The 72,089-nt window shown below is 42.6% G+C and overlaps 3 protein-coding genes, 1 long non-coding RNA gene and 1 pseudogene across 4 annotated transcripts; 3 read left to right on the forward strand and 2 right to left on the reverse strand.

Annotated features, from left to right (window-relative positions):
• Window positions 1–11,449: 11,449 nt before the first annotated feature.
• On the forward strand, window positions 11,450–15,317 carry LOC106608726 (prostaglandin D2 receptor 2). The gene is made up of 2 exons (XM_014206826.2): window positions 11,450–11,912; window positions 13,474–15,317. The coding sequence occupies exon 2, from the start codon at window positions 13,521–13,523 to the stop codon at window positions 14,577–14,579; it is 1,059 nt and encodes a 352-aa protein (XP_014062301.1). The 5' UTR covers window positions 11,450–11,912; window positions 13,474–13,520; the 3' UTR covers window positions 14,580–15,317.
• On the reverse strand, window positions 15,283–18,358 carry LOC106608727 (G-protein coupled receptor 4). The gene is made up of 3 exons (XM_014206828.2): window positions 17,645–18,358; window positions 16,481–17,431; window positions 15,283–16,144 (listed from the first exon to the last, which is right to left on the reverse strand). Exons 2-3 carry the CDS (start codon window positions 17,065–17,067, stop codon window positions 15,748–15,750), a joined length of 984 nt encoding a protein of 327 aa, XP_014062303.1. The 5' UTR covers window positions 17,068–17,431; window positions 17,645–18,358; the 3' UTR covers window positions 15,283–15,747.
• A 10,755-nt stretch (window positions 18,359–29,113) lies between these two features.
• On the forward strand, window positions 29,114–30,233 carry LOC106608702 (UDP-glucuronosyltransferase 2B20-like; annotated as a pseudogene).
• Window positions 30,234–30,676: 443 nt separating this feature from the next.
• LOC123743755 (uncharacterized) lies at window positions 30,677–34,232 on the forward strand. Its single transcript, XR_006770584.1, has 2 exons — window positions 30,677–31,409; window positions 32,454–34,232. It is a non-coding gene; the product is annotated as an uncharacterized lncRNA (long non-coding RNA).
• A 10,917-nt stretch (window positions 34,233–45,149) lies between these two features.
• On the reverse strand, window positions 45,150–54,427 carry LOC106608728 (cornifelin homolog B). Its single transcript, XM_014206829.2, has 4 exons — window positions 54,231–54,427; window positions 47,213–47,329; window positions 46,900–47,054; window positions 45,150–45,944 (listed from the first exon to the last, which is right to left on the reverse strand). Exons 2-4 carry the CDS (start codon window positions 47,316–47,318, stop codon window positions 45,822–45,824), a joined length of 384 nt encoding a protein of 127 aa, XP_014062304.1. The 5' UTR covers window positions 47,319–47,329; window positions 54,231–54,427; the 3' UTR covers window positions 45,150–45,821.
• Between the last annotated feature and the right edge of the window lie 17,662 nt (window positions 54,428–72,089).

Raw genomic sequence — 72,089 nt, forward strand, 5'->3', positions numbered from 1 at the left:
AGAGAAGTAAGCTTTGTGCATTTGGAACATTTCTGGGATGTCTTATTTCAGCTCATGAAACAACCACGTCGCATTTTATATTTTGTTCAGTGTCTTTATAGGGGAAAGTGTTCCATTAAGGATGCAGAATCTGTCTAAGCAGCCTGTTCTGTGGATGAAGGAACCCAGGAGGGATGTGATGCTGTAGCCAGGAGACTGGGGAAGACTGCCAGCAATGGGAAGGATGAACTTTATAAATGGCCAGGTGACTATGAAACCAGAACAGGCTCCGTTTAGACAGGCAGCCCAATTTTATATTTTTTCCACTAATTGGTCTTTTGGCCAATCAGATCAGCTCTGAAAAAGATCTGTCAATACCAAGTAGTGGAAAAAATAAACGCAGCGATAGTCACTCCCCAAGGTTGATCATGTCCCAGATTTGAGTAAAGTAAGTTGTGTAGGCTGCCTCTAAAGTTTTTTACAGAAGATAGGTGGCAGATCCTAATTAGTCCAACAAGGGGCAGCAGTGTACACACCTATTCATTAGTCGGATTCTGTTGCAAGACGTTTGGCAAAAGAAACTGTTTACTCCAAATGTTCTTAAACTGAAATTGTAGTTCAATTGAGTCTTCAAAAAAAATAAAACGGCTGGAAGAAGTTGGAAGAACCCTGTGGACTTCACTCCACTTTGGAGCGTGGAATAATCGATAATGTATAGATGTGCAGCTGAGCTTGTCCCAAACACATTGCAGACTATTCGGATTGGAATGGCAACGTGTGGAAACTACAACTTCCATTTAAGAACCTAACAGCTTTTACGTCACGTTGAAGAGCGTTTGGAGTAAACGGTTTCTGTTGCAAAACGTTTTGAAATGGAATCCGACTAATGAATGTGACAGTTCTAAGATACCACGGAAAACAGCCACACAGGGAAGCCAAAAGTTCAACCAAAGGTTCTTTATTATAAATTCAGCTTTTACAATACAGTCACTACAGCCCGATTAGAAAGGTATAAAAAGGCTAGGATTTAGGGCTATAGGCTAACTATTTGCACTGTCTGGGGCAAATAAACACTCACGGAGTGGTGGCCAATGTTCATTCGGCCCTTTCGGAGCAGTGTTCGTTTGGCTCTTCCTCCCGAGCAGGGGTCGTTAGTCAAGGGCTGGTCCGGTTGTCAATGGCAGGTCACCGGCTATCCCTCGCTCCGCTCTGGCCCGGCTGTGTGGTAGTGTTGGATGCAGCCTCTTGCAGCTGCGTCGGGCCTGTCACAGGGGGCACATAATATGCAATTAGAGCATGTATTGTCAACAATTGTGAGTCACACTTACACAGTGGCGACCTGTCATTCAGGGCAGGTGGTGCTCTAGATTGTTATTTTCTGCCTGTTTTGCATGTTATTTTGGCATTAATACGTGTCACATAACAGTTTGCAACTAATAAAAAATAATAATTGAGTTAATAAATCCGCATACAAACATGGTCTCTTTTTTGCTTCTTTTTTTGAGTAAGTGCCAAAATGCAGGTGTGTCAGCCTAGCTCAGTGCTTCCTGTGGTGGGCAGCCAGCGGAAAATACAGGGCGTAGGGGTTGATAATGTTCTCTAGATGCGCCGTCATGGGCGCAGCCCCTTGGGTGCTGCAATAGATTTACATTAGAAGTTCCCATCCAAGAAGGCTCAAGGTCATTGGCCACAGATAAAATGACGTCAAAACACGTTATATCTACCATAGCTTTGATTGGGCTGTACAAAAAACGAATAGTATGAAAATGTATGCATCACTACTGTAAATTGCCCTGGATAAGAGCGTCTAATAAATGACAAATAAAAAAAATACAAATGACTGATCATGTCAACATCATACTTTAAACATCATACTCTTTCCTAGCAAGCAAGACAGGCTTTCATCATCATGAATTAAGATGACAATCTACTGGCAAATCCTTTTCAATTCTTCATATGAAGAGAAATTATAGATAAAACGTATCCGTGCTCATCGGCCATTGGACATAAATATTACACAAGTTGGAAATCGCAAATTCAACAATGAGTGGTTTGGAAATTCCAAATCTGGGTTTAAGGGTCTCTTTTCCAAACTTTAAAAGGATAAACATTCACATGCAACACCATGGGCCAGAAAAGGTTAAATACATTGGCTATGCTGTCAATCCAGCATTACTTCTGCCCATTCAATACAACTGGAAACTGGGAAATCTCAGACTTCAGTGAGTTCTAGACAACTGGGATCTTGGGGGAAAAACTAGCTATTTTTGACTTCGGACCTATAAAATATGTGTGTGTGAACAATGTCTAAGGTACATACATTCAGCAGGGCTGCCAATTTTTTTAGGAAACTTGGAGTGAGATTTGCTATGTGAATTTCATTGCCCCCTTGCACAATCCCTAGAAGGGGAACCTGGAAAATGTTACTGTTTTAACGCTCATTTCCTGCAATTCTATGTATTTTGCCATGATTTATGCCCAGTAGCGATTTTATCTTGTAAATCTTGGTGGGGCTAACTAGCCCACATTTTTGGGGGGATGTATGCCAGCAAAGTCACTACATAACACGAAACAATACATTAATTGCACTATAACGGTGACAAACTGTCCACACAAACTGTTAGGGCCTACATAAAGCTGTCCCAACAGCAGAGTCCCAACAGCAGTCCCAACACCTTACCACTTCTACACCTGGCTATCAGCTGAGATTTGTCTGGCATCGAAACAGTTCATTCAGCTTAATTTACTGCTTAAAAAAAAAAACATAGCTGATATGGCTAACTTGCTTAAACAAATGTGGTTTCTACTGACAATCGAGATGTACAAAATATGGAATAAGGGGACGACGAGCGGAGGAGAGGCAATCCGTAATTTCGATTAAGACATAAATGAGTGAGCTAGGACGGACGTAGTCAAATATAACTTTTTATTCAGAACTTTTGAAATGTACAGCAACAGAATTCAGAACATGGCCCGTTCTTACATTATTCTCCCCGTACACCAAGTCAGAGCCATAGGATGAGAAAAGGGAGCATATAAGCAGACAATGAATGCTCTTACAATATTCAATGATTACATTTCTCTAAAACAGGCTATAGGCTACATGTGCACCACCAAGTCAGAACAGTAGGCTAAATTATGAGGGGGAAATTGACCAAATTATTAGGGTGAGGCACATGGGCTACTAACAGCTTACTACACAACATACACTTAGTATTACTTTCTTAGCTACAGTATACATATCTCCCTGGAATATTACACAATTTATGCAGCAGCACAAAATACACTTTTGGTCTCACCTTGTTGTGCTGTGCTCACTTGAACAGGAAGGTGGCATGGTGGACCTTTGTTGGCAAATTTTGTCATTAAACTTTGCCATCAAAGTCTGGCATTCCCTGGATTTAGGGTGGTTTCAAGACAACTTGGAACTTGGGAAAAAGAACTACGTTGAATCATGACGTCAGTAATCTTCAGGTTGGAGCTCTAGAAAGAGGCCCGAGTTCCCGACTTGCAAAAACGTATTTTCCCAGTCAGAGCTCGTTTTTTTTCGGAGTTCCCAGTTTTCTTGAACTCACTGAAGTCTGAGATTTCCCAGTTCCGATTTTCCAGGTGTTTTCAGCAAGGTTGAGCTCGGCATAAGTCATACTGGATTGACAGCATGGCCAATGTTGAAAGTTTATCCTTTTAAGCTTGTAAAATAGAACCTTAAACCCAGACTTGGACCACACACCCACTTCACTGAATAGCAGGCTAGTGATTGCTTTGCAATGCTTGCAGTTAGCCACTGATTCCTTCCAAACCTCTCATTGTTGAATTTGAAACTTGTTGTGTAATGTGTCCAATGAGCACCAATGAACACCGATATGTTTTATCTATAATTTCTCTTCATATGACAAGTATTGAAAAGGATTTGCTAGTAGATTGTCGACTTGATTCATGATGATGACTGCTAGCTTGCTAGCTAAGATTTTGAAAGTATGATGTTGACATGATCAGTCCAATCAAAACTACTGTAGATACATATCGTGATTTGACATAATTTTATCTATGGCCAATGACCTTGAGCCTCCTTGGATGAGCACTTCTAATGTACCTCTATGGCAGCACCCAAAGGGTTTGAATTTTCAAGCTCTATCTATAGATTTTGCGGTAATGTAGTGTCCCCATGAGTGACAGAACACTGAGCCAATCACGGTGCAACTAGAGAACATTACCAACCCACCACCACAGAAAGCACTGAGCTAGGTTGAAACACCTGCGTTTTGGAGCTGCCTTACTCAAGAAAACAAAAAAGAGAACAAGTTTGTATGCAGCTTTATTAACTCAATGATGATATTTTTTACATTGTTTGCAAACTGATATGTGATATGTATTAATGCCAAAATAACATGCAAAACAAGCAACAACAACAAAAATATACACATTACCAGTTAAAAGTTTGGACACACCTACTCATTCCAGGGTTTTTCTTTATTTTTACTATTTTCTACATTGTAGATTAATAGTGAAGACATCAAAAGTATGAAATAACATGGAATCATGTAGTAACCAAAAAAGTGTTAAACAAATCAAAATATATTTTATATTTGAGATTCTTCAAAGTAGCCACCCTTTGCCTTGATGACAACTGCTGAGATAAGGAGACACCCGATACTGACTGTTACTTCTGATTTTGACTCTCCCCCCCTTTGTTCAGGGACACATTATTCAATTTCTGTTAGTCACATGTCTGTGGAACTTGTTCAGTTAATGTCTCAGTTGTTGAATCTTGTTATGTTCATACAAATACTTACACATGTTAAGTTTGCTGAAAATAAACGCAGTTGACAGTGAGAGGATGTTTCTTTTTTTGTTGAGTTTGTGACTCGTGCCGTGGAGTGTTGCCACCACATCAAGGCTCTGCACAGGAATGTGTTACATTAATGGTTGATGGCAGAGGGTAACCAAATCATAGACCGCAATCTCCTTGTCCATAGACTGCTTTCAAGGTAAGGACACAAACATTTTGTAATTTGGGTGAACTATCTCTTTAAAACGCTCCTCCGCTCTCTCCACTGGCTTCCAGTTGAAGCTCGCATCCGCTACAAGACCATTGTGATTGCCTACGGAGCTGTGAAGGGAACGGCACCTCCATACCTTCAGGCTCTGATCAGGCCCTACACCCAAACAAGGGCACTGCGTTCATCCACTGGCCTGCTGGCCCCCCTACCTCTGAGGAAGCACAGTTCCCGCTCAGCCCAGTCAAAACTGTTCGCTGCTCTGGCACCCCAATGGTGGAACAAGCTCCCTCACGACGCCAGGACAGCGGAGTCAATCACCACCTTCCGGAGACACCTGAAACCCCACCTCTTTAAGGAATACCTAGGATAGGATAAAGTAATCCTTCTAACCCCCCCCCCCCCTCCCTTAAAAGATTTAGATGCACTATTGTAAAGTGGTTGTTCCACTGGATATCATAAGGTGAATGCACCAATTTGTAAGTCGTTCTGGATAAGAGCGTCTGCTAAATGACTTAAATGTAAATGTAAATGTAAAATAGGGCTGGAAGAAAATCCTCCTTGCTCTCCAGGACGGTTGGCCACCACTGATATATGTTTCCCAAGTGCTGGGTGTTTGAAAATGTTCTTGTTTACCAATTCATTTCTCAAAATCACCCAAACTTCAAGAACAATCAAATGAATATATTAATGTGGTTTATGCCCACTAGTTGAAGATCCTTGCCATCATTTTACTCTACATAGACACAATATGTGTTTGAGTTGTGAGTCCACCATCTCTGCCTAGCATGTGCACAATACTAAAATGTCAAAAATTATATTTAATTCCTGGAGTATTTAATATCCAATGCTTATTTGTATGGCTGCAAAAATACATAGCCTCCTATCATTAATTGGAAGAGTTATATTTGAGTGTTTCAGAGAAAGGCTAGTGAGGGAGGCCCTGCTCTCTCGCTTCCCCAGTTGTTTAGTTAATTTTCATTCCAATCTCCTTTGCATTAGTGTAGCCTCTTCTGTAGCCTGTCAACTATGTGTCTGTCTATCCCTGTTCTCTCCTCTCTGCACAGGCCATACAAACGCTTCACGCCACGTGGCTGCTGCCACTTGAACCTGGTGGTCCCAGCGCGCATGACCCACGTGGTGTTCCAGGTCTCCGGCAGCCTCTGGAACTGCCGGTCTGCGGCCAACAAGGCAGAGTTCATTTCAGCCTATGTTACCCTCCAGTCCCTCGACTTCTTGGCGCTGACGGAAACATGGATTACCACAGAAACCACTGCTACTCCTACTGCTCTCTCCTCGTCTGACCACGTGTTCTCGCATACCCCGAGAGCATCTGGTCAGCGGGGTGGTGGCACTGGAATCCTCATCTCTCCCAAGTCGACATTCTCTCTTTCTCCCCTGACCCATCTGTCTATCTCCTCCTTTGAATTCCATGCTGTCACAGTCACTAGCCCATTCAAGCTTAACATCCTTATCATTTATCGCCCTCCAGGTTCCCTTGGAGAGTTCATCAATGAGCTTGACGCTTGATAAGTTCCTTTCCCGAGGATGGCTCACACCTCACAGTTCTGGGTGACTTTAACCTCCCTACGTCTACCTTTGACTCATTTCTCTCTGCCTCCTTCTTTCCACTCCTCTCCTCTTTTGACCTCACCCTCTCACCATCCCCCTACTCACAAGGCAGGCAATACGCTTGACCTCATCTTTACTAGATGCTGTTCTTCTACTAATCTCACTGCAACTCCCCTCCAAGTCTCCGACCACTACCTTGTATCCCTTTCCCTCTCGCTCTCCTCCAACACTACTCACTCTGCCCCTACTCAGATGGTATTGCGCCGTCGCAACCTTCGCTCTCTCCTCTTACATCCTATCATCTCTTCCCTCTGCTCAATCCTTCTCCAACCAATCTCCTGATTCTGCCTCTTCAACCCTCCTCTCCTCCCTTTCTGCATCCTTTGACTCTCTATGTCCCCTATCCTCCCGGCCGGCTTGGTCCTCCCCTCCTGCTCCGTGGCTTGATGACTCATTGCGAGCTTACAGAACAGGGCTCCCGGCAGCCGAGCGGAAATGGAGGAAAACTAGCCTCCCTGCGGACCTGGCATCTTTTCACTCCCTCCTCTCTACATTTTCTTCCTCTGTTTCTGCTGCTAAAGCCGCTTTCTACCACTCTAAATTCCAAGCATCTGCCTCTAACACGAGGAAGCTCTTTGCCACCTTCTCCTCCCTCCTGAATCCTCCTCCCCCTCCCCTCCTCCCTCTCTGCGGATTACTTCATCAACCATTTTGAAAAGAAGGTTGACGACATCTGATCCTCGTTTGTTAAGTCAAATGACACCGCTGGTCCTGCTCACATTGCCCTACCCTATGCTTTGACCTCTTTCTCCCCTCTCTCTCCAGATGAAATCTTGCGACTTGTGATGGCCGGCCGCCCAACAACATGCCCGCTTGACCCTATCCCCTCCTCTCTTCTCCAGACCATTTCCGGAGACCTTCTCCCTTACCTCACCTCGCTCATCAACTCATCCTTGACCGCTGGCTATGTCCCTTCCGTCTTCAAGAGAGCGAGAGTTGCACCCCTTCTCAAAAAACCTACAATCGATCCCTCCGATGTCAACAACTACAGACCAGTATCCCTTCTTTCTTTTCTCTCCAAAACTCTTGAGCGTGCCCTCCTTGGCCAGCTCTCTTGCTATCTCTCTCAGAATGACCTTCTTGATCCAAATCAGTCAGGTTTCAAGACTGGTCATTCAACTGAGACTGCTCTTTCCTGTGTCACAGATGCTCTCCGCACTGCTAAAGCTAACTCTCTCTCCTCTGCTCTCATCCTTCTAGACCTATCTGCTGCCTTTGATACTGTGAACCATCAGATCCTCCTCTCCACCCTCTCCGAGTTGGGCATCTCCAGCGCGGCTCACTCTTGGATTGCGTCCTACCTGACAGGTAGCTACTACCAGGTGGCGTGTCGAGAATCTGTCTCCGCACCACGTGCTCACACCACTGGTGTCCCCCAGGGCTCCGTTCTTGGCCCTCTCCTATTCTCGCTATACACCAAGTCACTTGGCTCTGTCATATCCTCACATGGTCTCTCCTATCATTGCTACGCAGATGACACACAATTAATCTTCTCCTTTCCCCTTTCTGATAACCAGGTGGCGAATCGCATCTCTGCATGTCTGGCAGACATATCAGTGTGGATGACGGATCACCACCTCAAGCTGAACCACGGCAAGACGGAGCTGCTCTTCCTCCCGGGGAAGGACTGCCCGTTCCATGATCTCGCCATCATGGTTGACAACTCCATTGTGTCCTCCTCCCAGAGTGCTAAGAGCCTTGGCGTGACCCTGGACAACACCCTGTCGTTCTCCGCTAACATCAAGGCGGTGAACCGATCCTGTAGGTTCATGCTCTACAACATTCGCAGAGTACGACCCTGCCTTACACAGGAAGTGGCGCAGGTCCTAATCCAGGCACTTGTCATCTCCCGTCTGGATTACTGCAACTCCCTGTTGGCGGGGCTCCCTGCCTGTGCCATTAAACCCCTACAACTCATCCAGAACGCCGCAGCCCGTCTGGTGTTCAACCTTCCCAAGTTCTCTCACGTCACCCCACTCCTTCGCACACTCCACTGGCTTCCAGTTGAAGCTCGCATCTGCTACAAGACCATGGTGCTTACCTATGGAGCTATGAGGGGAACGGCACCTCCGTACCTTCAGGCTCTGATCAGTCCCTACACCCAAACAAGGGCACTGCGTTCATCCACCTCTGGCCTGCTGGCCCCCCTACCTCTGCGGAAACACAGTTTCCGCTCAGCCCAGTCAAAACTGTTCGCTGCTCTGGCACCCCAATGGTGGAACAAGCTCACGCACGACGCCAGGACAGCGGAGTCAATCACCACCTTCCGGAGACACCTGAAACCCCACCTCTTTAAGGAATACCTGGGATAGGATAAAGTAATCCTTCTAACCCACCCCACCCAAAAAAAAGAAGAAAAAAAAGAGATATAGATGTACTGTTGTAAAGTGGTTGTTCCACTTAAGGAATAAGGTGAATTCACCAATTTGTAAGTCGCTCTGGATAAGAGCGTCTGCTAAATGACGTAAATGTAAATGCATATCAGATTTAAAATATGTGATTACACTGGCAAAATTGGGAAGAAGTGGAATAATAAAATACGTTTGGGAATAACAGTACTGTTCTTGCTGACAAGCACAGTAATTACCCTATATTTTAAACCATTATTAAGAATGAGAATTGTTCTACTGATCAGACTAAATAAAGTAAATAGACAATAAAATGCTCCTGTAGACATGATGACATAAATCTGCCCCTACACCCTAACAAAATGATTTTTCTTTTTGTTTTCCCACTCTAGAATCAAACGTACACTTTTGGGATTCACAATCTGTTTAACAAAATTATTTTCATAGTTACAAATTAGGTCACTCTGCAGTACCAAACTTCCATGCTAAAACATACTGTAGGTCTGTCTGTTGCATTTTTGTTGTCACAGCCTAAACCTTTTAGTCCCCTCATTAGATCTAACGAGGGAACTAAACCTTTCCCCCTCAGGAGACTGAAAAGATTTGGCATGGGCCCCCAGATCCTCAAAGGTTTCTACAACTGCACCATCGAGAGCATCCTGACCGGTTGCATCACCGCCTGGTATGGCAACTGCTCGGCATCTGACGATAAGGCGCTACAGAGGGTAGTGCGAATGGCCCAGTACATCACTGGGGCCAAGCTTCCTGCCATCCAGAGACTACGGTCACCCAAGTTATAGACTGTTTTCTCTGCTACTGCATGGCAAGCGGTACTGGAGCGTCAAGTCTAGGACCAAAAGGCTCCTCAACAGCTTCTACCCCCAAGCCATTAGACTGCTGAACAATTCATACAAATCACCACAGGACAATTTACATTGACCCCCCCTCTTCTTCACTGCTGCTTCTCGCTGTTTGTTTGTTACCTATGCATAGTCACTTCGCCCCCACCTACATGGGGGCGAAGTGGGTTCGATTCCCACGGGGGGCCAGCACAGGAAAAAAAATGTATGAAATTGTATGAAATGTATGCATTCACTACTGTAAGTCGCTCTGGATAAGAGCGTCTGCAAAATGACTAAAATGTAAATGTAAAAATGTACATGTACAGATTACCTCAACTAGCTTGTACCCCTGCATACTGACTCGGTACTAGTGCCCCCTGTATATGGCCTCGTTATTGTGTTACTTTTTATTATTGTATAACAAAACAGAGTATACACATATTTGTGCTACAAATGGGTGGCACGTGATCTGATTGGCAGGATTATTTGAAGAAGAACACGGGTGCAACCCTCAGATCACAGTGTGCACTGTGGGGCTACATACCAAATGGAACCCGATTCTCTATATCAGGGCTCTCCAACCCTGTTCCAGGAGAGCTTACCCTCCTGTAGGTTTTCAAATCCAACCCCACTTGTAACTAACCCAATTCCGTTTATCAACCAGCTAATTATTAGAGTCAGGTGCACTAGATTAGGGTTGGAGTGAAAACCAACAGGACGGTTTCTCTCCAGGAACAGGGTTGGATAGTCCTGCTCTATATAGTGCACTACCATTGACCAGGGTCCATAGGAGTCTAGTCAAAAGTAGTGCACAATGTAGGGAATAGGGTGCCATTTGTGACGCACATTAGAGAATGCCTCTAACCTCTGTTTTACCACTTCTGTTTAGCTTAGCATGAAACCAGGGTTCTACAACCACTAGCAACACCCATATGCAGTGGGATTCTTACTAGGCTCCTATTAGCGTGGTCTCAGATCTGTTTGTGCTCTTGCGTGCTCCATTGCTGTCATTGTCAAGCCAAACTTGACAATGACTGCCAGTCAGTTGGCATGATTGTATAAAGACACTTGGACTCAGGCTCCTATCAATAAAAAAATAAAGATCTTACAGCCAATGAGCAAGACTGTCCTTTGAGATGTCCTTTGAAATGACATGTTTTATGCCGCCGTGCCTCAGCAACAAAAACAACTAAAAATAAAAGTGTGTACTGTATGACAGAGTGATAGACTGTTTCGTCAACATGAAAGAGACGGCATTGGTGTTTCTCTACAAGTCGGGTGTGTCAACATGTTTTTGTACTTGCATGAACGCGTAGACACGCGGCGCGTATCCCCAAGCCACAAGACAGCAAAATAGCTAACAGAATGGCTACATGGACAATCTCAGCTGACCTTTGTATTTTATGCACACGCGACACTGACACTCCAACACACACACAACACGCACACACATTTATACTGACTCTACACACATGCACATATAATCAGCATATAAACTGCTGCTACTCTGTTTATCATATATCCTGATGCCTAGTCACCTTACCACTATAGATATCTACCTCTATCACTCCAGTGTCCCCTGCACATTACCTTTATTACCTTTACTTTCTCGTGTTCTTCTTATTTTTGTTCTATCTTATGTTATTTTTAGTGCTACACTGGATTGTTGGGTTTGGAGCTTAAAGTTTCCACACCAATCATAGCGACCAACAAAGCCAGCAGAAAAACACTGTTATTGCAGTAGGGTGTCTTGCTGTGGTCTTCAGCAATCTCTTCATCAACATTTCCCAGAAAGTGTCTGTTTGTGTGTGTGTGAGAGAGAGAGAGCAAAAGAGAGAAGAAACGGAGTCTGAATGCATCAAAAGATTCATAGAGCGTATCAAAACGACAAGGTTACAGTGAGGAGTGTGGAAATTAAGATTTTTGTCTTCAATCTGTCAAAAGCTTATCATCCCCTGGTTCAACTGACTAGTAGGTGTGAATGTAGGTGCGTCAGTGCGTTTGAATGCACACCCATCATAACTACACTCATCACAACCAGCGCAACAAGTCTCCCAACGTGGACTCGGCACAAGAAACACTGTTGCATCTCGCAGTGGAGACAAAACTCTCAGGTAACATGTGCTTTTATTTGTAATCCATTCATTTTAAATGTTTAATTCAAATGTACTGAACAAAAATATTAAACGCAACATGTAAAGTGTTTTATGAGCTGAAATCAAAGATCCCAGAAATGTTAGATACGCACAAAAATATTTCCCTCAAATGTGCACAAATTTGTTTTACATCCCTGATGGTGAGCATTTCTCTGTTGCCAAGTTAATTCATCCACCTGACAGGTGTGGTATATCAAGAAGCTTATGCTGGGGACAATAAAAGGCCACTCTAAAATGTGCAGTTTTGTCACACAACACAATGCCACAGATGTCTCAAGCTTTGAGGGAACGTGCAATTGGCATGCACATCGTCCTTAGCAGCGTCTAGACCTGACTGCAGTTCGACGTCGTAACCGAATTCAGTGGGCAAATGCTCGCCTTCGATGGCCACTGGCATGATGGAGTGTAATCTTCATGGATGAATCCAGGTTTCAAATGTCCCGGGAAAATGGCAGAAAGTATTTATGGCATCGTGTGGGCGAGCGGTTTGTTGATGTCAACGTTGTGAACAGAGTGCCCCATGGTGGCAGTGGGGTTATGGTATGGCCAGGCATAAGCTACAGACAATAAACATAATTTCATTTTATCCATGGCAATTTGAATGCACAGAGATACTGTGAGATGGCCATTCATCCACCACTACCACCTCATGTTTTAGCGTGATAATGCACGACCCCGTGTCGCAAGTTCTTCCATGGCCTGCATACTCACCCATTGAGCATGTTTGGGATGCTCTGGATCAACGTGTAGGACAACGTGTTCCAGTTCCCGCCAATATCCGTCAACTTCGCACAGCCATTGAAGAGGTGTGGGACAACATACCACGGGCCACAATCAACAGCCTGATCAGCTCTATGCGAAGCAGATGTGCCACGCTGCATGAGGCAAATGGAGGTCACACTAGATACTGACTGGTTTCCTAACCTCGCCCTTAGCTTTTTTTTTTAAGGTATCTGTGACCAACGGATGCATATCTGTATGCCCAGTCATGTGAAATCTATAGATTAGGGCCTAATTTATTTATTTCAATTGACTGATTTCCTTATATGAACTGTAACTCAGTAAAATCTTATAGAATGTTGCATTTATATTTATGTTCAGTATAGCTGAATTCCAGAATAAAGACTCATTTTTGGATCTGGATCTTAAGTGTATTTAACTTGAAATGTAGGCTTACACAAAAGCTCTCAATTTGATATTAAAGACACATGAAAGGTAGAATGTGATTATGTGCGATGGCTTTTACCTTTACAGGCAAAGTCAGCCTACAAAGTGTTTACAATGAGAACAGAGGATGTGGAGAGGGTGAGATGGAGAGATAAACCACATCTCTCTCTCTTATTAGTTTGAGATGGCAGGGAGATGTTTTCAAGCCAACCTTTTGTACAGAAACCACAATGACTAATAATGTGTTCAACAGTTGCACAACATTATCACCTGCCAAGTTCGTGATCGTCATGACTACTAACAACATTACAATCCTGAATGACTCTTTGTGTTTTCTTTGCAATGGGCACAGGAATTCAGAGCCAAAGTGGACAAAGCGTCAGAACCAGAATCTGAAAGATGACCACTTCCAGCAGCCCTGTCTACTGCCCTCTCATCCAGGCCATGGTGAACGTAAGCGTGCCATCCAACTCCTCGGCCAGGGTGGGGGCTTTGAGCCTGGTTACGGTGTGTCTCCACGGCCTGGTCTCCTCCTTCGGTATCCTGGAGAACCTCCTCATCCTGGGGGTGGTGGGCTTCCGCGTCCGCCGCACAGTCATCAGTGTTTGGATCCTCAACCTGGCTGCCTCGGACCTCCTTTCCACAGCCTCCCTCCCCTTCTTCACCATCTTCCTGGCCCGTGGAGAAACTTGGACCCTAGGTACCACCTTCTGCAAGCTCCACTCCTCCGTCTTCTTCCTCAACATGTTCGTCAGCGCCTTCCTGCTGGCAGCCATCTCCCTGGACCGCTGTCTGGTGGTGCTGAAGCCCGTCTGGGCCCAGAACCGGAGGAATGTACGCCTGGTCGGAAGAGTGTGTGGTGTCATCTGGGCCCTGGCAATACTCTGTACCCTACCGTACTATCTGTTCCGGGATACTATTCGCCGGCATGACGGGCGGGTCATGTGTTACTATAACTATGCCCAGTACCTCCTTGTTAGGGAGTTTGACCTAAGAGAGCTGTGTGAGGCTCGCCAGGATGCCCTGGCCTTCTCTAAGCTCCTGCTGGCCTTCATACTCCCCCTGGTGGTCATTGTGGGGAGCTACGTGTTGGTGAACATTGGTATCATGCGGCGTGGCCGCGGAAGGCGCTCTTACCGCTTTGTGCGGCTAGTGGTAGCGGTGGTAGTGAGTTTTGTGGTCTGCTGGGCTCCGTACCATATCTTCAGCGTACTGGAGGCTGTAGCCCAGTACCAACCCTCCCTCCGGGGCCTCGTGGCCCACGGCCTGCCCCTCGCCGCCAGTCTAGCCTTCCTCAACAGTGTGCTAAACCCCATCCTCTATGTGTTCAGCTGCCCGGATTTGTGTGGTAAGATCAGACAGTCTCTGGGAGCGGTGCTTGAGAGCGTGCTGGCGGAAGACCTAGGGGAGTTCGCACAGCGACGCAGCACCCAGCACTCCTCTATCAGTGCTTCATAGCTGCTGCTGAGGGGGATGAGGTCCCACAACAACGCCCCCAGCCTGAGAGGAGAAGACTCCAGGGCGGAGGAGGAGCTGGAGCCGGAGTAGAAGAAGCCACACCCTGCTGACTGAGAAGTCTGTCAAATTTGGTTCCGGTCCAGGTTCTGCAACTGTGGGATACATAATGATCGATTGATATATCATGGAATTTTGAATCAGTATCATGTACAACATACACCCAGAAGTACTGAGGGACATATTTTGTGTGTTTTTGCAATGCTTCTCATAGCGTGTTTAATCTACTGATATGTAGAGCAATGTGAACTGTAAAGTATAGGCTCAGCTGTACGCTAGTATGCTTTTATATTTGCTTGCTGATTTTTTTTACGGTACTCATTCCGAATAGGCTAAATACATTTGGTATATTTCCGATGGTCTTGTAGTACAGCCTTGACAGACAATCATGAACATTAAAATTATCCACAAAACTGTATGACGGTCACTCGGTTTCAGCTCTACCAGTGAACTGAGAATGCACTGGCATCCCGTTATTCAAACCTCTGCTCTGAAGCTGGACCACCTTTTACTGTACTGACTAAGAGAGAACAGCTGCGAGGAATGGTTTGATTCTGTACATGTGTTTTGGTATATATTTCAGCAGCTGAGGATGGTATACTCTTTTTTTTGTCGAAAGATATATCTGTAATGAATAAATCATGTATTTCAGTTGACGTTATTTACTGCGATAAGCAAATTAAAGTATACAAATCATGACAAGCAAACAGTCAAGACATTATGACATTATTATTATTATAGTGCATTCATATGACAGTAGTAACTGAGGCAGCTATGGCAGTGCATCAACAGGTAGAGAGGACGGGCACAGCAGAAAAGTGAAGTAGATGGACCGCTATTTCCAATTTCAGCTAGCAACATACATGCTCTCCCCACTAGGTGGCACAATTGCTTGTTTTTTCCATCAATAATGCTCAGCAGTCAAACCAGTGGAGTCAGTTCCTTGAGCAAGTCCAAGAAAACACTGTAATATACTGTCTGTATGTCCAGTCTCGCTACACAATGTGTCCTGCTGCTGAATTCAAACTCATCAAAGAACAGGAAACAGGAAACAAAATACGGATTATCCAGGTTTTCTTCATTCAAAAACAGTTTGTCCAATCCAGTGTTTTTACACATTGTCACTCGGATCAGGGTTTCCTCTGAGACTGAGTCTGACCTGTTTGGGGGCTGTGTGCCCCCGTCCCAGACAGGGCGTTAGGGACCTGCGGAGCTCCAGACGGGCGTTGTGACACAGGAAGATGTAGAACAGAGGGTCCAGCAGAGTGTTGAGGCTGGTCAGACCGTAGCACAGCCGGTAGCACAGGAAAATGGACCGTTCCAACTCGCAGGGGTCGTCTATGAGGAGGAGGGAGACAAAACGGTACCCCCCAACCAGATGGTAGGGTCCGAAGACGACAATGAAGATGACGGTGATGACGACAAGGATGCCAGTGATTTTGTGACGGTCCTGGTTGGAGACGGAGGGCGACTGTTGGAGGGTCACCCCAATGCGGGCGGAGGTGTAACTGAAGAAAGTGAGAAAAGTACAAAGGTCAAGGGTCATGTCCGTATCAGATAAATATGTTAGATGTGACCATTTGACAAGACTCTTCTGATAGCCATACATACTTTTCCATGCAAGAAAATGTTATTATGGTGGTGTTTCTAGTTTCTATAGTTACTACATGTATATAAAACCAACTTAATGTTGGGTGTCTAATATCAACAAATATAGACAAATTGTTATTGAAAAACATTAAAGGGACATACATTTTGCGGAGTACAGGCAACATTCCTCCTTTTCCTCATGAAATCATACATTCAGACAGCCAATCATTCCTCATACTCAGTTTCCCACTCACCCCAGTATACCACAGGGCAGCAGGAACCCCATGATAACTGTAGCAATCTTAAAGTGGGCATATCTGAGGCTGACGGGGTACTGCTCCAGACACAGCAGCCTCTCTGCGTCGAACACCGACGGAAGCAACCCGCCTAAACAGAACAGGAAGGTCAGCATCCAGACCACCACTCCAGACACTGCCGCCACCCGCACCGTCCGCACGCCACGACTACTCAACGGGTGTACTATTGCCAGGCAACGGTCCAACGCTATCAAACAGAGAAACACCACGCTAGCGTAGACGTTGACGTAGAAGACGTAGCCCACAAACTCGCAGGCGGGGCGGCCGTAGGGCCAGCGGTGAGCCCCCTGGAGGTAGAGGATCCATAGGGGGAGGGTGAGCAGCTGGAGGAGGTCAGAAAGCAGCAGGTTGAGGATGTAGACCAGCTGGCAGCCACACCCACCGGAGCGGCCCAGTTGGTACAGTCCCCAGAGGGACAGCAGGTTGCAAGGGAGACCCAGTGAAAAGGCCAGGCTGTAGATGTAGGTGAGACCAAGTGTGTCAGTGTTCAGGGGGAGGTTGCAGCTGTCACTGTTGTTGGACATGGTCTCTGACAGTCTCTGGGTGAGGGCCGGAACCCTCAAAGTCCTTTTACAAGAAACCAGGTGCTACAGTACACAGGTGCTTATATCACCCTCTGATACAGATCTATATTCCCAGAGAGAGACGGCGGTGTGAGAGCCTCTGCATTTTATATCCATTAAATTAATTCACAAATGCAATAGTAGAAAAGGTGAAAATAGATGTGTTTGACCGAGGAAGTTGTCTCTAATCGAAGTCATCCATAAATTCATATGCTTGTGATCTGTCCATATTGTTTCTATTAGCTCCCAGAGTCATGTGTCCAGCACCAATATCTTGCTCTGCTTAGGATCTATTGATTGGGTGTCTCTAGTCCTTGTGGAAAACCTGAGGAGAATGATGATGAAGATGATAAAAGGATAATTTTACAACATTATTACAACATTTCTACAACATTCAATCAGAACATTACGCATGCATGTACAATACAACCATGTCAACTGGTGCAATGGTGCATGATATTCAAAGTAAAACGCACTCAACTAAAGCATGAAAAAGAGAATAAGCACAAGAAAACATTTTGAGAGTCTTTTCACTCACCTCTCCCATATCGTTCCACAGAACCCCTTCTTCCCTCAATCTGCTTGGTGATCTGTGCAGCACAAAGTGTCTGCGTCCTCTGAGGGAACACAGCGTCTTAACCCCAGGGCCTTGTCTGTTCTCTGGTCGTTTTCCTAGACAGGAAGCCCACTTCTCCAGGCTTTAACAGCAACATCCTGAGAACACAGGAGAACGCCTTTCTCCTCCTGAACAAAAACACTCACTCCTCTCCTCCCTCTTCCATCGTTCTCTGACCATTAGAGGAGGAGAAAGTGAGTGAGAAGGAGAGTGGTGTTATGAGTGTAGGAAAGGAAAGGAAATTTAGAAAATAGGTCTATGAGGGACAAGGGTGGTCATTTGGGTGATGTGTCATTGAGTAGTTCTCAGGCCCCCTTTGTCCTTACATAATAAAGGTGTAACTGAAATCAGTAATTCGATGAACTGTTATGGATTCTCTTCTTCTAACAATCTGTGAGTTTGTTGTTGGTTGGAGAAACAACTGAGATTTTTGGTTTAGATTCTATAACATATTTCCCTTTTGTCTTCTCGAAAACAATGCATTCCTCAGAGGTGTACTTCCGTGTCAGAAAGCAGGTCAGAGATAACATGCCATAGAGGCTCTGTGATGAGAGGATCAGCCTCTGCATCGGAAGAGGTGGAAGTGATTGACAGGCTGAGATAAGAGCTTAACAAAGAGACCAATATAAACTCAACACTCAACATTCAACACCAGTCTATGGACCAAAGAGGCAGTGTAATCTCAACATTCAACACAAGTTAATGGACTCCTTTCAGATGACAGTCATCTTTACTAAAACATTCTCTTATGGCCTTTAGGTGGAAAAGAAAATTTAGTTTAAAAAAAAAATATTATATATATATGTATATATGTATATATATATGTATATATACACTGCTCAAAAAAATAAAGGGAACACTTAAACAACACAATGTAACTCCAAATCACACTTCTGTGAAATCAAACTGTCCACTTAGAAGGCAACAATGATTGACAATAAATTTCACATGCTGTTGTGCAAATGGAATAGACAACAGGTGGAAATTATAGGCAATTAGCAAGACACCCCCAATAAAGGAGTGGTTCTGCAGGTGGGGACCACAGAACACTTCTCAGTTCCTATGCTTCCTGGCTGATGTTTTGGTCACTTTTGAATGCTGGCGGTGCTTTCACTCTAGTGGTAGCATGAGACGGAGTCTACAACCCACACAAGTGGCTCAGGTAGTGCAGCTCATCCAGGATGGCACATCAATGCGAGCTGTGGCAAGAAGGTTTGCTGTGTCTGTCAGCGTAGTGTCCAGAGCATGGAGGCGCTACCAGGAGACAGGCCAGAACATCAGGAGACGTGGAGGAGGCCGTAGGAGGGCAACAACCCAGCAGCAGGACCGCTACCTCCGCCTTTGTGCAAGGAAGAGCAGGAGAAGCACTACCAGAGCCCTGCAAAATGACCTCCAGCAGGCCACAAATGTGCATGTGCTCAAACGGTCAGAAACAGACTCCATGAGTGTGGTATGAGGGCCCGACGTCCACAGGTGGGGGTTGTGCTTACAGCCCAACACCGTGCAGGACGTTTGGCATTTGCCAGAGAACACCAAGATTGGCAAATTCGCCACTGGCGCCCTGTGCTCTTCACAGATGAAAGCAGGTTCACACTGAGCACGTGACAGACGTGACAGAGTCTGGAGACGCCGTGGAGAACGTTCTGCTGCTTGCAACATCCTCCAGCATGACCGGTTTGGCGGTGGGTCAGTCATAGTGTGGGGTGGCATTTCTTTGGGGGGCCGCACAGCCCTCCATGTGCTCGCCAGAGGTAGCCTGACTGCCATTAGGTACCGAGATGAGATCCTCAGACCCCTTGTGAGACCATATGCTGGTGTGGTTGGCCCTGGGTTCCTCCTAATGCAAGACAATGCTAGACCTCATGTGGCTGGAGTGTGTCAGCAGTTCCTGCAAGAGGAAGGCATTGATGCTATGGACTGGCCCGCCCGTTCCCCAGACCTGAATCCAATTGAGCACATCTGGGACATCATGTCTCGCTCCATCCACCAACGCCACGTTGCACCACAGACTGTCCAGGAGTTGGCGGATGCTTTAGTCCAGATCTGGGAGGAGATCCCTCAGGAGACCATCCGCCACCTCATCAGGAGCATGCCCAGGTGTTGTAGGGAGGTCATACAGGCACGTGGAGGCCACACACACTACTGAGCCTCATTTTGACTTGTTTTAAGGACATTACATCAAAGTTGGATCAGCCTGTAGTGTGATTTTCCACTTTAATTTTGAGTGTGACTCCAAATCCAGACCTCCATGGGTTGATCAATTGGATTTCCATTGATTATTTTTGTGTGATTTTGTTGTCAGCACATTAAACTATGTAAAGAAAAAAGTATTTAATAAAATTATTTATTTCATTCAGATCTAGGATGTGTTGTTTAAGTGTTCCCTTTATTTTTTTGAGCAGTATATATATATATATATATATATATATATATATATATATATATATATATATATATATATAGTACCAGTCAAAGGTTTGGACACACCTACTCATTCCAGGCTTTTTCTTTACTTCCACTAATTTCTACATTGTAGAATAATAGTGAAGACATCAAAACCATAAAACAACACATATGGAATCATGTAGTAACCAAACAAATCAAAATATATTTCAGATTCTTCAAAGTAGCCACCCTTTGCTCTGATGGGTAGAGCGTACGGCCCAATACATCACTGGGGCCAAGCTTCCTGCCATCCAATACCTATATACTAGGCTGTGTCAGAGGAAGGCCCATAAAATTGTCAAAGACTCCAGTCACCCAAGTTATAGACTATTCTCTCTGCAACCACATGGCAAGCAGTACCGGAGCACCAAGTCTAGGACCAAAAGGCTCCTTAACAGCTTCTACCCCCAAGCTATTAGACTGCTGAACAATTCATAAAAATCGCCACCAGACAATTTACATGGACACCCCCCCCACCCTAAATTAACTTTGTAGCTCAGGAACAGGAAAAAAGCCACCGACTGCACAATTGAACTTGTTTGTGGAGAATGGGAGTGTGAGACAATGGTGGCTAGGCTGTATTTTTAACACATGATATCAATGTAATCTTTCTCATCTTGCATTTTCCTTCAAATACTGTATGTCACCAGACTGAAATCCAATAGGTGCTGACAGTTCCAAGATACCATCTTCCCTAAGGGCAGTTTGAATAGAAAGAGCTTTTCATCAGTTTTTATTGAATCATGTACAGTGGATATCATTAATATTCAACCCCCTTGGATTTCTTAAAATGTTAATGTGTTACAAAGTGGGATTACAATTGGCTTAATTTCATTTTTTTTGTCAACGATCTATACTAAATACTCTATAATGTAACTTTTTAAAGATGAATGAAAAATAAAACACTAATACAATATATTTGGAAAGTATTCAGACTCCTTGATTTTTTACCACATATTGTTACGTTACCGCCTTATTCTAAAATGGATTGAAAACAAATTATCTTCAATCTACACACAATACCCCATAATGACAAAGCGAAAACAGGTTTTTAGAAACATAAATACCTTATTTACATAAGTATTCAGACCCTTTGCTATGAGACTCAAAATTGAGCTCAGGTGCATTCTGTTTCCGTTGATCATCCTTGAGATGTTTCTACAACTTGATTGGAGTCCACCTGTGGTAAATTCAATTGATTGGACATGATTTGGAAAGGCACACACCTGACTATATAAGGTCCCACAGTTGACAGTGCATGTCAGAGCAAAAATCAAGCCATGAGGTCGAAGGAATTGGGGAAGGGTTCCAAAACATTTCTGTAGCATTGAAGATCCCAAGAACACAGTGGCCTCCATCATTCTTGAATGGAAGAAGTTAGGAACCACCAAGACTCTTCTTAGAGCTGGCCACCCGGCCAAACTGACCAATCTGGGGAGAAGGGCCTTGGTCAGGGAGGTGACCAAGAACCCGATGGGCACTCTGACAGAGCTCCAGAGTTCCTCAGTGGAGATGGGAGAACCTTCCAGAAGAACACCTATCTCTGCAGCACTCCACCAATCAGGCCTTTATGATAGAGTTGCCAGACCGAAGCCACTCCTCAGTAAAAGGCACGACAGCCCGCTTGGAGTTTTCCAAAAGGCACCTAAAGGACTCTCAGACCATGAGAAATAAGATTCCCTGGTCTGATGAAACCAAGACTGAACTCTTTGGCTTGAATGCCAAGCATTACGTCTGGAGGAAACCTGGCATCAGTGGCAAGGACTGGGAGACTAGTCAGTAACGAGGGAAGGATGAACAGAGTAAAGTACAGAGAGATCCTTTATGAAAACCTGTGCAGCGGGTCTGAGGGGGTCTGAATACTTTCCGAATGCACTGTGTATCTTGATTAGATATTGACCCCCCTTTGGCAGCTATTACAGCTGTGAGTCTTCTTGGGTAATTCTCTAAACGCTTTACACACCTGGATTGTGCAATATTTGCCCATTATTCTTTTCAAAATTATTCAAACTCTGTCAAGGTGTTGGAGATCATGGCTAGACAGCAATGTTCAAGTCTTGCCATAGCTTTTCAAGCAGATTTAAGTCAAAACTGTAACTTGGCTACTCAGAAACATGCACTGTCTTCTTGGTAAGCAACTCCAGTGTAGATTTGGCTTTGTGTTGTACATTGTCTTGCTGAAAGGTCAATTTCTCTCCCAGTGTCCGGTGTAAAGCAGACTGAAGCAGGTTTTCCTCTAGGATTTGCATGTGCTTAGCACCATCCACCAAAAAGTGTATTCCTTTGCCATATTTCTTTGCAGTATTACTTTAGTGCCTTGTTGTAAACAAGACGCATGTTTTGGAATATTTTGTATATTTGTATTCTTCTTGTCACTCTGTCATTTAGGTAATTATTGTGGAGTCACTACCAATGTTCAATCTAAACTGCGTGCCGGCGGGCAGTAGCCCACGGAGAGAAGAACTAAGTTGAACTTCACTCAACTTTCTAGAGTTTTCCCTGTTAGTTAACACTATCAACGTTTCCCTTTACTGTGGCAATTGTGATCGAATCAAAGCAATATTAGCCACTTTCAATGCAACATGTCGAAACAAAACAAACTATGAAAGAGATTTTGTTGTAGACAGGATGAATCAGAGTAGGATTCTATTGCACATGACTCAGCCCATACTCTACACAGACCGGTGTGGCATAATCAATCAAAGCTGCAGTAGGCCTATATGCAAATAGACCATTGCCGTATATGGATCTGTGCCATTTACTTTGAACTGGACAGTGTTTACAGCAGTGGTCATGTGTAGATGAAATTTGCTCAGTGCGGAAAACAAAGAGGGAACATTGGTTACTACCCACTGGGGACAAACTAGTTGTTTCAACGTAATTTGTCAACGTATTGTGATGTGGAATCTACGTGGTAAATACATTGGATTTGAAAAAAGTCATACTGTTGTTTTGAGAGTGAAATTTCAACCACAGGATTATGTCATCATGGTAACCAATTTTCAACATTGAAAAACCTTGTATAAAATATGTTGAATTTGTACCTTAGAAACAACGTCAGATCTTCAATGTTATATCCACTATCAGAAAAAAAGAACTATAGGCTGGGCAGCACCTCCTACTGGAGAGTTGATCTATCTACAGCAACCATTTGGTCTCCCATACAGGTTTTTAACTAAGCCCAGGTTTGATATTTGTATCTACTATTGCCAATGTGCAATTGTGAGAGTGATTGTTGAGAGATCTCCACTTAAAAACGAGATAGATTCACTGTTGCTATTGAAGTCATTCCAAAGGGTAGGTTTAACAGAGCAAATTAAATGCGACCATACTTTATCACTCATATCAATGATACTATTTAGGCCAATATAACATTTGCAGTCAACAGCTATTGTTTATATTAAAACATTTTGGGGGGGGGGACAATACAATAGGCCTAGGGTTACAAGCTCTGGTTGATTTCAAATGTAATTATTTTGAATTGTGTTTGGTTGTCAACGCAATAAAACGTTATTGAAAGTGCATTTAAAGTTTGATTTGATTTAGTCCTAATCTTTAACTTAGATTTTTGGTTGAGGTGGAGACGTTCATTATTAGACAGACTTAGTCAGAGGCACAGATGGGACTATCCAAGCAGAAGATAAATCTCCTTCAAATGTTGATATTTGGTTGCATTGACAATGAAACATAATTCAATATCACTTTTGTTGACAGGTTAACAAATAATATGTTGGATTCACATCTCAACCAAAAATAAAAGTTAAAGAATGGGATTAAGCCAGTGACTCAGATGGGACTATCCAAGCAGTCGACACTGTACATCTCCTTTAAATGTTGATATTTGGTTGCGTTGCCAACCAAACAAAATTCAGTATTACTTTTGAAAGACAGTAAATAACCTAAAGTTAAGGCTGTCTTACAAACAAATGTAACATTCAACCTCAAAATGAGTAACACAACCAAGGACACATTTTGAGGTTACTGTAACTATACATTTCTTCTTAAGTAATTATATCAAGTTTGCATGTTCAAGATCGCATGCATAGGTTGTTGCACGTCTGAGATCTTCACAATTGCTATAATAATCTGTCAGAATCTTGAACAGCATTGATCACTTTCACCATATACTTTTAATATAATTTCAACTGAAATCCAGGTCATATGGTTCTGCTGTTAGATGAAGCACAGTGATAATACATTATTTTGTTGTATAAATAAACAAAATATCTAACATTGTATTCCCATTTGAACTTTGCTGTGCTGTTAAATAGTTGCAAGCTCAATGATAGACATTTGAGTGACAACTAAACCTAAAATCTGACTTTGTTTTTCCATTGGAATTTGGATGCGCTTTTAGATGGTTGAAAGCATAGTGATAACACATTGGAAACCTTTTGCTATCTTTTTGAGTGGGTGAAAATAGGTTGAAATCTCATTGATCAATGTCTCAACCAAATATTACCCAATTATCCATGTTGAAATGACGTGGTCTGTGCCCAGTTGTTACAATTTTGTTGATCACAGCCATTGAACTCTGTAGCTGTTTTAAAATCACCTTTGGATTCATGGTGACATCCCTAAGCAGTTTCCTTCCTGTCCCGTAGCTCAGTTTAGAAGGACAACCGTATCTTTGCTGTGTCTGGGTGGTTTAATTCATCCTCCACAGCATCATTATTTTCTTGACCATACTTAAAGAGATATTCAATGTCTGATTTGTTATTGTTACCCATCTACCAATCACTGCCCTTTTAGGTCCAAAAGGCTTCTTAACAGCTTCTACCCCCAAGCCATAAGAGTCCTGAAAAGCTAATCAAAGGGCTACCCAGACCCCTCTTTTACGCTGCTGCTACTCTCTTTTTATTATTTATGAATGGTCACTTTAACTCTACCTACATGTACATATTACCTCAATTACCTCGACTAACCGGTGCCCTCTCACATTGACTCTGTACCGGTACCCAATGTATATAGCCTCGCTATTGTTATTTTACTGCTGCTGTTTAATTATTTGTTACCTTTATTTTACATTTTTTACTTAAACCCTCTTAAGGATTCGCCCCTTTTGTTAAATTTTCGACTAAAATGACATACCCTTGATACCATAACCTTGATACCATTTGAAAGGAAACACTTTGAAGTTTCTGTAAATGTGAAACGAATGTAGGAGAATATAACACATTAGATCTGGTAAAAGATAATACAAAGAAAAAAAACATGCATTTATTTTGTACCATCATCTTTGAAATGCAAGAGAAAGGCCATAATGTATTATTCCACAAGATGGCAGCAGTGTATGTGTACAGTTTTGGACTGATCCAATGATCCATTGCATATCTGTTCAAAATATTGTATCAAGACCGCCCAAATGTGCCTAATTGTTTTATTAATACATTTTCAAGTTCATAATTGTGCACTCTCCTCAAACAATACCATGGTATTATTTCACTGTAATAGCTACTGTAAATGGGACAGTGCAGTTAGATTAACAAGAATTTAAGCTTTCTGCCCATATCAGATATGTCTATGTCCTGGGAAATGTTCATGTTACTTGGGGGGAGGGGGCACTGATCCTGTAGAGGGTTTTAACAGTTTTTTACTTAACAGCTTTTTTTCTTAAAACTTCTTAAAGCCTTGTTGGTTAAGGGATTGTAAGTAAGCATTTCACTGTGAGGTCTACACCTGTTGTATTCGGCGCATGTGACAAATACAAATACAATTTGATTTGATTTATGAAGCTTTCAAAAATCTTCCTGGTCTTTGTCATTGAATCTGTGCTTAAAATTCAATGCTTGAATGAGGGACCTTACAGATGTTGTACGTATGGGGGAGAGGAAGGAGAAATAATTTAAAAAATCATATCAACCCCTATTATTTCACACAGAGTCAGTTCATGTTACATATTATGTGATTCTTTTAGACAAATTTTACTCCTGAATTAATTTAGGCTTTGCTAAACAAAGCGGCTGAATACTTATGCAATGACTATATTTTAATTAGCTTATAAAAGAGTTATTAATTCAAACATTTTAGTAAAATTCACTTGTCACTTTGACATTGTGGAGTATTTTCTGTAGACCAGTGACAAAAAAATCACAATTCAATCTATTTCCATCCCACTTTGTAGAAACAAAATCTGAAAAAAATCCAAGGGATGTGAATACTGGATCCACTTTACTTCCTTTTACTTCTATTGAAGCGGACCGTCAACAGGTTATTTATTTACACTGTTAAAATATCTTAATCAAGTCCTTTCTCATTATGGTTTGTTTCAGCCATTTGTGTCATTGTTGACAGCAAATTGGCAATTGATAGTCATATGTACAAAATCTTAAATACACTCCATGACCAAAAGTATGTGGACACCTGCTTGTCGAACATCTCATTCCAAAATCATGGGCATTAATATGGAGTCGGTCCCCCCTTTGATGCTATAACAGCCTCCACTCTTCTGGGAAGGCTTTTCACTAGATGTTGGAACATTGCTGCAGGGACTTGCTTCCATTCAGCCACAAGAGCATTAGTCAGGTCTGGCACTGATGTTGGGCGATTAGGCCTGGCTCGCAGTCGGCGTTCCAATTCATCCCAAAGGTGTTCGATTGGGTTGAGGTCAGGGCTCTATGCAGGCCAGTCAAGTTCTTCCACACTGATCTCGACAAACCATTTCTGTATGGACCTCGCTTTGTGCACAGGGGAATTATCATGCTGAAACAGGAAAGGTCCTTCCCCAAACTGTTGCCACAAAGTTGGAAGCACAGAATCGTCTCGAATGTCATTTTATGCTGCACCGTTAAGATTTCCCTTCACTGGAACTAAGGGCCTAGGCCGAACCATGAAAAACAGCCCTAGACCATTATTCCTCCTCCACCAAACTTTACAGTTGGCACTATGTAGTTGGGCAGGTAGCATTCTCCTGGAAAACTCAGATTCGTCCATCGGACTGCCAGATGGTGAATCGTGATTCATCACTCCAGAGAACGCGTTTCCACTGCTCCTGAGTCCAAAGGCAGTGAGCTTTACACCACTCCAGCCAACACTTGGCATTGCGCATGGTGATCTTAGGCTTGTGTGCGGCTGCTTGGCCATGGAAACCCATTTCATGAAGCTCCTGACAAACAGTTCTTGTGCTGACGTTGCTTACAGAGGCAGTTTGGAACTTGGTAGTGAGTGTTGCAACCGAGAACAGGCGATATTTACGCGCTTCAGCACTCTGCGATCCTGTTCTGTGACCTTGTATGGCCTACCACTTCGCACTAGTGTCACCCCGCGCACCTGCAGCCGCAGGGCGTTGTCAAACTGGTCGAAGAGGAGCGGCAGGCCCAGCACAGGGATCCAGTGGTAGATGGCCTCATACAGGCCGCTGGTGCCGCAGTGAGCCACGAAGAAGCAGGTGTTAGGGTGGCCCAGGACATTGTTCTGGGGGAGCCAGTCCAGCAGCAGGGTGTTGTTCCACAGGAAAGAGTGTCTTTCTCCCAGGCACTCCTGGAAGAGTATGACCAGGTACCACAGGAAGTTCTCTGTCCTCTGCAGGAAGTCCATTGTGTCATTGAACAGTTAATTGTACATGGGGACATAGGACGGCGGTGTGGGGGCAACGGTCATGTGGGCCTCCCCAGCGTTGAGCCAGTGGATGTTTTAAACTATGGGCAGGCCCAGGTATTGGGCCAGGAGCACCCCAGCAGGGAAGGCAGGATCGGCAAGCATCAGGTCGAATCTAGACTCCCTCAGTTTGGCGACAAGGACCGAGTCATCCAAGATGGCAGAGATCATGTGGAGTGCCCCATCATGAAACATCATCAACATGGCCGCCGTGTCCTTCTGCTACTCCAGGCGGCGGGCGAAAAGGTAACACCCTGCAGAGCTACAGAGAGCACTGGATCAGGACGGTGTAGAAGTCGGGACCGAGGTCCTCCCCCATCCGGAGGAGTAGCAGGGTTCAGGGTTACTGAGGTGTAGAAAGGGGACTTCTGGGGAATGTACCAGCTCATGGCGTAGCGCAGCACGGTGAGTGGGGTGGAGCTCTTGGAGGATGACCTCCATGTTGAGCCATTGGCTGCCATCCTCAGGGAAGACAAGGATGTCTAAGGAACAACACTCATGTCTAAGAATAGCAAGATGTCTAAGGTATTGCATACACAAATACCATTTTCATACTGCTGAGCCAAGCTGTACTGGCCTGGTTATATATTTACATTTTAGTCATTTTGCAGACACTCTTATCCAGAGCGACTTACAGGAGCAAGTAGGGTTAAGTGCCTTGCTCAAGGACACATCGACAGGTTTTAGCACCTAGTTGGCTCGGGCATAGCCGCTGCAGAACCCCCTGAAAAATATTAAAAATATACTTTTTTATTATTTTTTTAACATAATTTTTTTTCACTAGTTATGCACGGGGCCTTTACTAGTCCTGTCATAGCGGACTACGTTGCGCACAGCAACAGACCTCGTAGCAGGCCTTTTGCACAAAGACACTTCAGCCAGGGACAGAAGAGTGATACGTTACCTACAGCATCCGAAATCTATGTGCAATCACTCTAATTACTTTGTTTGACCCAACATGACATAGGTGAAACTTTCCGGTCTTTACCAAATGTCTGCTACTCTATATTCAAATCAACTGAACCTCAGTCAATGCAAATATAACAATGTGACACTAGCTTGCACTCTGCAAAGAACAGAGTTTATGTATGTTTGGTGATATGTATGTGTGATGATTGATGAATTTATCGTTCCTCCTGTTAGTCTAACTTTACAAATCTATATATGCTATAGCCTTCCATGTCAGTTTTAGCATCCAATGGTCCTTAGATCCCTTATTATTCCAGTCCCCTACCTCTCTACCAAACCAATAGGTTACAATATCCCCTCTGTAGGGATTTCCACCTTAATCGCCTTAACTGTGTTGTTGCCATGACAATGTTATTAAGGTTAATTCAACTAAAGTTCACAATGGTACGCAATGAAGTTGGGCTGAGACAGTACCTCAGTTGCTTTTATACACATTGTAGAGTTTAATCCAGAAGTACTATAGCAATCTACAGGTAATTGCCAAAATAAAAGGAAACCCTTGAGTAAATGAGGGATACAAAGTATATTGAAAGCAGGTGCTTCTACACAGGTGTGGTTCCTGTGTAGAAGCTCTCCAACCACATGGACTTGCATTATGTCTATGTGTAGTGGAGCAATATTTATTTATTAACCCTGCATATACAAGCCTCATCTAACATCACTTCCCCCCCTGGTGCTGACCTAGACTCCATGCAGCGCTCGGCGGACGTGTTGCTGATGAGGGTGGACTTTTTTCTTTGAGTTCCTGCGGCCCACCATGCCCAACGTGGTCTATGTGGGGGGCTTCCAATGCTGTCCGGCTTGGCCGCTCCCTGATGACATGGAGGCCTTCATGCAGAGCTCTGGGAAGCACGGGGTGGTGGTCATGTCTCTGGGAATAATAGTGTCTGCCCTGCCTAAGGAGGTAGTGGCCCAAGTCTTCGCCCAGCTGCCCCATAAGGTGGTGTTGGGGTTCCTGGGAGAACAACCCTTTTTCCTGGGGAACAACACCCTGCTGCTGCACTGGCTCCCCCAAAACGACCTCCGGGGCAACCCGAAGACCCGCGCCTTCGTGGCTCAAGGAGGCACCAAAGGCCATGAGGCCATCTACCACGGGGTCCCTGTGCAGGGCCTGCTGCTCCTCTTCGACCAGTTTGACAACGTCCTGCGGCTGCAGGTGCACGAGGCAGTGCGGGTGCTGGAAGCTGCCACTCTTACCACAGAGGACTTCCTGGAATCCCTAAGGGACGTGCTGGAGAATCTCTTTTACCGCCACAGTATGCAGAAGCTCTCCCGTATACACCGCGACATACCCGTCCCCGCTCACCAGTGGCACCTAATGGATTGAGTACATGATGAGGAATGGTGGACCGAGGTCTACAGCCTGCCCTGGTACTCCTACCACAGGCTGGACGTGGAGGCGCTGCTCCTGGCCTTCAGCGGGGTCTCTTTCTAGGCCTCAGTCTCTGTCTGCAGCAGGCTGTGCTGCAGGTGCTTCTGGGGGAAGATCAGGCTGGGGTGAGAGACGTGGACATGTGCTACTTCTTTCCCAGATGATTAAATACTCCGTAGATTTAGATTGTCTAACAACGTAATGTCTTGTAAGACTTCTATATTGCCTTAAAGGGGAACTGCACCCGTTGAGTTGGACTCATTCATTGGCTTGCTCCTCAAAAAATGCTGGCAGCCATGACAGAAGCCAAACATGAGTTGGCTTGGGGGGTGTGGTTTGATGTGGGTGTTTCTTGAGCGCCACCACCAGGACACACCCATCTGTCAGAACTGTTATGGCTCTCTCTCCTTGTTGAGGATCAAAGGTGCTGGCTAGGCAAAGATTTGAAGATAACCAGATCCCCGTCTCCTGAGGGAGTTGGCCCAGTGTTATGACTTAACAACCAGTCATAAATGGTTTCTAACTTTCTGCCTCTCAGTATCCAACAAAGGAATGTGCTGTGTGTAGAGAACTCTAACATCAAAAGATTGGACATTGGAACATTAGTTTTGAAATCCAAACGTTTGGAATGGTTGTTGGGGATCCAAACAATAGTGATGTCATTAAGGATGGTATAACAAGATAACGGTAACTCTGTACCTGTACACATCCTAGTTAACAGGTTTGCATCTAAATGTTGTATAAAATAAATGATTAAGTATAAGAATACTTTTGTGAAGATAATGTGATTCCAGCCTTCTAAAATGAGATAATTGTTTTCTATGTAAACCTATGCTCAGTCAGTGGCCACACCCAAGTGAGCACAGACATTGTGTTGGCGCGATGGACCGCTCCCTTTCTACCCGAGTATAAAACCTTTTGGAACTAAATTTACATTATACCAGAGAACATGTGGACGTGGTCCACATGTTGAAATGGTTGAAACTACAAGACCAGAAAATGGTAAGACCCGCTGAAACTCTTGACGAGTGAAGAAGGTGAAGACTAGACCAAACATTCACAGTCTGCAGCTGGGTATGTAAAGTAGTCTAGGACAATTGACCAAAGAAGGTAGGAAGAACAGATCCCTCTCACCACAGTGTGGTACACCTGGAGGTATCTATTCTAAGAACACTCCAAGACAAAGAAGCCTACAACTAAGAAGGACATTGTGACCTCTGGTGGACAACCAGAGACTTACATCGAACTACTGCCCATAGACTCGAGCGGTTTCAACAGAGAGACGACAGAGAAAGACATCTACACGTAAATATATGTTGCATTTCTTATTCGAATGAGCGGTTGTTAGGGTGCTAAATATTCATATTTATGGTGATTGTAGTTTCCAAATGTATGTACGATAAGTCCACACTAACTCTCTCCCGCTCTTTATCTTTCCACACCCCCTTTCCATTGTGTAACAAGCCGTCATATCGTGTTAGTTCACTAGGGACCTGTTTTCATTGTATTATGTTAGAAAATCAATAACCTAAACCGGAGTAGTCCAATTTGTGTATTTGCTGATTCATCACTTAGGTTAGGGTTCGTGCAGATTTACAAAGTCAAGGATGTTCAGAATGAGACTGATAATTAATAATTGACTGTTATGGATGTAAGAGATAGTTAGATCATCTTTAGAGTTTAAGTTGGGAGATAGTAACTCAGTAAACAACTTTTCCCATGGTGCCCCAAATTCCTAATGAGTTAATTGTTACATGATTCATTTAATCAAGTAATCATTAAATGTAGTAGGTAATTATTTGATAAATAGCAGTCATCACATTAATGATAGTCACATCACAACAGAATCTTGCCCACAACAAACAAACCTCCTGCAGGTTGAGTTCAATAACTACAGGCAGATGTATGGTGAGATGGCAGAGGAAGCTTTTTATTTTATTTATTAAACTAAGCAAGTCAGTTAAGATTAAATTCTTATTTTCAATGACGGCCTAGGATCAGTGGGTTAACTGCCTTGTTCAGGGGAAGAATGACAGATTTGTACCTTGTCAGCTCAGGGATTCGATCTTGCAACCTTCCGGTTATTAGTCCAATGCTCTAAGCACTAGGCTACCTGCCACCTTTGAATAGGTCAGTAGCCTACAGAGTAATATGAGAAGAATGCAATGTGACAAATTTGATTTGATTAATTTGTAATTTATCAAACCACTTTTTTAGAATATCTACATAAATTCAGAAGCTGAATTTATGTAGATATTCTAAAATAATGTTTTGATAAATTTCAAATTAATCAAATCAGTCACATACACATGGTTATACACATGGACTTTTCACTGTATTTTGCACCAGGAGGCTTTGTGTTGCAAGTCATTAAAGATGGATAACGTCATGAAGGTGGTTTTTGGTGAACTGGAGAAAGACTTCAACGTTTTTTGCTCGCCATTCACCGTGAATCCCTCTGATCTGCCCGTCAGCATCCATCTTGAAATAATAGACTTGCAGTGTGACTCGGATATGAAGGGCAAATTTGCCGCAGCTGGCTTGGACACATTTTATCAGAATCTCTTGCCAGGTTACCCCAACTTGACAGCCCTCGCTGCAAAACTGTTGTGCATGTTTGGAACCACATATCTTTGTGAGCAAGTTTTCTCTGTAATGAGCATAAATAAAACAAAGCTGCGCTCAAGGCTCACGCACAAGCACTTGAATCACATCCTGAAGTTGGCTGCAACTCAGGATGTGACGCCTGATATTGGTGCGCTGGTGAAAGCTAAAAGATGCCAGGTATCAGGAGTCAAATAAACTATGCAACCCCACTTAAAGTGCTGCATGAGACACCCTGATATAGTTCTGTGATCTGTGATATACTTCTGTGAATCACTGAGGCATTGTGTGTTTGTGTGTTCTTTTTCTTTAGAATTTTCAAATAAACTTGAGGTGTTTTATGATTAATAGTGATGTTGTGCTTGTACTATTGTGGACACACTGTCCTCAGGCTCCAGCTTTATGTTTTATGTTGATCGTATTAAAACAAAGAAAACAATCTGAAGTTGTTGTTTTTAAGTTATATATACCATGATTTTACCGGTCCGGCCCACTTGGGAATAGATTTTCCTCCATGTGGCCCCTGAGCTAAAATGAGTTTGACACCCCTGATCTAGACAATACACAAACATGTATGAGCAACGACCTAAGTTGTCAAAAGGTAGCTAGTTAGTTAACTAACTACGTTAATGGTAGCCAAAACATTAGCTAGCCTGCCTCACTTTATCAAAAGATAGCTACCTACATAACCAGCAAGAATGTTATATAGCGTCGTTGGCTAAATTATACCAGATAGCTAGGACATTATGTACCAGTATCTCTGGTTATACGCACCACCACCATTCGATGCACACCAAGCTAGCGTTACTGGTGCAAACTTGGGGAGCGACAAACTCCAACCACCTATTCCGCATACTAGGCTACTAGTACTAGCACAGATAGAACAATGAGACTAGTTATACAAATCTTTGGCACTGAGGTCCTCTGGCAGGGCATGCAAACTATAGAACTTTGGTTTCCACTAGTTACCACAGCCACAAAGTCAAAACGTTGTCTGTGGAGGCATGATCAATGTGTATAAGTATTTTCAGTCTCAAACCGGCAGGAGGCGATGAAACAACAGAGCCCCATTCAATGAAGGGAAGCGGAAGGATGATTTGCACGTGGAGATTTGCAAAATTAAGCTTGATTTGTTGATATTGTAATCCAAACCCAACCTTCATTTACTCGTTGTGACACAGGTTCCAAACTCAGTTTTAGACTAAACTGACTTTATTACCAAAATTATCCTATTTACACTTTGTAGTAAATTTTAACACTAGAATACATGTTTCTGACTCATAATGATGCCACGTAGGCCATTTTAAGGGCAGTCTCTCAGATTTTTTGTATTGTCAAATTTTCAGCAACAGTCAGGAGAATAATAGTTTAGAGTTGTGTAGTGAACAATTGTTTATTTTGTTTAACAACAAATGTACAAGTTGTAGGCAAAGTAACATTTTCTTTTTCACATTAACATGATGGTCTTTGGTATAGATAATGTTTTGATAAAAATGTATTTGACAATAAATCCATTTGATATTAGATGGACTCCTCCTTTCACTAATGTACAGCAATGTCCTTCAATGTTTTGGAAAGTCAGAGGGAGGAGGGAGAGAGGGTGGAAGAGAAGGTGGGAGGGAGGGAGGGTGAGAGAGAGAGACAGAGAGAGAGAATTGAAAGCGAGCAAGACAGAGCGCGCATGAGAGAGAGGGAGGGACTGTGCTCAAACCCTACACCCCAACCCGTGCACTCCATTCTGCCACTTCTGGTCTCTTGGCCATCCTACCCCTACAGGGGGTCAGCTCCTGCTCAGCCCAGTCAAAACTCTTCTCAGTCCTGGCACACCAATGGTAGAACAAGCTTCCCCCTATCGTCAGGACGGCGGAGTCCTTACCCATCTTCTGAAAATGTCTAAAACCCAATCTCTTCAATGAGTATCTGAAATACATCCCACAGGGCCACACACCCTCCTTTTCCTACTAGCACTGACTGCTGATAAAAACAGTACTTTATTGACAGAAAATGTACTTGCTACGACTGTGATATGTGGTTGTCTCACCTATGTTAAGATGAATGCGCTAATTGTAAATCTGACTAAAATGTAAAATGAGGGAGGGGAGGGAGGACACAGCAGAAGGAAAATAAACGTGAGCTTCAACGATGATTACAATCACAGCACATGAGTCACTGTGACTGTTACCACAGCCATATCAGAGGCTGTGGCTCTGCTGGCCTTATCCACAGACATTAACAATTGCCTGGCTCTTAAGGTAACAGAGATGCTAGACTGTAGTAAGAATAAGGCTTGCTTAGACTGGAGCTAGGCCATCATTGTAAATAAGAATTTGTTCTTAACTGACTTGCCTAGTTAAATAAAGGTTCATTTAAACAAAGGTTAATTTAATTACATAGCGTGAGTGCTACAGGCTATGGTATTTCAATTTATTCTATGGTTAAAGCTATTTACAGTGAGGGGGAAAAGTATTTGATCCCCTGCTGATTTTGTACGTTTGCCCACTGACAAAGAAATTAGCAATCTATAATTTTAATGGTATGTTTATTTTAATAGTGAGAGACAGAATAAAACAAAGAATCCAGAAAAACGCATGTCAGAAATGTTATAAATTGATTTGCATTTTAATGAGGGAAATAAGTATTTGACCCCCTCTCAATCAGAAAGATTTCTGGCTCCCAGGTGTCTTTTATACAGGTAACGAGCTGAGATTAGGAGCACACTCTTAAAGGGAGTGCTCCTAATCTCAGCTTGTTACCTGTATAAAAGACATCTGTCCACAGAAACAATCAATCAATTAGATTCCAAACTCTCCACCATGGCCAAGACCAAAGAGCTCTCCAAGGATGTCAGGGACAAGATTGTAGACCTACACAAGGCTGGAATAGGCTACAAGACCATCGCCAAGCAGCTTGGTGAGAAGGTGACAACAGTTGGTGCGATTATTCGCAAATGGAAAAAACACAAAAGAACTGTCAATCTCCCTCGGCCTGGGGCTCCATGCAAGATCTCACCTCGTGGAGTTGCAATGATCATGAGAATGGTGAGGAATCAGCCAAGAACTACACGGGAGGATCTTGTCAATGATCTCAAGGCAGCTGGGACCATAGTCACCAAGAAAACAATTGGTAACTGAAATCTAAAATCCTGCAGCGCCCGCAAGGTCCCCCTGCTCAAGAAAGCACATATACATGCCCGTCTGAAGTTTGCCAATGAACATCTGAATGATTCAGAGGACAACTGGGTGAAAGTGTTGTGGTCAGATGAGACCAAAATGGAGCTCTTTGGCATCAACTCAACTCGCCGTGTTTGGAGGAGGAGGAATGCTGCCTATGACCCCAAGAACACCATCCCCACCGTCAAACATGGAGGTGGAAACATTATGCTTTGGGGGTGTTTTTCTGCTAAGGGGACAGGACAACTTCATCGCATCAAAGGGACGATGGACGGGGCCATGTACCATCAAATCTTGGGTGAGAACCTCCTTCCCTCAGCCAGGGCATTGAAAATGGGTCGTGGATGGCTATTCCAGCATGACAATGACCTAAAACACACGGCCAAGGCAACAAAGGAGTGGCTCAAGAAGAAGCACATTAAGGTCCTGGAGTGGCCTAGCCAGTCTCCAGACCTTAATCCCATAGAAAATCTGTGGAGGGAGCTAAAGGTTCGAGTTGCCAAACGTCAGCCTCGAAACCTTAATGACTTTGAGAAGATCCTCAAAGAGAAGTGGGACAAAATCCCTCCTGAGATGTGTGCAAACCTGGTGGCCAACTACAAGAAACGTCTTACCTCTGTGATTGCCAACAAGGGTTTTGCCACCAAATACTAAGTCATGTTTTGCAGAGGGGTCAAATACTTATTTCCCTCATTAAAATGGAAATCATTTTATAAAATTTTTGACATACGTTTTTCTGGATTTTTTTGTTGTTATTCTGTTTCTCACTGTTCAAATAAACCTAACATTAAAATGATTGACTGATAATTTCTTTGTCAGTCGGCAAACGTACAAAATCAGCAGGGGATCAAATACTTTTGATGTTTTCATGTTTTCATAATTAACACTGTCATGACGTGGCCCTCTTTGGGTATAGCGAGTACCCTCCCTCTCTCTCTCTTACCACCTCTCTCTCCCACCTACCAAGGCTCTGTTATCGCAGGTCGTAAATTCCATGAGGAGACTCTCTTTCCCCCCCGGCCATGCGGTATAGAGAGAGGGTTCACAGTAGAACAAAGGAACTTCTTCTACCTCACAGAACTTGAGAACTGAACAATATCCAGGTTTTGGAGAATGTGTAAACGGTCGGTGGAGAATTCAGCTACGACCGGTCCATTTTGTTTTATGATTGTGACCTCAGGAAAGACAATACAGCCACATTACCATAACTCCGTTCTGAGGCTTGTATCTAATTATTGTATAAAATGAATGAGTAAAGATGAAACTATTTGTGAAATAGTGTAATGTGATTTTAAATTGTTAATGTGAGAGAATTGTATTTCTGTTTAAAGTTTCACTGAGTCATTGGCCCGCCCCCATGAGCACAGACATCGATCTGGCCTCATGGGACAGCTTTTCCACAGTTCCGAATAAAACCCCCACCTGGAGAAGCCCACTTCAGACCATGCGTATCTCGATTACCGAGAGGGCTAAGGTTTGAGTAGAGACCATGCGTACCTTCAGTATAAGCTAAGGTTGTAATGGTTGTTAACCTGTTATGGCTAGGGGGCAGTATTTTCACGTCCGGATAAAAAACGTACCCGATTTAATCTGATTATTACTCCTGCCCAGAAACTAGAATATGCATATAATTATTAGCTTTGGATAGAAAACACTCCAAAGTTTCTAAGACTGTTTGAATGGTGTCTGTGAGTATAACAGAACTCATTTGGCAGGCCAAAACCTGAGAAGATTCCATGCAGGAAGTGGCCTGTCTGACAATTTCTTGGCCTTCTTGATTATCTCTATCCATTACAGGGGATCTCTGCTGTTACGTGACACTTCCTACAGCTCCCATGGGCTCTCAGAAGGCAGCAAAAAGCTGAATTGTGGCTTTGCAGGCTCTGGCTGAAAAAAAGTAGCGCGTTTGGATAGTGGCTGGTTACAGTACTGTGAGACTCAGGCTCGTGCCCGAGTCGACCCCATGCTTTATTTTCTTTCCTCTGTTTACCTAAACGCAGATTCCCGGTCGGAATATTATCGCTTTTTTATGAGAAAAATGGCATAAAAATTGATTTTAAACAGCGGTTGACATGCTTCCAAGTACGGTAATGGAATATTTAGAAATCTTTTGTCACGAAATGCGCCATGCTCGTGACCCTTATTTACACTTCGGATAGTGTCTTGAACGCACGAACAAAACGCCGCTATTTGGATATAACAATGGATTATTTTGAACCAAACCAACATTTGTTATTGAAGTAGCAGTCCTGGGAGTGCATTCTGACGAAGAACACCAAAGGTAATCAAACTTTTCTAATAGTAAATCTGACTTTAGTCAGGGCTAAACTTGGTGGGTGTCTAAATAGCTAGCCGTGATGGCTGGGCTATCTACTCAGAATATTGCAAAATGTGCTTTCACCGAAAAGCTATTTTAAAATCGGACACCTCGATTGCACAAAGGAGTTCTGTATCTATAATTCTTAAAATAATTGTTATGTTTTTTGTGAACGTTTATCGTGAGTAATTTAGTAAATTCACCGGAGGTTTGCGGGGGTATGCTAGTTCTGAACGTCACATGCTAATGTAAAAGCTGGTTTTTGATATAAATATGAACTTGATTGAACAAAACATGCATGTATTGTATAACATAATGTCCTAGGTGTGTCATCTGATGAAGATCATCAAAGGTTAGTGCTGCATTTAGCTGTGGTTTTGTTTTTTGTGACATTATATGTTAGCTTGAAAAATGGGTGTCTGATTATTTCTGGCTGGGTACTCTGCTGACATAATCTAATGTTTTGCTTTCGCTGTAAAGCCTTTTTGAAATCGGACAGTGTGGTTAGATAAAGGAGAGTCTTGTCTTTAAAATGCTGTGAAATAGTCATATGTTTGAAAAATGGACGTTTTTGTATTTTTGAGGAATTTGTAATTCGCGCCACGCCTATCATTGGATATTGGAGCAGGTGTTCCGCTAGCGGAACGTCTAGATGTAAGAGGTTAAACTCTGAGTCTATTGATACTGACAGAATAAGAGCAAATCTTCGATACTAATTACTAGTCTGCAGCTAGTATTTATGTCGACTGAATGCGAAGACCGACAACCGCCGAAACATCTATTCTATAAGAACATTTCTGAATGGGACTCTGAAGTATTCATTCTAACAACGAAAGACTTCATGGGAGAGAGAGAAGTTCAGATGAAATTTCCAACAGAAAGACGGACGATTCCAACAGAGATCATGACGACACACTGAGCGTAAATATAAATAATGATTGCAATTATTCCCGAATGAGTGAGCGTTCATGTGCAAAGGAATAGCATTTCAATTATTATATTTATCAACTGTGTAGTGTCTTTTGTCTTTCGCGCCCTTCTCAGTCCCTTTGTCTACCAAACCGCCATACCAGTTTAGCCCACTAGGGCACATCCCCTATCATTTCCTTGTAACCATATCTACTTTGTTTGTTGGTTTGTGCATTTCTGTGATTATTTAGTTAGTTAATCATTTATTTACTAGACAATTGATGTATGGATGATTTATAGTAAAGACTGGGTTCGTGCAGATAACCAACAATTTTCGAAGTTTGGAATGAGACTAACGTGAGGTAAAGAATTATTCATTCATTAGAAGACTAATTGATCAGATATTAAAATATCTGAAAAGTTATATTAGCAAAATTATAACTTTGTAATCTGAAGATTTTCCTTGGTGCCGCGACTTCCTAGTTAATTACATTTACATGATTAGTTTAATCACCTAATAATAATTACAGAGAATTGATTTGATAAAATACGTCTTCACTTTAATGATGCCAAAGATACGACAACACTTATGTAATCTACATTTAACTAATTTCCATCTGCATTGGGTGATTGACATATATTGGGAGCATCATTTTTAAAGGACTTGAAAGAGTAGATACCTTGGCATCACCACCAGAGGGCGTGGCTAACCCAGTGAGGTGTGTTTGCAGGGTCAAAGGTCAAAGGTTACATGAACCTAGTGTCCAAGACTGCCTGAGGGGTGGAGTTGATCATAGGCTGAGAGGATATGACCTGTGGGCTGAGATGTGTTGACCCCAGGCTGGGAGGCCATCACCGTGTTCTGACCGAGCAGCATTGTGGACTGGGCGTTGTTGACTGTGAAGGTCTGTCTGCGTCTCTTGATCTCCCAGGCCAACTGGCACCAGGAGCAGATGTTGCAGAAGGTGGAATACACACAGTCCCTTTAGAGAGACGTGACATATGACTTAAATACTATAATCTCAAACAGTCATTATCGTTTGATCTTGTAGGCGTCATGTTTAGAAGTACTCTATAGTGTTTCTAGTCACAAACAGTTGCAGTAAGGTATCAGCAAGGGTACCAAACCTGGAATACTGTATGATTACATTGACTGCTAAAACTAAGCTCAAACTTCATGTGACTGAGTTCTACTACGGAAAAGCCAGAGACATCGAGACACCTTGATGAGACCGTGCTTTCTGCCTGCCCCCGGACTTTCTCTCCCGCTTGACCACCTACCTCAGATGACCACTCAAGCCATGAACTTTCTAATGACTGTCCATCTTATGATGTTTTTTTTTTAAATTACTTGTCTTTTTTGTGCTTTGGAGCACTTTGAGATTCTTTGAAAAGTGCTATATAAGTTGAATAAATGATTATTATTTGTATTATTAGGCACAAGCCCACATAAGCCCTCATGTGCTGTGGTGTATGCACTGCCTCACACTTACACAAAGTACCATAAGCTTAGTCTGATAGTCTCCCTTCAGTATCTTCATTCAGGCGTTCAGACTGATAGTACAGCTCTCAATTTGTTAACCTACATGAATGGCATAGCGGTTGCGCACCGCCACCCTCATGGACATGTACACAGGAGGGGTACGGGAAGACACCCCAACCAGCTGGGTGAATCCCATTAAGACGCCCAGCAGGGGGAGACAGAAACACTCTCCAAACTCTGAGGTGGTGGTGCAGTCAAAACAGGGGAATTACCAGTAGGCAAAACAGCCTGAGGATGGGGTGAGAGAGTGAAGGGCAGAGAAAAGATCTGTTAGCACTGATAGGAGACGTATCTAACTCACTGTGATTAGTAGCGTGAAGCACTGTGTTTTTATGAAGTTATTTTGTACGCATGGAATATAAAGAGTATGGTTGTATCAAAAGGTTGATGTCTCAAAATATGCCATATTTTAACAAGACATTCTGAAATACAGATGTAAACTGAACTCTGAATTCTACTTTTTGCTGAATAAATAGACCGACAGCCACAGATGCCAGTGCTCCACTGGTTAGAGTGGGTGGCTATTAGAGCTGGTGTCTAGGGCTGAGGAGGCCGAGACTGTTTGTTGTTGATTATCACGTTTGTTGCCATGGTGACTGGCCAGCCGCTCGACTGAGGAGGAAGAACATGAACAACAAGCAACAACAATGGACTGTTACTTTTTCCTAACTTTTGGCTCTATCTGCAACCCAGTGCCAACTTGTGTCAAATATGAAATACGTTTTACCTGGCTGCAACTTGCTTTTTAATGGCTCTGCAATTCCTTCTATTGTTGTAGGGTCCTGATTCCGACCCGAGTTTTAAGCACGCATAAATGGAACGTAATTTCCTTTTAATGCACCTTTCTCTCTATGCATATTCTGACATTAAACTTAAGTATGAGAATAGCATGCTATTCATCTGCTATTCGTTTTGGGGGAGATCAAATAAATGAAGATGTGGCGGAGGTGTGTCTGACCTTGACTTAATTCCCTAATAATTCCGCCACCTTTATGCACGAGGAAACCATGAATAGGGTCTACCGAACCAACGGCTTCAAAGTAGGAAAAGCATCTACTTTAATGTTTCAGATGGAAATAACACCATTCTCCATGCACTGTAATTGATAAGAGCTAGGTAAATGAGCAATTTGTTTGGATAAGGGAATTGTAATATAAATGACACTTGTTTTGGATATATTTGACCTTATAGTCGCTGGAGACAAATGTAATATGGACACAAACTTAGGCATATCAACTTTCCCACATGTAAAGTTAATGAAATGCTGTACCATTATGAAGAATTTAAATTGTACGGCCTTTTATCTTGCAGGGGTGGGCACTCTCGAATGTTTGATAGGCTATACCAACTTTCTCTGTATCCTACTTCTGTCACGTTAAATATTAGCCATTATCAATATCAACCGTCAATAGGCTTAATAGCAACACATATTGAACTGCCAATTTACTGTTAGTTCCCTTCAATTGGTACAGTGCCTTCGGAAAGTATTCAGACCCCTTGACTTTTTACACATTTTGTTAAGTTGCGGCCTTATTCTAAAATTGATGAAATGGTATTTTTTCCCTCAGCAATGTACACACAATACCCCATAATGACAAAGCAAAAACAGGTTTTTAGAAGGAAAAAATAGAAATATCACATTCACGTAAGTATTCAGACCTTTTACTCAGTAATTTGTTGAAGCACCTTTGGCAGCGATTACAGCCTCGAGTCTTGGCACACCTTGTATTTGGGGAGTTTCTCCCATTCTTCTCTGTAACTCCTCTCAAGCTCTGTCAGGTTGGATGGGGAGCGTTGCTGCACAGATATTTTCAGGTCTTTCCAGAGATGATGCTGCCACCACCATGCTTCACCATAGGGATGGTGGCAGGTTTCATCCAGATGTGATGCTTGGCATTCAGGCTAGAGTTCAATCTTGGTTTCATCAGAACAGAGAATCTTGTTTCTCATTGTCTGAGAGTCTTTAGGTGGCTTTTTGCAAACTCCAAGTGGGCTGTCATGTGCTTTTTACTGAGGAGTGGCTTCCGTCTGGCTACTCTACCATAAAGGCCTGATTGGTGGAGTGCTGCAGAGATGGTTGTCCTTCTAGAAGGTTCTCCCATCACCACAGAGGAGCTCTAGAGATCTGTTAGAGTGACCATCGGGTTCTTGGTCACCTCCCTGACCAAGGCCCTTCTCCCCCGATTGCTCAGTTTGGCCAGGACAGCTCTAGGAAGAGTCTTGGTGGTTCCAAACTTCTTCCATTTAAGAATGATGGAGGCCACTGTGTTCTTGGGGACCTTTATGCTGCAGACAATTTTTGGTACCCTTCCCCAGATCTGTGCCTCGACACAATCCTGTCTTGGAGCTCTACAGACAATTTCTTCGACCTCATTGCTTGGTTTTTGCTCTGACATGCATTGTCAACTGTGGGACCTTATATAGACAGGTGTGTGCCTTTCCAAATCATGTCCAATCAATTGAATTTACCACAGGTGGACTCCAATCAAGTTGTTGAAACATCACAAGGATGATCAATGGAAACAGGATGCACTTGACCTACATTTTGTCTCATATAACAAAGGGTTTGAACACATATAAATAAGGTATCTGTTTTTTATTTTGAATAAATTTGCAACAATTTCGAAAAACCTGTTTTCGCTTTGTCATTGTGGAGTATTGTGTGTAGATCGCTGAGGATGTTTTTTTAATTGATCAATTTTAGAATAAGGCTGTAATGTAACAAAATGTGGAAAAAGTCAAGGGGTCTGAATACTTTCCGAAGGCATTGTATATCGTACATTATCATTCCATTTAATGACATTTTTAGTTTACCATAATTTCCTTCCTCTGCAAATGCCTTCACAGCCATGCACTTGTTGCTGAGGGTCATTAGTTAATAATATTTGTAAAACATTTTTTTTAAAGACAACTAGTCTAAATAAATCATCATGGAGTGAAGCACAGACCAAGCTATAACAGTTTGAAGCCAACACATGGCCCAATACTTGGCTGTGTCATCACACAGTTCCATGGTTAGTGCAGGCAATAGATGAGGGTATAGCCTGCTATTGTACACTATTCCCCCTATTAAAATTCTATGTACACTAATCTTCCAACATTACCATGGGTTAAAGAACTGAACCTGGCAATTTTCTGTACAGAAAACCCTATTGGATAAAAAACTCCACAAGAAAATATTTTGGCCAGCAAGTGGGAGGGTTTTTAGCCATTGAATTACCTTTATTCAGCATGCGCAAGGGAAGCCCCGCCTGCAAAGCCAGTTACGCACCTTCATAAGGTAAGTCTGAATAAGAACTACCCACAATTGTGTCGGAAAGGCGTGTGTAAGAAAGGCATAATTTCCTAAATCAGAATTGGGCCCCTATTGAATAATATTTCTCATTCACATCTTAAGAATGATGGAGGTCACTGTGTTCTTGGGGACCTTTATGCTGCAGACATTTTTTGGTACCCTTCCCCAGATCTGTGCCTCGACACAATCCTGTCTCTCAGCTCTACGGATAATTCCTTCGACCTCATTGCTTGGTTTTGGCTCTGACATGCACTGTCAACTGTGGGACCTTATATAGACAAGTGTGTGCCTTTCCAAATCATGTCCAATCAATTGAATTTACCACAGGTGGACTCCAATCAACTAGAAATATCTCAATGATGATCAATGGAAACAGGATGCACCTGAGCTGAATTTTGAATCTCATAGTAAAGGGTGTGAATACTTATGTAAATAAGATATGTTTTAAATTTTAGAAATTAGCAAACATAAAACCCTGTTTTCAGTTTGTCATTATGGGGTATTGTGAGTAGATTGCTGAGATTCTGATTTATTTTGAATACATTTTAGAATAAGGCTGTAATGCCATGTGTAACGTGGACAAAGTCAAGGAGTCTGAATACTTTCCAAAGGCACAATGTATGTGGGTGTATACATAAATATGTCTGTTTTGTTCTTTGGAAATCTTTCATAACTATTTCTCTCATGTAATACAAGTAATGTATGTAATGCATTTAGCTGTTAACAGGGAGGACGTTGTGAATGTGAACTACCTGTGACAGCATGGTGAAAGTTTGAAGAATGGACATTCCACTACATCCAGACGAGCTCGAAACAGTACAGGTGCCTGAGTGACGTTCCATGGTGACGGGTTTGGTGCCAGTGAGTGATTTATTAGTCAACTGAGGATATAATGTGTAGTCTACGATCAGGCTTGGCATTGTTGGTATTCCATTCACATATGTCTTATGATATTTCATTATTAGTCTAATGACCATGATGAAGGTGGAAGATATGATGGTGGTGTGTGATTGTGACGGAAAAGTCCGCCACTGGCCGCGGACAGCATTTGGAACACACACACTCATCGCCCCCTCCCTGCTTCGTTATCAGCAACGTTAGCAATGTGGGTCGACACACAAGTTATCTTAGTACCTACATTACACACTTTATTCTTACCTTCAGTCAGTAACAGCTTGTTATGGTATAAAGAATATACAGACACGAGTTTAAGTTAAGCAACGTTTATTGTACTTATCAATGTTATGAATGTGCGCGCTGTTTGTTTGGTTCTATCCCTCTCTCTCCGTCTCTGTAGCTTCCGGGTATGCAGTAGGACTGGCTTTGTAGTGCCTGTCCCGAATGGCTCGTGCATGTGAATGGGCATATCGGAAGACACCGTGTCAGTAGTAATGGCATTTTGTAAATGTGGTATATTGTATCATGAGAAACGGATTGCAAAGGTGCAATGTATATAATTCAGTATGTTTAGCTGAGTGGAAAATGTAGGCTTTGATAATGGTAATTGCTTAATTAATTCGTGTTTGGTAGGTTCTGATGGGAGGGGCTTCCCCTACAAAAACTGCCTCTCTTCCAGTTTAAAGGGGGGGGGCCATGTTGGATTGAGGGGGGGGAGGTGGACCATGTTGGATTGAGCTGTTGATGGGGCAGCAATATATTTTTTATGAATTAATTAAAAAAAGCTGTCTTATACTTTTGATGGCAGTATTGTTGTTTTTCTTCCAGATTCACGAGATAAATAAACACCCTTGCACGGAAGTACTTTTGCTGCTCCACCATCCTATTATTCGATAGAGGTTAGGTTTTTCAGTTTGCCTTCTAGCCTACTCTACGCGACAGTGATGATGAAGAGGAGTATGAGAAAGAGCAAGGTCTTTCCTTATCTTGTTTGTGCATTGATGAGAGTGATGGGTTGGAGGCGGGCCTTCATCTCTCGTGACATTTGACACCAGGTGCAGGGCGGGCAGAAGAAGGAATAGACACAGTCATTACACATGGTGCCCTGTTAGGGAGGAGACAGAGAAACATCGTTACACATAACTGATCTAAGATTAGTGGAGAGACAGAGACACTCCACATTACACCTGATCTAGGATCTGTTAATACTGGCTACATTTGTCAATCAATTACAAAGAGGGGGTGGAATATCTGATTGGAGTTCAGCACTGTGACATCATCAGAACATTATGTATTACTCCCCGAGTAGCCTGGTCCCCGATCTGTTTATGCTATCATTCCAACTCCTTGTTTGACATGACTAGGTGTGGCAAGGAGTGGAACGTTAGTGCGGACAGACTGGTACCCAGGCTACTCCCTGAGCATGAATGTATGGAAAACTGGTTAGGACAGTTCTGAGATCAGATTAGAAGGTGGCTAAGGTGAGGGGAACGTCATGAATTACTGGAGCGATGGAGGGACTGATAGTTGTAGTTGTACAAGACATTACACACGTTCACATGAACAGTATCAAAAGAACTGGGAAATATACCAAATTTCTATGGACACAACATTTTTCAATAATACAACATCTTCACCAATAGTCATACCTGTACATATTGCCTATAACTATAAGGCAGAGTGTTTCCTGGTCAGATCATGTGATCAGGAACAACTCAGGGCCCTAGTCATAAGACATGCCAAGCTAGTGTAACCGATGTGAAATGGCTAGTTAGTTGGTGGTGCACGCTAATAGCGTTTCAATCGGTGACGTCACTCGCTCTGAGACTTGAAGTAGGGTTTCCCCTTGCGTTGCAAGGGCCGCGGCTTTTGTGGCGCGATGGGTAACGATGCTTTGTGGGTGTCAGTTGTTGATGTGTGCAAGGGTCCCTGGTTCGAGCCCAGGTTGGGGCGAAGAGAGGGACGGAACCTACACTGTTACACTAAGTCAGTAAAAAAAATCTAAAGCAAACATCAAGGCTTCAGAGCATAGACTAGTGCATGAGGTTCTGTGTCCCTACCTCGATGCCGTAGCGCTGGCGCATGCCCACCCTCATGGACATGGTGGCTGGGGGGATGGCGCCGAAACCGTCTAGCAGAGGCAGGCACAGACACTCTCCAGCCTCTCTCGCTGTTATACAGGCAAAACAGGGGAAGCACCAGAACGCAAAGCAACCTATAGAAGGATATAGAGGACAAGAAATCGCAGTGAACAGGATGTTCTCTTTGTTGATTGATACAAGCATAGTTTATCGATTGAATGGAATTGAGTGGTAACAGACGCACACGAACACATGCAAGCACACACGCATGCGTGCGCGCACACACACTTACACGAAGACATATCCTGGGTGCAGTCACAGATGTCGGAGCTCCATTGGTTTGATGTGACGGCCTGAACAAAGTGATTGGGCTGCTGAATGACCATCTTCTTTGACATGGTGGCGGTGTCTGTGGGGATTTAAAAAAAAATGTTATGACAGAAGTCCCACCACCACCACATCAATATAAGGAGATGTTTCACACTCCACAATAATGGTGCTATATAGTTTTCAAGATAGTTTGTGAAGTCAAACTAAGTTGAAATTCTTCATAATGCTGTATGTTGCACACAAAAGTCCAGTGCTAAGTGCTTACTGTATAGTTGTCCCCAGACTACGCTTTGTTTCATAACTGTTTCTTTGAATATGGCAGCAATCATAGTCTGAGGTAAACTGTAAATTCCGATTACATACCATAATATCCCACTGGGCACAAACTGGTTTAGTCAACATTTCAATGTAATGTGTCAACATATTGTGATGTGGAAAATACATTGGATTGGAAAAAAGTAATCTACGTAAAATGTTGTTTTGATGGTGGAATTTCAACTACAGGATTATGTCACCATTGTAATTAATTTTCAGTGTATAAAATATGTTGAATTTGTACCTTTGAAACAACATCAGTTCTTTAACGTTATATCCAGTATCAGAAAAAGACAATTGGCTAGGCAGCACCTCCTACTGGAGAGGTGATCTATCTTCAGCTATTTATTGGGTCTCCCATCCTGGGTTTGAACTAAACCAAGCTCTGCTTAGATTTCATATTTGTCACTGACTACTACCTATGTGCTATCTCAAGAATGATTGTTGAGAGATCACTTAATAACTATATTCACTATTGCTATCAAAAGCATTCCAAAAGGTAGGTTTAACAGAGCAAATGAATTGTAACCATACTTTATAAGATATATCATCAATGAGACTATTTAGGCCTATATAGCATATGCAAAGTCATCAACAATCATTGTTTTTATTCCATCCAGGGTTCAACAAAACATGTACAATATACACTGCTCAAAAAAATAAAGGGAACACTAAAATAACACATCCTAGATCTGAATGAAATAATCTTATTAAACACTTTTATCTTTACATAGTTAAATGTGCTGACAACAAAATCACACAAAAAGAATCAATGGAAATCCAATTTATCAACCCATGGAGGTCTGGATTTGGAGTCACACTCAAAATTAAAGTGGAAAACCACACTACAGGCTGATCCAACTTTGATGTAATGTCCTTAAAACAAGTCAAAATGAGGCTCAGTAGTGTGTGTGGCCTCCACGTGCCTGTATGACCTCCCTACAACGCCTGGGCATGCTCCTGATGAGGTGGCGGATGGTCTCCTGAGGGATCTCCTACCAGACCTGGACTAAAGCATCCGCCAACTCCTGGACAGTCTGTGGTGCAATGTGGCGTTGGTGGATGGAGCGAGACATGATGTCCCAGATGTGCTCAATTGGATTCAGGTCTGGGGAACGGGCGGGCCAGTCCATAGCATCAATGCCTTCCTCTTGCAGGAACTGCTGACACTCCAGCCACATGAGGTCTAACATTGTCTTGCATTAGGAGGAACACAGGGCCAACCGCACCAGCATATGGTCTCACAAGGGGTCTGAGGATCTCATCTCGGTACCTAATGGCAGTCAGGCTACCTCTGGCGAGCACATGGAGGGCTGTGCGGCCCCCCAAAGAAATGCCACCCCACACCATGACTGACCCACCGCCAAACCGGTCATGCTGGAGGATGTTGCAGGCAGCAGAACGTTCTCCACGGCGTCTCCAGACTGTCACATCTGTCACATGTGCTCAGTGTGAACCTGCTTTCATCAGTGAAGAGCACAGGGCGCCAGTGGCAAATTTGCCAATCTTGGTGTTCTCTGGCAAATGCCAAACGTCCTGCACGGTGTTGGGCTGTAAGCACAACCCCCACCTGTGGACGTCGGGCCCTCATACCACCCTCATGGAGTCTGTTTCTGACCGTTTGAGCAGACACATGCACATTTGTGGCCTGCTGGAGGTCATTTTGCAGGGCTCTGGCAATGCTCCTTCTTGCACAAAGGCGGAGGTAGCTGTCCTGCTGCTGGGTTGTTGCCCTCCTACGGCCTCCTCCACGTCTCCTGATGTACTGGCCTGTCTCCAGGTAGTGCCTCCATGCTCTGGACTCTATGCTGACAGACACAGCAAACCTTCTTGCCACAGCTCGCATTGATGTGCCATCCTGGATGAGCTGCACTACCTGAGCCACTTGTGTGGGTTGTAGACTCCGTCTCATGCCACCACTAGAGTGAAAGCACCGCCAGCATTCAAAAGTGACCAAAACATCAGCCAAGAAGCATAGGAACTGAAAAGTGTTCTGTGGTTACCACCTGCAGAACCACTCCTTTATTAGGGGTGTCTTGCTAATTGCCTATAATTTCCACCTGTTGTCTATTCCATTTGCACAACAGCATGTGAAATTTATTGTCAATCAGTGTTGCTTCCTAAGTGGACAGTTTGATTTCACAGAAATGTGATTGACTTGGAGTTACATTGTGTTGTTTAAGTGTTCCCTTTATTTTTTTGAGCAGTATATATAGGCCTAGGATTTCAAGCTTTGTTTGATTTTAAATGTAATCCTCAAGTTAATCATTAATATGTTGGATTCACTTTTAAATTGTGTTTGGTTGTCTTTGCAACCAAATGTCAACATTTTAAGGAGATCTTCTGCTTGTATAGTTCCATCTGAGTAACACATCCATGGCCACATTTTGAGGTTAGCTGTTACGTTCCCCAGTTTCTGTGTTGTTGTGGGTTTGTATGTGTGTGTGCATTTCAGGAAACGGAATCCTGGATTCCTCAAGGAGCTGATTGGTCAGCCCCATCGATGATTGGAGCTCTGAACCCTCCCTCTCGTCAGGGGAAACAGCTGTTTTCAATTACCAACTCCTTCTCCAGCTGGATAAAAGCCAGTGTTCCTTTGTTAGGAGGAGAGAGCTTATTTGATGTTCTGTGTTGGTTATTAGGCTGTGAAAGTTTTGTTAAAAGTATTTTGTAGCTGCTTTCTGAGATATGTGTATGCCAATAGGACTTAGTTTTTGATTATTGAAATTGTTCACTTTAAGTTACCGTAGTATTTTTTTTTATTTGTTCCTGGGGGTGAAGGGGGATGCACATTGGGAGTGTTTAGGCTAGAGGCCTGCGGGCATACATAACCTGTATTATTTACTGTCTATGCACACTAGGTAAGATCTGGGCGGACCACCCCCTGTATTTTGGTTAGCATGCCAGGAGGTGCTGAAATATTAGGTAAGTAGTGGGTAGGCAGGTTAGGTAGGAGAGGGTACTCTTTAACTTCCTTTGCTTTGGGTCCGTCCAGCCCTATCCCCCACAATACCGTGTTAGGAATAATAAATTCCCTGTAAACGGTATTCTCTGCCTCTGTCGTCCTTCCTCCGCACCTACGGCCACATACTTTTTTCACTCCACGGGGAGTTGAGTTGTAGCAGGGTGTTGTGTTCCCCCCTCCAAGAGGCGTATGTATCATTAACCTACCTTAACAATAAATGTGTTACGTAATCATAAAAAGCATGCATGTTCAAGATGGCATGCAAAGGTTGCATGTTTGTTATGATCTTCACAATTTCTATACATTGCCTTCAGAAAGTATTCATATCCCTTGACTTTTTTCAATGTTTTTTTACAGGCTGAATTAAATATTAAATTTAAATTTGTCATTGGCTTATACATAATACCCCATAATGTCAAAGTGGAATTATGTTTTTCTAAATGTTTACAAATGAAAACCTGAAATGTGTTCAACCCCTTAAGTCTATGAGTAAAGATTTGATCACCGGCAACGATGAGACAGTCTATAGGGAGGAGGTCAGAGAACTGGCAGTGTGGTGCCAGGACAACCTTTCCCTCAACGTGAGCAAGACAAAGGAGTTGATCATGGACTACAGGAAACGGTGGGCCGAACAGGCCCCCATTAACATCGACGGGGCTGTAGTGGAGCGGGTTGAGAGTTTCAAGTTCCTTGGTGTCCACATCACCAACGAACTATCGTGGTCCAAACACACCAAGACAGTCGTGAAGAGGACACGACAAAACCTATTCCCCCTCAGGAGACAAAAGACTTGACATGGGTCCCTAGATCCTCAAGTTCTACAGCTGCACCATCGAGAGCATCCTGCCCGGTTGCGTCACCGCGTAGTATGGCAACTGCTCGGCATCTGACCGTAAGGCGTTACAGAGGGTAGTGCGTACGACCCAGTACATCACTGGGGCCAAGCTTCCTGCCATCCAGTACCTATATAACAGGCGGTGTCAGAGGAAAGCCCATTAAATTGTCGGACTCCAGTCCCCCAAGTCATAGACTGTTTCCTCTGCGACCGCACGGCAAGCGGTACAGGAGCGCCAGGTCTAGGTCAAAAAGGCTCCTTAAAAGCTTCTACCCCCAAGCCATGACTCCTTAACAATTAATAAAACGGTCACCGGACTATTTACATTGACACCCCCCCTTCCCCTCTATTTGTTTTGTACCCTGCTGCTACTCGCTGTTTATTATCTATGCATAGTCACTTCACCCCTACCTACATGTGCAAATTACCTCAACTAACCTGTACCCCCTGCACACTGACTAAATGGTACCGGTACCCTCTGTATATAGCCTCGTTATTGTTATTTTATGGTAATTTTTATAATTTTTTACTTTAGTTTATTTGCAAATATTTTCTTAACTCTTGAACTGCACTGTTGGTTAAGGGCTTGTAAGTAAGCATTTCATGGTAAGGTATACACCTGTATTTGGCGCATGTGACAAAGTTTGATTTCATTTCCTTAAGAAGTCACAGAATATCCCTTTGAGCATGGTGAAGTTATTACTTACACTTTGGATGATGTATCAATGCACCCAGTCACTACAAAGATACAGGCGTCCTTCCTGACCCAGTTGGCGGAAAGGAAGGAAAGTGCTCAGGGATTTCACCATGAGGCCAATGATGACTTTAAAGCAGTTTCTGAGTTTAATGGCTATGATAGGAGAACACTGAGGATGGATCAACACAATATTAACCTAGTTGACAGAGTGAAAAGAAGGAAGCATGTACAGAATAAAAATATTCCAAAACATGCATCCTGTTTGCAACAAGGCACTAAAGTAATACTGCAAAATGTGGCAAAGTAATTAACTTTTTGTCCTGAATACAAAGTTTTATGTTTGGGGCAAATCCAATACAACACATTACTGAGTAACACTCTCCAAAATGTTCACATATATAGTGGTGGCTGCATCATGTTATGTGCAAGCTAGTAACCGTTAAGGACTGGGGAGTTTTAAAGGATGAAAAAGAAATGGAATGGAGCTTAGCACAGGCAAAAATCATAGAGGAGAACCTGGTTCAGTCTGCTTTCCACCAGACACTGGGAGATGAATTCACCTTTCATCAGGACAATATCCTTAAACATAAGGCCAAATCTACACTGGAGTTGCTTACCAAGAAGAGAGTGAATGGCTGTAACAGTTTTGACTAAAATCTACTTGAAGATCTATGGCAAGACCTGAAAATGGTTGTGTAGCAATGATCAACAACCAATTTGACAGAATAAAAAAAAATTGTAATGGGCAAATGTTGCACAATGCAGATGTGGAAAGCTCTTAGAGACTTACCCAGAAAAACACACAGCTGTAATCGCTGCCAAAGGTGCTTCTACAGAGTATTGACTCAGGGGTGTGAATGCTTATGTACAGTGCCTTGGGAAAGTATTCAGACCCCTTGACTTTTCTACATTTTGTTACGTTTCAGCCCTATTCTAAAATGTATTAAATAAATATAAATCCTCAGCAGTCTACACACAATACCCCATAATGACAAAGTGAAAACAAGTTTTTAGATGTTTTTTTGCTAAATTCTTTCAAATAAAAAACTAAGAGTGTGCAAAGTTGTCATCAAGGCAAAGGGTGGCTATTTTGGTATCTTGTGAAGAGCTCTACTTTGACTACACCCATTGAGCATTGTTCACACCCTCTTAAGCTTTTTCCCCACCCATCTCATTTCGTTCTCGGAGTGTTCAGAGTGCACACTTGACACTCTGGCCGATGATTTGTTAACCTTTGGATAACACCAAAGTTTATTTTGATTTATTTAACACTTTTTTGGTTGCTACATGATTCCATATGTGTTATTTCCTAGTTTTCCTATATTATTCTACAATGTAGAGAATAGTAAAAAGAAAGAAAAACCCTGGACGAGTAGGTGTTCTAAAACTTTTGACCGGTAGTGTATGTAAATCTTATATTTCAGGGTTTTCTTTTTATAAATTTGCAAGAAATTCTAAAAACCTGTTTTTGCTTTGTCATTATGGAGTATTGTGTGTAGATTGGTGATGAAAAATAACTATTTAATACATTTTAGAATAAAGCTGTAACAAAATGTTGAAAAAGTCAAGGAGTCTGAATATTTTCAGAATGCACTGTGAATGTGATATGTCTATTTCAATTTCAATAAATGTGCAACAATTTCTAAAAGCATGTTTTGACTTTGTCATTATGGGGTATTCTGTGTAGATGGGTAAGAAAAACACATGATTTATTCCAATATGAATTCAGGTTCTAACACAGCAAAATATGGAATAAGTCAAGGGGTATAAATACTTTCTGAAGGCACTGTAATAATCTAGCAGAATCTCAAACAGCATTGATCACTTGCACTATGTACTTTTAATATAATCTCAACTGGAATCCAGGTCATTTGGTTCTGCAATTAGATGAAGCAATATGATAACACATTTAGATGAGAACTAAATAAAAAATCAGACACTTTTTCTATTGGAATTTGGTTGTGCTTTTAGATAGTTGAAGGCATAGTGATAACACATTGGGAATTCAATAAACTTCTGGCTGAGTGGGTGAATAAAGGTTGAAATCTCATTGATCAACGTCTTTACCAAATATTACCAACATTTCCACGTTCAAAAGACAAAAAGTAGGCCATACGTTAATGACGTACAGTATATGTGTAAATATAAAATATTTATGTTTGTCTTACCTGAGTTAGCTTCAGAGAAGAGGAGTGTGAAGTGGGAGGCTGAGTGACTGAAATCCAGTTAGGAAGTGTGGCATGCTTTAATGTAGGACAGAGAAAGAAGGAATGTCTCAACAAACACACACACAGAGATGACAAAACCACCCATGAACTGGCCCATCCAGTTTGGCTAAATAGTTTAGACTCTCAGATACAGGCATTCCTGATAAGCTCCGTGGGCTCCAAATCTCAAAAGACTGTGTGACCTGAGCATGACACACATGACATTAAAGGTCATTGTTACCCTAGTGAAACCATGAGAAGTAGTGCACCTAAGCTGAGATCTGGTGTTTGGAATGTTCTTGAATGGAAACCCAAATGTAAGTGTTATGACACACAGAAAGTGTTTTAAAAACAGAATAGAAGTACTCTGAAAGTACTCTCAAAGTGGTTCTTCAATCTAAATGTTGGTGTTTTTAAGGGAGTGTCTTGAAAAAACTTGTTTGTGTATCAATGCTTGTACAAAACAGCATCAAAACCAACAAAGAATGCTTTGGAATCATAGAATCAGATGGTGAAATACAAATATTTTATAGCGTAAATATTGCTTGATAATTTTTTCAATAAATATTTTACATCTTATTGTACACAACAATTCAACAAATATTTAGATACAGAGCTGCTTTATTTTTCCAACATCTACTAAAATATGTTAATACTTTAAAGAAGACACTAGTAACTAAATCATTGTCCTATAGTAGTTTAATTACTCTATAAGCTACAGTTGCCAGGCAAATTGTAAGATTATAAATGATCTTACAATCAAAATTAAATCAAATCAAACTTTATTTGCCACAGTGCGCTGAATACATCAAGTGTAGACTTTACCGTGAAATGCTTACTTACAAGCCCTTAACCAACAGTGCAGCTCAAGAAGAAGGAAATATTTACCATGTAGGCTAAAATAAAAAGCCCGGTCGATGTTAATGGGGGCCTGTTCGGCCACATTTTCCTGTAGTCCACGATCAGCTCCGTTGTCTTGCTCACATTGAGGGAGAGGTTGTTGTCCTGGCACCACACTGCCAGTTTTCTGACCTCCTCCCTATAGGCCAACTCATCGTTGTCGGTGATCAGGCCTACCACTGTTGTGTTGTCAGCAAACTTAATGATGGTGTTGGAGTGTGTTTGGCCATGCAGTCGTGGGTGAACAGGGAATACAGGAGGGGACTAAGTACACACCCCTGAGGGGCCCCAGTGTTAAGGATTAGCGTGGCAGACGTATTGTTGCCTACTCTTACCACCTGGGGGCGGTCTGTCAGGAAGTCCAGGATCCAGTTGCAGAGGGAGGTGTTTACTCCCAGAGTCCTTAGCTTAGTGATGAGCTTTGTGGATACTATGGTGTTGAACGCTGAGCTGTACAGTAGTCAATGAACAGCATTCTCACATAGGTGTTCCTTTTGTCCAGGTGAGAAGGGGCGGTGTGGAGTGCGATTGAGATTGTGTCATCTGTGGATCTGTTGGGGCGGTATGCGAATTGGAGTGGGTCTAGTGTGTCCGGGAGGATGCTGTTGATGTGAGCCATGACCAGCCTTTCAAAGCACTTCATGGCAACCGACTTGCTTGAAGCATGTAGGTATTACAGACTCGGTCAGGGAGAGGTTGAAAATGTCAGTGAAGACACTTGACAGTTGGTCCGGGCATGCTTTGAGTACACATCCTGGTAATCCGTCTGGCCCAGTGGCTTTGTGAACGTTGACCTGTTTAACCTGTTGGGGCTAGGGGGCAGTATTTTCACGGCCGGATGAAAAACGTACCCAATTTAAACAGGTTACTACTCTGGCCCAGAAACTAGAATATGCATATTATTAGTGGATTTGGATAGAAAACACTCTGAAGTTTCTAAAACTGTTTGAATGGTGTCTGTGAGTATAACAGAACTCATATGGCAGGCAAAAACCTGAGAAAACTCCAAGCAGGAAGTGGAAAGTCTGAGAATTGTAGTTCTTTTGATTCTCTATCAAAGCTACAGTGTCTGTGGGGTTATGTTGCACTTCGTACCCAATTTAAACAGGTTACTACTCTGGCCCAGAAACTAGAATATGCATATTATTAGTGGATTTGGATAGAAAACACTCTGAAGTTTCTAAAACTGTTTGAATGGTGTCTGTGAGTATAACAGAACTCATATGGCAGGCAAAAACCTGAGAAAACTCCAAGCAGGAAGTGGAAAGTCTGAGAATTGTAGTTCTTTTGATTCTCTATCAAAGCTACAGTGTCTGTGGGGTTATGTTGCACTTCCTAAGGCTTCCATTGGCTGTCTAAAACCTTCAGAAAGTGGTTTGAGCATTTTCCTGTCACTGGGCAGATAATAGGAGCTCAGTTACTGAGTTGTCTGCCTGGCAACAAAGGGCTTGGATATGCTCGGTCCCGTGAGCTCCCCTACATCTTTTTCTTCTTGAATGAATATGCTATTGTCCGGTTGGCATATTATCACAATTTTACGTTAAAAATACCATAAAGATTGATTTTAAACAGCGTTTGACATGCTTCTAAGAACGGTAATGGAACATTTTGACTTTTCGTCTCTCGTTCTGCACTCGCGCGTTACCCTTTGGATAGTGACCTGAACGCACGAACAAAGCGGAGGTATTTGTACATAAATATGGATTATTTCGAACAAAAACAACATTTCTTGTGGAAGTAGCAGTCCTGGGAGTGCATTCTGATGAAGATCAGCAAAGGTAAGAGAATATTTCTAATACTAATTCTGAGTTTAGGTTGCCCCGAACTTGGCGGGTGTCTGAATAGTGATGGCTGAGCTATGTACTGAGAATATTGAAAAATGTGCTTTCTCCGTAAAGCTGTTTTAAAATCTGACACAGTGGTTGCATCCAGGGGTAGTCTATCTATAATTCTTAAAATAATTGTTATATATTTTGTCAACGTTTATGATGAGTATTTTTGTAAATGGATGTGCTCATTCCCCGGAAGTTTTGGTGGGAATACATTTTCTGAACATCATGCGCCAATGTAAAATGCTGTTTTTGGATATAAATATGAACTTTATCGAACAAAACATACATGTATTGTCTAACATAATGTCCTAGGAGTGTCATCTGATGAAGATCGTCAAAGGTTAGTGCTTCATTTAGCTGTGTTTTGGGTTTTATTGACACATGTCCTTGCTTGGAAAATGGCTGTGTGATTATTTTTGTCTATGTACTGTCCTAACATAATCTAACGTTTTGCTTTCGCTGTAAAGCCTTTTTGAAATCGGACAATGTGGTTAGATTAACGAGAAGTTTATCTTTAAAATGGTGTAAAATAGTTGTACGTTTGAGAAAGTTGAATTATGACATTTTGTTGTTTTTGAATTTTCAGCCCTGATATTTCACTGGCTGTCCCACCTAGCCCATAGAAGTTAAAGATTTTGTTCACATCAGCTACCAAGAGCATTACCACACAGTCATCCAGAACAGCTGGTGCTCTCGTGCATGCTTCAGTGTTGCTTGCCTCAAAGCGAGCATAAAACGCATTGAGCTTGTATGGTACGCTCGTGTCACTGGGCAGCTTGCGTCCGGGTTTCCCTTTGTAGTCCGTAATAGTTTTCAAGCCCTGCCACATCCGACGAGCATCATAGCCGGTGTAGTAGGATTCAATCTTAATCCTGTATTGACGCTTTGCTTTTTTGATGGTTCGTCTGAGGGCATAGTGGGATTTCTTATGTGTCCGGATTAGTCTCCCACTCCTTGAAAGCGGCAGCTCTAGCCTTTAGCTCGATGCGGATGTTGCCTGTAATCCATGGCTTTTGGTTGGGATATGTACGTACAGTCACTGTGGGGATGACGTCGTCAATGCACTTATTGATGAAGCCAATGACTGAGGTGGTGTATTCCTCAATGCCATTGGATGAATCCCGGAACATATTCCAGTCTGTGCTAGCAAAACAGTCCTGTAGTGTAGCATCCGTGTCACCTGACCAGTTCCGTATTGAGCGAGTCACTGGTACTTCCTGCTTTAGTTTTTGCTTGTAAGCTGGAATCAGGAGGATATTGTGGTCAGATTTGCCAAATGGAGGGCGGGGGAGAGCTTTCTATGCTTCTCTGTGTGTGGAGTAAAGGTGGTCTAGGATTTTTTTTCCCCCTGGTTGACATGCTGGTAAAAATTTGGTAAAACTGAATTAAGTTTGCCTGTATTACAGTCCCCGGCCACTAGAAGCACAGCTTCTGGGTGAGCATTTTCTTCTTTGCTTATGGCCTTATAGAGTTGGTTGAGAGCGGTCTTAGTGCCAGCTTCGCTTTGTGGTGGTAAATAGATGGCTACGAATAATACAGATGAGAACTCTCTTGGTAGATATTGTGGTCAACAACTACAAAGGTACTCTAGCTCAGGTGAGCAATACCTCGATACTTCTTTAATTTTGGACATCGTACACCAGCTGTTATTGAAAAAAAGACACACACCCCCACCCCTCGTCTTACCAGAGGTTGCGCCTCTGTTCTGCCAGTGCATGGAGAATCCCACCAACTCTATATTGTTCGTTTCTTCGTTCAGCCACATCTCGGTGAAACATATGATGTTATATTTTTTAATGTTGCGTTGGTAGGATAATCTTGATAATAGGTCATCAATTTTATTTTCTAAGGATTGCACGTTAGCAAGGAGAATGGAAGTCATTGGGAGTTTACTTCACCTCCGGCTTCTCAGAAGGATCCCCGATCTGCGTCCCCTTTTTCCCGGCGTCTTTTCTTCACACAAAAGGCATGGATCTGGGCCTGTTCCAGTGAAAGCAGGATATCCTTCTCGTTGGACTCGTTAAAGGAAAGCGTATCTTCCAGTCCGTGGTGAGTAATCACTTTTCTGATGTCCAGAAGTTATTTTCAGTCATAAGAGACGGTAGCAGCAACATTATGTACACAATAAGTTAAAAAAGAAGTTACACAAAACGCAAAAAAAATAAATTGCACAATTGGTTGGGAGAATGTAAAACGTCAGCCATGTTCTTCGGCGCCATTTTCTGGGATTGGTAGGTGCTGTGAGAATTTGGAAATGTGTTTTCTTCCATATCCCAACTCCTACAGATAGTGGCTTATAGCCAATGTTCCCTCTAAGCTGAGCGTAAGCGCAGGCACGCTGCTCCCCGGGACTGCTGCACACAAGAAATATCAGCCCTTACAGGCAAGCACAAGATTGAGCATCACTCAACTTTCTAGAGTTTTCACCATTAGTTAACACTATCAACATTTCCCTTTGCTGTGAGAATTGTGATCGAATCAACGCAATACCAGCCACTTTCAATGCAGCACACCGAAATAAAACAAAACAGATTTTGTTGTAGGCAGAACACATTGGAGTAGAATTCTATTAGAATTCTATTGCATTGAGGCACAACTCAGGCCCCTACTCTACACAGACCGGTATGCCATAACCAATCAGAGCTGCAGTAGAACTATATCCAAATAGGCCATTACCATATTTGGATCTGTGCAATTCATTTTGAACTATTTTTTACAGCTTGAGCAGATGTGCTTGTTTTGAGATCAAAGTGCATGTTGCCACCTGGGCACATTTGTTCATATTTTTTTTTTTTTTTTTAACTAGGCAAGTCAGTTAAAACCTCTTGGGGCCACCCCTTCCCGTTCTGATCCCTGTGACGGGATTGCTTGACAAGATACATGGCGCGAAATTCAAAACAGCAAAAATCTAATAATTTCAATTTCTCAAACAATCAACTATTTTACACCATTTGAAAGATAAACATCTCCTTAATCCAACCACGTTGTCCGATTTCAAAGAGGCTTTACGACGAAAGCATAAAGTTAGATTATGTTAGGACAGTACATAGACAAAACATTACACACAGCCATTTTCAAAGCAAGCATATATGTCACAAAAACCAAAACCACAGCTAAATGCAGCACTAACCTTTGATGATCTTCATCAGATGACACTCCTAGGACATTATGTTAGACAATACATGCATTTTTTGTTCTATCAAGTTCATATTTATATCCAAAAACAGCATTTTAAATCGGCACGTGACGTTCAGAAAATGTATCTCCCCCAAAACTGCCGGTGAATTTACAAAAATACTCATTATAAAACATGGATAAAATATTAAACTGTTATTCAAAGAATTATAGATCAACATCTCCTGAATGCAACCGCATTGACAGATTTCAAAATAACTTTACTGGGAAAGCACACTTTGCAATAATCTGAGTACTGTGCTCAGAAAAATACACTACACAATACAGATAGCCGCCATGTTGGAATCATCTAAAATCATAAATAACATTAGAAATATTCACTTACCTTTAATAATCTTCACCAGAAGGCACTTCCAGGAATCCCAGGTCCACAACAAATGTTGTTTTGTTCGATAAAGTTCATAATTTATGTCCAAATAACTCCATGTTGTTCCATGTTGTTAGCGCGTTCAGTAGGCTACTCAAAATGTAGGTTCGCGAGGGAAATTTCACGACGAAAAGCCCCCCAAAAAATCCATTTACGTTCGTTCAAACATGTCAAATGTTGTATAGCATCAATCTTTAGTGCCATTTTAATGTGAAACTTCGGTAATATTTCAACCGGACCTTTCCTGTGTCTTGAAAAACGTTTTGGAACACAAGGTCTCATTTCACATGAACGCGCGGCAATGAAGTGATGTCGTCCCAGGGACATCAACTTCCCTTCCTTCTCATTCGGTCTCTGTTCATCATAGATGCTTCAAACAACTTTCTAAAGACTGTTGACATCTAGTGGAAGCCTTAGGAAGTGCAAAATGAGTCCTTTGTCACTGTGTGTTCCATTGGCAATGACTTGAAAATAGTACAGCCACAAGATTTTCATTTCCTGCTTGTATTTTTCTCAGGTTTTTGCCTGCCATATGAGTTCTGTTATACTTACTGGCACCATTCAAACAGTTTTAGAAACTTCAGAGTGTTTTCTATCCAAATCTACTAATAATATGCATATTCTAGTTTCTGGGCCAGAGTAGTAACCTTTTCAAATTGGGTACGTTTTTCATCCGGCCGTGAAAATACTGCCCCCTAGCCCCAACAGGTTTTAAGAACAAATTCTTATTTACAATGACAGCCTACCGGGGAACAGTGGCTGTAACAGTAACTGCCTTGTTCAGGGGCAGAACAACAGATTTGTACCTTGTCAGCTATGGGGATTCCCTCCAGCAACCTTGCAGTTACTGGCCCAACGCTCTAACCACTAGGGTACCTGCCATTTGTTGTGCTCAGGTCACACAGTTTTTGAGGTTTGGAGGTCACGGGGCTTACGAGGAATGCCTGTATCTGAACTATTTAGCCAAACTGGATGGGCCATTTAATCGGTGGTTTTGCTAGTTAGTGATTTATTAGCCCAGTTATAGATAATTTGTAGTCAGCAATGGGGGAGTGATTGCTTCCTACAAGAGCACAAAACGTGCATTTCTAGACATCTTTGAAAAGTGAGTCAAGTAAAGAGCTTTTTTTGCCTTAATGGGGCAGTGTTATATTTTGAGACAGGCTTGAATGAGCTAAATAGCCAATAGGCGGAGGGTAGAATAATTGGTGTGATTGTCTGTAATAATGTTATGGGAATAATAATAATGCATTTTATTTTGTAAAGTGGTTTCTTCCAAGAAACAGCACAACAACATTTTCAGTCACCTCCTTGTCTGAAGGACAAGTGGATAAACAGGTTAATGTCAAGCCGTGCATGTTTTTTTCAAAAGTCTCATGGAATGTAGGCCTACATTGAACACCACACATAGGCTGAACAATAGAATCGCTGTTTGTGCTCAGCAGACCTGACATTTGCGCAGTGACGAAAACATTTCAGGGAACATTGGTCATGGCCATTATTAACTGCATCTCTGGAGCAATTGGGATTAAGTGTCTTGCTCAAGAACACAACAATTTTTCAACTTGGCACCAGGATTCAAACCAGCCACATTCTGGTAACTGTACCAACTCAAACCAACTCTCTAACCTCAAGGCTATTTGCCACCCCAAATGTGTAGAGAAGGGTGCTTTTGCAGCCCACAATTCAGGATGTTCCTGCATGTGGGTGTTTCTGCATCTGCACAAACGCCTCCTTATTTGCATCAACATAGAGACAGAGATGGAAGAGGAAGCGAGACATGCCACTCCTTAGGCGGTCACGAAATTTCGTCAGCCTGTGATTGTCAAGCAAATAACTGTCAGTCTCACGGTAATTGACCGTTAATTAACATAAACACATTTAGGATCTCCTGGCTTCCACACATAGTCTACAAGACATTTTAAAAAGTCTAATAAATCCATGTAATATAGCCTACACCTTAACAATAAATCCATTATTTATCCTCTTACATCTAGACGTTCCGCTAGCGGAACACCTGCTCCAATATCCAATGATGGGCGTGGCGCGAAATACAAACTCCTCTAAAATACAAAAACTTCAATTTTTCAAACATATGACTATTTCACAGCATTTTAAAGATAAGACTCTCCTTTATCTAACCACACTATCCGATTTCAAAAAGGCTTTACAACGAAAGCAAAACATTAGATTATGTCAGCAGAGTACCAAGCCAGATATAATCAGACACCCATTTTTCAAGCTAGCATATAATGTCACAAAAACCCAGAAGACAGCTAAATGCAGCACTAACCTTTTATGATCTTCATCAGATGACAACCCTAGGACATTATGTTATACAATACATGCATGTTTTGTTCAATCAAGTTCATATTTATATCAAAAACCAGCTTTTTACATTAGCATGTGACGTTCAGAACTAGCATACCCCCCGCAAACTTCCGGGGAATTCGCTAACATTTTACTAAATTACTCACGATAAACGTTCACAAAAAGCATAACAATTATTTTAAGAATTATAGATACAGAACTCCTCTATGCACTCGATATGTCCGATTTTAAAATAGCTTTTTGGTGGAAGCACATTTTGCAATATTCTAAGTACATAGCCCAGGCATCACGGGCTAGCTATTTAGACACCCGGCAAGTTTAGCACTCACCAATATCAGCTTTACTATTATAAAAGTTTCATTAACTTTTGTTGTCTTCGTCAGAATGCACTCCCAGGACTGCTACTTCAATAACAAATGTTGGTTTGGTCCAAAATAATCCATCGTTATATCCGAATAGCGGCGTTTTGTTCGTGCGTTCCAGACACTATCCGAAATGGTAAAGAAGGGTCGTGCGCATGGCGCAATTCGTGACAAAAAAATTCTAAATATTCCATTACCGTACTTCGAAGCATGTCAACCGCTGTTTAAAATCAATTTTTACGCCATTTTTCTCGTAGAAAAGCGATAATATTCCGACAGGGAATCTCCTTTTCGGCAAACAGAGGAAAAAATCACAAAGGCGGGGGCGGTCGGGTCACGAGCCTAAGCCCAGAGTCCCTTGATCGGCCACTTGAGAAAGGCGATAATTTGTTTCAGCCTGGGGCTGGGATGACGACATTCAGGTTTTTCCCGGGCTCTGAGCGCCTATGGACGACGTAGGAAGTGTCACGTTAGAGCAGAGATCCTTAGTAAACGATAGAGATGGAAAAGAAGTTCAAGAAATGGTCAGACAGGCCACTTCCTGTAAAGGAATCTCTCAGGTTTTGACCTGCCATTTAAGTTCTGTTATACTCACAGACACCATTCAAACAGTTTTAGAAACTTTAGGGTGTTTTCTATCCATATGTAATAAGTATATGCATATTCTAGTTACTGGGTAGGAGTGGTAACCAGATTAAATCGGGTATGTTTTTTATCCAGCCGTGAAAATACTGCCCCCTAGCCATAACAGGTTATTTTAGACAGGTCTAAAGAAGCATGATATTAAGAAAATGTAGTCTATTTCAGAAGAAAAGAATAGCATACTCTGAGTTGTCCTGATGTTAGGCCCTGATGTGGCTATGACATATGGCTGTGGGCTACACTGGTTCATTTAGCAGACAAGATTTGCTTATAATTCCGTGGCATTATTTTATATTATTTTATAGTTTGAAGAACACAATTGAACAAAACTGAAGAAAGAATTGAAATATTTTCTCCGAACGATTTGAGGGAGTGCGCACATGTGGCTATTCTGTGTTGAGCAGTTAACAAAGAAATAGGTACTCCTATATGCTTAATTTAGAGTTATTAATGTAACTTTAGTTGTTCTACAAACGTTGGGCTATATGTTTAGATTTTTAATACATTGTAAGGCTGCATGATGAGACTAATGATGATTTGAAAAAGTCGCTTGAAAGGCATTTGCTCTGCTTTTTTTGCGTAGGCTGTACACACTCCAATAGTCTCTCATTCACAATTTGACAAGCACTTGATAATGCCTATAATTTCACGGCGGCATCCCCTTTGAGGCTGTAATCCACCCTAAAAAAAATGCTTTTTGCAGCCTGGAGTGCCCTTCTCCCTGAGTGTGCTGCACAATCAGAAACGCCTCTCACTCACATGGCTCTCCGTCATGTGATCTGGTCTTTCTCACAGGCAACAAGTGAAGACAGACATATCGGGGACGCAACTGGGCGTATCCTTATCCAATTCTGAGGTGCATATTGAAGACATTGGAAGAACTGTCCACATTTAATTTTTGTCAGCCAACAAGATAAGTAAGCCTAACGAACAGCAAAAGCACTAGCCTATGTCAATCTACTATCCCCCACAGTACAAAAGTCGACCTTTTCTATTGTGTGTGAGAATTAATATTACAAACATAGTCTGGGACAGTTGTGGGATGCAATAGATCCCAAATTAATACAACCACTCGCATCTAAAACCTTTTAAAAGCAATGAGTCTGACGCAACAGATCAGAACGTTTAGCTTAAAATGTTGATAAACTATTAGTCTATTTCTTCACATTATAAGCGCAGCAGTGCACACATGGTAGTAGGCTATAAGCTTGAATGTTCCATTAGCGGAAAACACCACTATCAAAAGTGACTGCAAATGCAATTTTGCATGTAATGCTTTTATTATAAAGGTGCATTTTTATGGTTATCTTCCCCAAACTTGAAACTCACGCGCTGCTTATGTATGCCAGTTAGGCTCTACACCCCTTGTAAAGCAGATTAATGTGCTTAATTGTAAGAAGTTATTTGGCCACTTTAGTTGTGATACAAACCTTATCAAAACATAGAGGCCTATGGGCTAGGCTACATGAGGTGTGCGACTATGATTCGAAAAAGTCGCCAAAAAAAGGCATTGTTTCTTATGCTGGGCAACATTCACAAGTGATAATATATAATTCACAAGTTATAGGCTAATATTGTCACCCATCAGACTAATCTTGATTTAATATTGTCTTTACATATACTAAATAATATACTGCTCAAAAAAATAAAGGGAACACTTAAACAACACAATGTAACTCCAAGTCAATCACACTTCTGTGAAATCAAACTATCCACTTAGGAAGCAACATTGAATGACAATAAATTTCACATGCTGTTGTGCAAATGGAATAGACAACAGGTGGAAATTATAGGCAATAAGCAAGACACCCCCAATAAAGGAGTGGTTCTGCAGGTGGAGACTACAGAACACTTCTCAGTTCCTATGCTTATTGGCTGATGTTTTGGTCACTTTTGAATGCTGGCGGTGCTTTCACTCTAGTGGTAGCATGAGACGGAGTCTACAACCCACACAAGTGGCTCAGGTAGTGCAGCTCATCCAGGATGGCACATCAATGCGAGCTGTGGCAAGAAGGTTTGCTGTGTCTGTCAGCGTAGTGTCCAGAGCATGGAGGCGCTACCAGGAGACAGGCCAGTACATCAGGAGACGTGGAGGAGGCCGTAGGAGGGCAACAACCCAGCAGCAGGACCGCTACCTCCGCCTTTGTGCAAAGAGGAGCAGCAGAAGCACTGCCAGAGCCCTGCAAAATGACCTCCATCAGGTCACAAATGTGCATGTGTCTGCTCAAACGGTCAGAAACAGACTCCATGAGGGTGGTATGAGGGCCCGACATCCACAGGTGGGGGTTGTGCTTACAGCCCAACACCGTGCAGGACGTTTGGCATTTGCCAGAGAACACCAAGATTGGAAAATTCGCCACTGGCGCCCTTTGCTCTTCACAGATGAAAGCAGGTTCACACTGACCACGTGACAGACGTGACAGAGTCTGGAGATGCCGTGGAGAACGTTCTGCTGCCTGCAACATCCTCCAGCATGACCGGTTTGGCGGTGGGTCAGTCATGGTGTGGGGTGGTATTTCTTTGGGGGACCGCACAGCCCTCCATGTGCTCGCCAGAGGTAGCCTGACTGCCATTAGGTACCGAGATGAGATCCTCAGACCCCTTGGGAGACCATATGCTGGTGCGGTTTGCCCTAGGTTCCTCCTAATGCAAGACAATGCTAGACCTCATGTGGCTGGAGTCTGTCAGCAGTTCCTGCAAGAGGAAGGCATTGATGCTATGGACTGGCCCGCCCGTTCCCCAGACCTGATTCCAATTGAGCACATCTGGGACATCAAGTCTCGCTCCATCCACCAATGCCACGTTGCACCACAGACTGTCCAGGAGTTGGCGGATGCTTTAGTCCAGGTCTGGGAGGAGATCCCTCAGGAGACCATCCGCCACCTCATCAGGAGCATGCCCAGGCGTTGTAGGGAGGTCATACAGGCACGTGGAGGCCACAGACACTACTGAGCCTCATTTTGACTTGTTTTAAGGACATTACATCAAAGTTGGATCAGCCTGTAGTGTGGTTTTCCACTTAAATTTTGAGTGTGACTCCAAATCCAGACCTCCATGGGTTGATAAATTGGATTTCCATTGATTATTTTTGTGTGATTTTGTTGTCAGCACATTCAACTATGTAAAGAAAAAAGTATTTAATAAGATTATTTCTTTCATTCAGATCTAGGATGTGTTATTTAAGTGTTCCCTTTATTTTTTTGAGCAGTGTATATGTGACACTTGTTTTGATTTTGAATGGACCATTGTCATGCACCTGTATCGAAACAGGGGCAGTGGGAATAAATATATGTCATCTATGCACTTAAAGACGCTTTTCCACGTGATTTATTTTCATGCCAGACAAGTAGTAGTCCTGTTGTAAATCTAAGCAATGTGCTTAATATTAGGAAAGTTGAGAAATAAATATAGTAGGCCTAGCCTATAGAAAGCTGATGGGAACCTCCTCTTTTTATTAGCAGCCATCACTCTGTTTTCTCCCGCAATGGCATAGCCTATAGAAATGTTGCGCAACATGAGCTCATGTGCTTTCATGAAGTGTTTGATTAGATTTTCGAATACATTTGCATTGATGTCAGAGTGATTAGAGGGACAATAGAGTGCTGAGTACCAGGCAGTTAGCAAGTTTGGTAGGCTACTAATGACCAGCAGCAGCATCAGAGCTTGGAGAAGCTCATGTGGAATTTGACTCATTTTATTTCTGGTTCAATAGAAGTCAATGTGCTAAGTCAAAGAGATGGATAGAGGCCTCTAGTGGCCAAAAGGCCATTTTAGCATGGACATTGCCTTTGCGGGCTTCAACCATTTTACTGTAATCAGCTGCATGGGTTAAGGAAGGATCACATGATTATATCTAGGTCATCAGGAGGGATCAGCCAATGATCAGAGCATTCTCTCAGACCGTACCTGACAATTGTTTTCAATGGTAAACGGTCTTCTTTTAAAATCCATTATGTTTGCTATGGATAATTAACACAAGAGTTTGGACACGTACTATGTTTTTTGCAGTTTTGATAACGACGTTACGACAAGGGAAGTAGCTAGCTAGCTAGCTAGAACACGGTACACAGTGTCCTTTGCCCTCGCCGGGACCGGTGTCATAGCTAACGTTAGCTAGCTACTTCTGCTATGGTATTATGGTGGTCTGCAAATAAATGGGTGAATGCCGCCATCTACTGTGCTGGCACTAGCTAGCTACATACTTCTAAGCTAACCAGGTACTTCCCTCGCCGTAATCAGAACATCCCACTCTTAATTCATGTTTTGTTTAGTCTGATGTTATGTTATGCCCCATGTTTTTTTCTTTCTTTTTTTTCTATAATTCTAAAGCGACTTTGGGTCCTTGAAAAGCGCTTTATAAGTCCCATGTATTATTATTATTTGAACCAATGGAAATTCCAACACTATTTTCAAATGCTTTATTTAGACATTAGAAACAGGAAGACAAGGAGACAATGTGAGACAGTCAGAAGAATAGAACCTCCAACCTCAGGAAATTAATATGACATTTGCTTTGGGAATGTTTCCCACTCAACCACACAACCACGTATCATGTGAGGAACTTGTGAATCCCATTAAGGTAAAGCTTGGGCCCCCAAGTCAGAAGACATAAAGTGCATTCGGAAAGTATTCAGACCCCTTGACTTTTTCCACATTCTGTTACATTACAACCGTATTCTAAAATGGATTAAATGTTTTTTTCCACTCATCATCTACACACAATACCCCATAATGACAAAGCAAAAACTGTTTTTTAGAAATGTTTGCAAATGTATTAAAAATACAAAACTGATATGACATTTACAAAAGTATTCAGACCCTTTACTCAGTACTTCATTGAAGCATCTTATGCAGCGATTACAGCCTTGAGTATTCTTGGGTGTGACACTACAAGCTTGGCACACATGTATTTGGGAAGTTTCTCCCATTTTTCTCTGTGGATCCTCTCAAGCTCTGTCAGGTTGGATGGGGAGCGTCGCTGCACAGAGATGTTCAATAGGGTTCATGTCTGGGCTCTGGCTGGGCCACTCAAGGACATTCAGAGACTTGTCCAAGCCACTCCTGCATTGTCTTGGCTGTGTGCTGTCACGTCCTGACCAGTAAAAGGGGTTATTTGTCATTGTAGTTTGGTCAGGGCGTGGCAGGGGGTGTTTGTTTTGTGTGTTTTGGTGTTTTTGGTTTAGGTTCTATGTTTTCTATTTCTATGTTTAAATCTAGTTTTCTATTTCTATGTTGGGTTTTTGGTAGGACCTCCAATTAGAGGAAGCTGGTTGTCGTTGCCTCTAATTGGAGGCCATAGGTTTGTTTCACTTGTGTTTTGTGGGTGGTTATTTTCTGTATAGCCTGGGAGCCTCATGTAACTGTTTTTCGTCGTTTGTTTGTTTTGTTTTAAGTGTTTTCTTTAAATAAATTAAGAAGATGAGCACTTTAACCGCTGCGCCTTGGTCCTATCCTTAGGATGCCTATGACATGTGCTTAGAGTCATTGTCCTGTTGGAAGGTAAACCTTCGCCCCAGTCTAACGTCCTGAATGCTCTGGAGCAGGTTTTCATCAAGGATCTCTCTGTACTTTGCTCTGATCATCTTTCCCTCGATCCTGATTAGTTTCCCAATCCCTGCCGCTGAAAAACATCCCCACAGAATGATGCTGCCACCACCATGCTTCACCGTAGGGATGGTGCCAGGTTTCCTCCAGATGTGACATTCAGGCCAAATAGTTATTGGATTCATCAGACCAGAGAATCTTTTATCTCAGGATCTGAGAGTCCTTTAGGTACGTTTTGACAAACTCCAAGCGGGCTGTCATATGCCTTTTACTGAGGAGTGGCTCCCATATGGCCACTCTACCATAAAGGCTTGATTGGTGAAGTGCTGCAGAGATGTTTAAACTCCTGGAAGGTTCTCCCATCTACACAAAGGACCTCTGGAGCTCTGTCAGAGTGGCCATCGGGTTCTTGGTCACCTCCCTGACAAAGGCCCTTCTCCCCCAATTGCTCAGTAGGCCGGGCGGCCAGCTCTAGGAAGCGTCTTGGTGGTTCCAAACTTCTTTCATTTAAGAATGATGGAGGCCACTGTGTTCTTGGGACCTTCAATGCTGCAAACATTTTTTTTGGTACCCTTCCCCAGATGTGTGCCTCGACACAATCCTGTCTCGGAGCTCTACGGAGAATTCCTTTGACCACATTGCTTGGTTTTTGTTCTGACATGCACTGTCAACTGTGGGACCTTATATAGACAGGTGTGTGCCTTTCCAAATCATGTCCAATCAATTGAATTTACCACAGGTGGACTCCAATCAAGTTGTAGAAACATCTCAAGGATGATCAATGGAAACAGGGTGCACCTGTGCTCAATTTTGAGTCTCATAGCAAAGGGTCTGAGTACTTATGTAAATAAGGTATTTCTGTTTTTTATTTGTAATACATTTGCAAACATTTCTTAAAACCTTTTTTTCACTTTGTCATTATGGGGTATTGTGTGTAGATTGATAAGGAAAACCATTTATTTAATACATTTTAGAATAAGGCTGTAACATAACAAAATGTAGAAAAGTCAAGGGGTCTGAGTACTTTCCGAAGGCAATATGTCAACTTCAAACATTGTGCTGTCTTAAATTTTGTCTAACTCTTAAAAGGGTAGTCACAATTGAGAATTCAAGCCTGTCCAACTCTGATCGTGTAGCGCCACTATAAGAGTTGGTCCCATACTTGCCCCAACCAGGGAATGAACCTGCAACCTATTGTTCAAGAAAACACCTTAACTCACTTGACAACACAAAACCATGCATTTTCCTAGATAGACAGACATTAACATAATGAATAACTGGTGGATCGCATTGAGCCTTGGGTTGTGATGTAAAAGTGTTTATAGAAAAGGATCCTAAAATGATTGTCAGTTCTATTTGTCATACTTCTATCTGCCACAATGTGAAAATGTTCCAATCACTGTGGTTTTTCCCCACTGATTACAGCCGTCTCAATGAATGCACAGCATGTCATGTGACAAACAAATGGCATTCTTCCTGGTACCACCATTTCCTGGAACATTTCTCATGGAATTACCTAGACATTGAATAACTAGATTGATTCCTCAATATTCAAAATTGATATAATACACCCAGGTAAGAATACGTCATATACTCTGCATGCTGATCACACATGATAGAAATAGTGCTTGATAACACATGCCCCTTTCTTTTTTGTCTCCCACAACCTTATCCTTAATAAATAAAAATTACAACAAAACAACAATCACAAATGAACAAAAAGAAAAGCCAGCATTCAAAACTACCGGAGAGAATAACTGATCCTAACTGCCAGAGAGGTTAACTTATCCTAACTGCCCGAGAGGAGAACTGATCCTAACTGCCCTGGAGAGGATAACTGATCCTAACTGCCCGGAGAGGATAACTGATCTTAACTCCCGGAGAGGTTAACTGATCATAACTACCGGAGAGGTTAACTTATCCTAACTGCCGGAGAGGTTAACTTATCCTAACTGCCCGAGAGGAGAACTGATCCTAACTGCCCGGAAAGGATAACTGATCCTAACTATCGGAGAGGATAACTGATCTTAACTACCGGAGAGGATAACTGATCCTAACTGCCCAGAGAGGATAACTGATCCTAACTATCGGAGAGGATAACTGATCTTAACTACCGGAGAGGATAACTGATCCTAACTGCCCAGAGAGGATAACTGATCCTAACTATCGGAGAGGATAACTGATCCTAACTGCCGGAGAGGTTAACTTATCCTAACTGCCCGGAGAGGATAACTGATCTTAACTACCGGAGAGGTTAACTTATCCTAACTATCGGAGAGGATAACTGATCTTAACTACCGGAGAGGATAACTGATCTTAACTACCGGAGAGAATAACTGGTCCTAACTATCGGAGAGGATAACTGATCTTAACTGCCGGAGAGGATAACTGATCTTAACTGCCGGAGAGGATAACTGATCCTAACTACCGGAGAGGATAACTGATCTTAACTACCGGAGAGGATAACTGATCCTAACTGCCAGAGAGGTTAACTTATCCTAACTGCCCGGAGAGGATAACTGATCTTAACTACCGGAGAGGTTAACTTATCCTAACTATCGGAGAGGATAACTGATCTTAACTACCGGAGAGGATAACTGATCTTAACTACCGGAGAGAATAACTGGTCCTAACTATCGGAGAGGAT

This window comes from Salmo salar, chromosome ssa07, assembly GCF_905237065.1.
Source record: "Salmo salar chromosome ssa07, Ssal_v3.1, whole genome shotgun sequence".
Lineage (NCBI taxonomy): Eukaryota > Metazoa > Chordata > Actinopteri > Salmoniformes > Salmonidae > Salmo > Salmo salar.

Excerpts from the sequence above, each read along its gene's own strand:
- LOC106608726 (XM_014206826.2), top strand. The coding sequence starts at position 13,521 with ATGACCACTTCCAGCAGCCCTGTCTACTGCCCTCTCATCCAGGCCATG.
- LOC106608727 (XM_014206828.2), bottom strand. The coding sequence starts at position 17,067 with ATGTCCAACAACAGTGACAGCTGCAACCTCCCCCTGAACACTGACACA. Across the intron at positions 16,145-16,480 it reads CTGCCCTGTGGTATACTGGG|TTACACCTCCGCCCGCATTG; the intron begins GTGAGTGGGAAA and ends CACTTTCTTCAG.
- LOC106608728 (XM_014206829.2), bottom strand. The coding sequence starts at position 47,318 with ATGTCAAAGAAGATGGTCATTCAGCAGCCCAATCACTTTGTTCAGGCC. Across the intron at positions 47,055-47,212 it reads CACCCAGGATATGTCTTCGT|GTTGCTTTGCGTTCTGGTGC; the intron begins GTAAGTGTGTGT and ends ATCCTTCTATAG. Across the intron at positions 45,945-46,899 it reads GCCAGCGCTACGGCATCGAG|GGCACCATGTGTAATGACTG; the intron begins GTAGGGACACAG and ends CCTCCCTAACAG.